Source organism: Musca domestica, unplaced genomic scaffold, assembly GCF_030504385.1.
Source record: "Musca domestica strain aabys unplaced genomic scaffold, Musca_domestica.polishedcontigs.V.1.1 5, whole genome shotgun sequence".
NCBI lineage: Eukaryota > Metazoa > Arthropoda > Insecta > Diptera > Muscidae > Musca > Musca domestica.
The window spans coordinates 14,170,940-14,243,028 of NW_026712346.1; the positions used below are offsets into that span (position 1 = coordinate 14,170,940).

Below are 72,089 nucleotides of genomic sequence, written 5' to 3' on the forward strand. Positions count from 1 at the left end.
AAAATTTACATTTTATATGCACATATCTTTTGATCGATTACAGATTCAGTCTCCAAATTTGGAATGCGTAACGGAATTTAGAACAAAAATACATTTGCCAAATAATATTGAAATCGGTTCACATTTGGATATAGCTCCCATATATATTTTCGACCGATGTCGTTCATTTGATGCCTCAAACACGATATGAATATTCGATTCCAATGAAATTTAAAATAAGTAACGGAATTGGGAGCAAAATTCAAATTGTATTGAAATCGGTTCAGATTTGGATATAGCTCCCATATATATTTTAGACCGATTTCATGTATTTGATGCACCAAACACGCTATGTATCTCTAATTTCAATGAAATGTGGAATGCGTAACGGAAATTAAAACGAATATACATTTGTCAAATTATATCGAAATTGGTTCAAACTTGGATATAGCTTCCATATATATTTTCAACCGATTTCGTTTATTTGATGCCTCAAACACGATATGAAGGTTCGATTCCAACGAAATTTGGAATGTGTGACGGGATTTGATCCGAAAATAAATTTGTCAAATTATATTAAAATCGGCTCAGATTTGAATATAGCTCCCATATATATTTTCCGCCTATTTCAAGCATTTGATGCACCAAAACCGCTATGTATCCCCAATTTCAATGAAATTTAAACGTGTGATAGATTTTATCTAAAAAATTGATTTCCCAAATTATATTGAAATCGGTTCAGATTTGGATATAGCTCCCATATACATTTTCGGCCGATTTCATGTATTTGGTGGACCAAACACGATATGTATTTCCAATTTTAATGAAATTTAAAATAAGTAACGGAATTGGGAGCCAAAATGAATTTGTCAAATTAAATTTAAATCGGTTCAGATTTGGATATAGCTCTCATATATATTTTCGAACGATTTCATGTATTTTATGCACCATACACGATATGAATGTTCGATTCCAAAGAAATTTGGAATATGTAACGGGATTTTAATTAGAAAATAAATTAGTCAAATTATATTAAAATCGGTTCAGATTTGGATATAGCTCCCATATATATTTTCCGTCGATTTCATATATTTTATGCACAAAACACGATACGTATTTCCGATTCCAATGAAATTCGGCATGAGTGACTAAATTTGGTACAAAAAAAATTGACAAATTGTATTAAAATTCGCTCAGATTTGATGATTATGGCTCCCATATATATTCCCAGCCCATTTCACATATTTGATGCACCCAAAGCGAGAGAGACGAAATCTGGCACCAGAAAAAAATTGCCAAATTATATTGAAATCAGTTGAGGTTTGGGTGTATCTAACACATATATATTTCATACATGTTATACACAAAACACGATATATATGACCGATTCCAATGAAATTCAGAATGTGTGGCGGAATTTGGTTACAATAATAAATGTGACAAATTAATTGGAAATATATATATATATATATATATATATATATATATATATATATATATATATATATATATATATATATATATATATATATATATATATATATATCTCGGCCGATTTCACATATTTGATGCACCAATTTCGATGAAATATGAAAAGTTTGCGGAATTTGGTGTAAAAGTAAATTTTTTAAAATTATGTTTAAATCGGATCAGATTGGGACATGATTTTAATAAGAACCATTGACCTACAACGCCTTAGGCTAACAGTGAAAAACTACACAACAATTAATTTGAATTACGCTTATTACGGGGAAGTATGTTGCTACCTCGAATTCACTAATTGCAATAGAAATGCCACTCAATTTCAAAAGATTGCAGTTTACTGCACGCTTGGTATTTACTATGAAATAAATAAATCAGAAAGACAAACCCTTCGTGTATGCACGTCATGTTACTGCTTTTCTAATGGTTTTGTTTATTTACGCATTAAAGTAGTGCAATATATTTTTTTTAATTTTAAAATTTGTTTCTTTTTTAACCATATAAAGTCAAAAGGGGTAGCGAAGCGCGCCGGTTTCAGCTAGTAGAATATATAATGCCTCAGATAGTTTGGGGGTTTTAATAAAAGTTAAATATATTATCGATTTCATACGATTTAAAACAATGTTCAGGATACAGAAATGGGGTTTAAACGTCACTTTAAATTCTACAAAATCATCTGTTTGCGTATGATCTCTGCGTGCGTGTTTCTCATTAACAAAACTCCAGACTTCATTGAAATTTTACAACAACATTTTCCTAAGTAGATGGAGATATAAGTATACACCCGATCAGAGAAAATTGCATGATATTTGTTTTCTTAATTCTCAAGGTTCTGACTATATATCTAAATCGATTGCCTAATGCCGGCTTAGGCAAGAGTTGGGTAAGCCTGGCAAACACCGACATTATTTGAATGGGGTGGGAGAAAAAGAAAGTCCAAAACATTTTTAAACGGATGGGTCGAAAAGTTATTCAGCAAAAAAAGTAAAGAAAGGTCAAAAGTTGCGTCTGAGCTGATATTTTTCAAAATCCATCCTATTAGAGCTGATGTTGCATGTGTCAGATATGTCAGATATATCCCAATTTGAACCGATCTCTGTAAAATTTAGCCGAGGTAGTTCTATGCTGAATCTGATTGCAGGCACCAAATATCGTTGTTGTGGGGAGCATTTTACAGATGTTTGCGACTTAAATAAAAAATAAGATAAAACATATATATGCGACCTATACCTACCTATATCTTAACCGATTTTCACCAAATTTAATACACTTTCTTTCAGTCCAAATTCGTCCATGTGTATTAAAATTCATTAAATTCGGGTTTATATTAACAATTGAATATGAAATCGGATAAAGATATATATGGGAGCTATATCCGAATCTGACCCGACTTCAATAAAATTTGGCAAAGCATTTCTGAACTGTATTTCATATGTTTCCCCGAATATCGTTGCACGAAATCCATATTACGGCTGTGGAGGTCACAATTAACAAATCGGATGAACAGTACATAGGGGTGCTATAGCTATAGCTATATCTAAACCGATTTCGATTAAATTTGACATATTTTTGAGTGCCAAATTTCATCCTACTTGGACTAATAATATATTTTGTGCACAACAAAATACAAATCGGACTAAGATATATACGGAAGTTATATATAAATTTTGAAAGATTATCTCGGGTTTGTCTTTGGACCAAACAAACGATTTGTGGGAAAATTTCATATTTATCGGGCAATACATGCAACATGTACTTTGCTTACAAACATACGTGGACAGGCGGACAGACAGACATGCATAAATCGACTCAGAATGTGATTCTATGCAGATCATCAAAAGGAGCTGTGGATCTATCTCGCTTCCTTCTCTATGCTACAAATAAATGCACCACCAATGACTTTGCAAATTCTAATACTTAGATCAAGTGTGAAAATGGACACTATCTGGTCATTCCTTTTGGTACCTCCCCCCACCAAAGGGTCAACATTTTGATTAACCACAATGATAATAAAATGAGAGATGAGTATCCGATTATTTTTAAACTCAGCTCATCCAAATACATCCACGAAGATCTGGTTGGAAGATAGGATATAGAGAACCACTCCCTCAGGTGCCTTTTCCACAAGGGGTCAAGATTTTCAATGATTGCATGTGTCATAAAATACAAAATAATTATTCGATGCTCCTTTAAACTTCGAACAACGCAATACTTTTAATACGATACTTAATATATTATGTGAATTCTATCGGCATATTCATTTTCATGCATCCCTAACGAAGATCCAAAATTTTGAAATATTATCTAACATGGGATATGTCGCTTCCCTCCTTCTGGTACCTCCCCCAAAAAATATATAAAAGATATTTATTAAAATTTAAAAGCATACAAATTAGGACATCCCAATATTTTCATCAGTATAATATAAGGTATGAAAATGGAATAAATCGGTCCACGCTTTCCGATACATCCTCCACAAAAGTTACACTTTTTCCAAGAAATATATACACATATCTCATATAAAGTCAAAGAAGTGTTTTATATACTCCACATCTGTCACGTCGCAATATTTATAACAGTCTTATAAAGTTTTACTCTTTCGGAGGTCTGAGGTAAGCGTCTATAATTCGAATTTTTAGGAAACTAAGAATAAGATTTGTTAGGTAAAGTTGATTATGCACTACACCATAAGATGGGGGGTATATTATATTTTTTTTTATTCCGAATATATATATGAGAACATATATACGAGAACTACTCTTCTAACTGGTTTTGTAGTCTCCGATGAAGTAAATATTATGGACTGTGTTTCTATCAGTTGGTTTTAGCGACCATTACCGAAATTGTGAACAATTACCCAGTCAGCAATTTTTGAAATTTTTAATTATATTCAAGTCTTTTCCCAGTCAGCATTTTTTGAAATTTTTAATCATATTCGAGTCTTTTTTGATCATGTTGCGCGATTAAAAAGCTGGACTATGAGCGCATTTTCTGATCATAAAAGACTCAGTTGTCGGGAGAAAAACGTGACTTCCCGCGACTCTTCTAAATAAATCACATATGAGTCTTCCTCTAGATTAGTTAAGAGTCTTTTTCGACCATTTTCGAGTCGTTTTCTAATCATTTATTGCGCTAAAACGCTTAATTTGTGAATCTTTTTCGAGTCCTTTTTTGATAATTTATGAGTCTTAAGTGAGTAATTTATTAGTTTTTTAAGTGTCATATATCACTCATATGTATATTCATTTAGGAGTCTTTATGTTTACGATTCTACGAATCACGTACGTAATTTCTAAATATTCGGATGTACCGTAAAAAAAGAATTTAATTATATATGTTCATATAAAAATTTATTTAAAATACAAATAATTCAGCTTTTATGATTATAATTTGAACTGTAATATCAATAAATGCAATTGTAAAAAATATAGTAAAAGATTAAATAAGAAAATGAAAAAAAATTTAAAAAAATGAAAAATCAAAAATTAGGAACTGCCGTTTTCCTATTTGTAACGCGGTCTTTAGCGTGAACAAAATGTTTTTGTAGGATCGTGTTCATATCCTTGTCATTGCTTGAGTATTTGAGATGACACATATCTGAAATAAAATATGTACAAGTCTTTCCATTTTACTAATTCTTTATATACGTGTAAAATGACTAACTTACTTTTGATTACTGTAAATAAATAACACTTTTCTGCACTCAGATTTACCCTGTGCCCTGCCAGCTGTATTGGGAGGCTAATTTATCGGTTTTTGCAATAAACTCTTTCTGGAAATAGATTATCAAAAAAAATATATAAGTATTAATAGTTTATAAAGTGGTGAATTAATCAATCAAATGCCCAATTTTCTATACTTACAAATCAAGTTCTGTCTCATTTTGCTTCACCAATTCACGTTTCTGGACATTTTCTTCATTTTTCTCATATTCAGTTTACTTCTTTTTATAAATGAACAGTAATTCAACTTTTTGATAGTCAGTCAAGAAACAAAATGACCCTTGTATAACAAAACAAGCAGCATTTATGCACTTATCTGTGCAAAATATGATAAAAAAATACACAATTTTGATCACTTTTCAAACACCTGCCAGATCTTTTTAAGACTAATCATTTTTCAATCTCTAGATGATCGCAATACGATAATAAATAACGGAAAAATGATCACATTTTGCACATTTCAATGAATGATTTGCGATTGCCCTACATTTTGTTGTTGTATATTAAACTGATCTCTTTTCACTCATTAGAGAGAGTCATTTTCGAGTTCGATCATAAAAGTCAGTTAATCATTTTTTGGTCACCAAAAGGACTCAAAGAAGACTCACCAAAGTGATTTTTTCAAAAACAATCTTCCAAATGCTATCTGGGTATAATTGGTCTTTTCCAGAACTACAAGAATGTAAAAGTTTTTACTGCGATAACCGGTTTTCCCTTTGCGATATCGGAGAAAATTGCAAAACTAGTAGATTCTTGCAGAGCAAATATTGCTGTTATGCAAAAAGCTGAAATCATGAAAGAAAATTGTAAAATCAATGATATAATAAATCTTTGGGAGAAAAACAATAATTTTTTCTATCCACATTAGTGAGAATTTCATGTATTTTCGTATAAATTCCCATTAAAATCAATAAACAAAATTTTTGAATTACGAATCGTGCCGTATGAACGGGTTAATTCGTATACCTAATTCTGAGAACATAGCATAAGTTTGGATTTGTTCGAATTTGTCACGTTTGGCACGAATGAAACCATCATACGCTGCCCGAATGTTGCTCTGCGGTATTTTGGCAAATTCCCGGCGAAGCGCTTGCTTGAGGTGATCGACACTTTGGTATTTTTTAGAGCCAACCTTGCTTTCCAAAATACCCCAGACACAATAGTCCAACGGATTGGTATCCGTAGATTTTGGTGGCCATTGTGCGGCACCGAGGGTGGCGCGTGCTGAGTGCGATGGTGCTGAGTCCTGTTGGAATGTCCAAGGTCTGCGGACAAAATGTTTGCGTGCCTAAGGTTTTAATACACCCTCCAGAATATTTCCGCGATAATATTCGGCTTTTATTCTGATCTAATAATACGAGCGGAAAGCGGCCACTATCACCATGGCCGCCGCTTGAGTTCTGGTGGCCAACCGAAGGTGCACGAGCGATGGTACGAGGCACAAAAGATTTATTCACATTTAAATGCTGAAGTGCTCTAACGATAGCCACTTGTGGTTTTCCAGCCAAATATAAAGAAATCACACTATCACGCTTGAATTCCGTCACGAATAACTTTTTTTCTGGAAAATTCTCACAAAAATGCTTTTGAACGCTTGTAAACAATATAATGAGCGGTCACTGGACTAATTTTAACAGTTGTCGGACGAGTGGCTTAGAAATGACCGCAGTCTGAAGTATAGCGCATATCATGGTACAATAAAAAGGTAAGGTAGAGCTACCAGCTGATTATAATTTTTTTGTTCAAAGCGTGCCCGACTTCTGCCAATTTTGTGTATGTATTTATTGTTTTGAAAAATGAATACAAATTATTCTCATAATCAATGATTGAAAGAAACGCACATTGCAGGACTTGCATTACAAATATTAACCAGTTATGTCCTAAAATTCAAAAATTGAACAGTTTGGATGATTGTTTTTGAAAGAAAATAGACACATTTCATTAATGTTTAGCTATTTTTAACTCATTTTCATGGTACAATGAAATAAAGGTATCCTTATTTCAAATTAGCATTCTGCATTTTCTGTAACTTACCTTGTCAAATTTGAATGCATAAAAAACAGTTCCCATTCCTGATTTTGTGTGTATACTATGGATTTATGAATATAGATTTTGACAACGAAATGTTGTCAAATGTTTAGATTTGAAAAAAAAAAATAAACATATGATTACATGACTTTATCTTCTTAGTTCTACCATGATCATTTTAAAAATGAGGAAAAATATCAAATGAATGAAAACAACTTCTTGCATATAATTTTGAATGAGTCTGACAGGAAGCGGGTGTAGCCTCAGGGCTGTATTGCTGTAGTTTTACGAAGCTGTTCCAACTCCTTATTGTATTATGGCGCATATTACGTTTTTGAGTGGTGTATATATCAAATCAAAATTAAACTTTTATATGGAGCTATAATTATATTTGAACAGATATGTACTAAGTTTATCAAAGGTACTTTTGTTATTGCTTTGTTTGTCTTCGTTTTGTGCACAATAAATGTGAAATCTAACCGATTAATCTGAACCGATTATTGTATTACAATTTCAAAAAGGCTTGTAATTGGGCTAAAAAATACACTTTGAAAAATTGTATCTTAGTCGAACCATAAAAAAGAGATATACGACAATTTTCTTACAATTATATGTGTAAAGACAGTAGGACAAAGAATACGACTCATGATTCTAGAATTCGGTCCTCGATTTCATTTCATATTTCTTTCTTACCTTTATAAAAGTTTTTACTTCACATTTTCATAGAGCAGATGGAGTGTCAAAAATTGTTTACATTGTGTTTATTGTTTGTTTATCTTTCGTACTGTGGTTTCAATTATAGTAAGTGTTTCGACAATTCGTCGCTTTGATGGCACCATGCTTATATGTTACAAAGAAATGTACAAAGATCTAATATCCTGAATAATGTATGGTGTGGGTTACAAAATCATTGCTATTTTAGAGCGGCAAACAGATCCTAAACTAAAATCTATTTCACGATATTCGATCATTAAATTTAAAGTTGTTGCAGTGAGCCCTTCATAATGTATTGTATAACATGCGATTATGTACGAGTAGGGTATAGAAATGACGTTTGGCAAAAACAACCAAACGTAGGAGTGCCGGTGTGAGAGTGTGTGTGAAATTGAGTTGAAGTTAATCTGTGTTGGCCATACTCTGGATGACTCGTGTTTCTGTTTCTGTTTACAGGTGAGTGGCGAAGCGTTTTTGAATACCCACTACCAAATACTTATAAGAAGACGTTCTATTACCTGTTTTGTTTAAACGTCCATTTGTTGGCAATCAGAGAAGACGTACCTTCGGACGATCAATTCAATCCATTCAACGCTCTACTGCCGGTAAAAATTAAATTAAATAAACAAACAAAAAAAAAAAAACTGGAATCGGCGTTGTTTTTTTTTATATTTCGAGAAAGCAAACAAAAACAAATGCCATAAAATGGTGGTGTAAAGAGTGACTTTGATAGACAAAAAAACCCAAAAAAAAAAAAAAAAAAGACAACAATAATACTTTTGTGTATTATGATGTGATTCTAAGCCAGAATTTATTTTTTTTGCTCAAATACAAAATGGCAAAAATGACGCATTTTATTCGTGATTGTGAATTTGATTATCAAGTCAATTATTTATTAACTCTGTGTCTGTGTGAACAATAAAGTGGTCTTTTGTGTTTATGATTTTGCCTTTGTAAATTTGCTGCTTTGGAACGAACAATTAATTACTGTGCGATTTGTAAATTGAAGCTTTTTCTGAGACTCCTTGAAATCGCGTTAATGATCTTGAAGCTTATCACATTTTCAACATTCACAAAGCCATTGGAAGAAAATAGATGGGAATTTCAAATTGAAATTTGGTGTTTTGATTATTCAGTTCAGTAAGATTGCGCAAAGTATCTGCTCCGCTTTCCAACAAAATTAGAAAGTCAATAATATTTGGTGAGAGAAATTTTGAGTTTGAAACCAGTCCGTCAGTCAGTGCTTAATTGTTGTTTGGGGACAAAACAAAAAAAAAACGTATATACAAACATACAAATATACGTATATATTTTAGATTTTTATAATTTTATAGTTTCCTGTTTTGATTTGCACTCTAATACTATTGTTTGATTTCTTTTGTGATATAAGAAATACAGAAGCGAAAAAAAATATATATATATCCCCTGCAATCACGTCGTTGATAAATGATATTGTCAAATTTATTCCAAAATGTTAATTTCATAACAAAGTGAACTAATCTCCAGTGATTGACAATTTGAGACAAATGTGTTTATTCATAAGGCGAATCCTAAATTTAAAAAAAAAATAAATCGTCAAATACTAGTGGAATTTTTTTAGATATAAAAATAAGCAATGTTTTCCAAACTTTAAAAGAATTCAAAATAACTGTATTTACAATATCACATCCTTCTTGTGAAAAAATATTGAATGAGAAGCCATACCCATATTTAGAAAAACTTAAAGTTAATTCCTACAGATTTGTACCCTACTGTATTGTGTGAGCACACTTGCTTATATGTCGATGATGTCGGCACGATTGTATTTGTATGATTTATAAAGAAACAATACTTATACATACATATATTTCATACAATATTCAAACAAGATAATTTTGTTAATGGCCAAAATGCAAATAACGACATAAAATTTCCGAACTTTTACGAACGATTCCGCAAATTCTTGACTAAGATTATTTTGGATAATGTGTTCAGGGTTTTTATATCACATCTAGGATTTTCTTGTAAAGTAGACTATCTACTATCCCAAGCTTAATATGAATTTGACAATTTGAATAAACCACTAACACCCATGTTTTAAAATGTATCGTTTTAGAAAGTAATGGAATATAATGTTTAACATTTTTAGTTAAATTTTTATTCATAATTTTTGTTTTTTTTTTATTCAATATTAAGATGATGGGTTATAAATTTTTTGATCTCTAATGAATATCTACAATTGACGCAGATACGATGGAGAATAATTTGAAATATGTAGAGTACACCTAAGATATTTAGGAGTTCTGTAGAAACTCTATGGAGACAATATTTCAAGTTTGATTTGTCAAAAAGTTTGTAAGACCTCAAAATATTGGTCGTACGCAGGAACAACTCCGGACGCCACTTCTTACTTGGTATTGAGGAAAATTAGATCTTTTGCTTTGACATTTTGAAAGGAATATCCCTTATTTTCGTCCCATTGGTAACGCAGACTGTAACTTGTTTACATTACCTTGTAATAACTTCCAAAAATTTGCTGGGTTCCCTAATATACTAATCCATTCAATCGATGATTTTGAATTGTGTGTTCGTCTATCAGAGTTGAAGCATAAAATGTAGAGATTTCCCTATAACATTTTGGGGATAAAATGGAGCAGAATCTTGATTTTTCGCAGGTCACAATTATGACCGCTTTTGCAAATGTTTAGAGTTTAGGTCAGAGACCATACCCTTAACTGTGGATATGACCAAATAATTACTACTGGTTAATCTTTGTTAGAGAAATACCAATATTTACATTCAAGCAAGAATATGTTTGAAAAACATATTTATACATACATATTATTTACATATTATTGAAAATAATACTTCTCATTTTTTTCAAGTGATGCCTAATAAATTGTCGTAAATACGACAGTATACATACTCAGTGATATGGATACAGAGGGTAAACATTTTTTTTAATAGGACTAAAACGTGCCTTATAGAAATAAAGTATTTAGACCCTAGGTCTTTTTGAACCAAATCCATTTTAGGACATTTGGAGACGATTAGTCCGTCCGTTTGTCTGGCTGCCTGGATTAACCGATTTGATCCTAACTTTGTATATCGTAATATCATTGTCAAACTTAGATCTAGTTCGGAGGTCCTTCTGGGATCTCCCCTCTCAAAAGGTCAAAATTTTTAAGGGAAATAATTTACCTTCTATGCAAATCTCGAAACTTGCATCAGTGATGTCAGATGTGAAAATGGACATTATGTACCTTCTCTCCAAAGGTAAAAATTTCAAATTTCATATATCCCAGTATTTCTACCAACACAAGATCAGGTGTGAAGAATGGGTATATCGATTCACTCGCTCTGGTACCTTCCCTACAAAGGGGTCAAAATTTTGAATAATAACCATGAATCTCATAAAATTCGATACGAACACCTGATTATTTTCAAACTCATCATATCCGGAATATGTCTGACCACTCTCTCTGTTACCTTTCCCACAAAGGGTCAACATTTTGAATGATTATATCTATCATCTTCAAATATAACATATCCCAATATTTTTCCTAACGCATGTTATGGTGTGAAAATGATACGTGTCTTCCTACCCCTTCTGGTACTTCTCCCACAACTTATATCACTCACAACTTGAGAAACAAACGGCAGATTCTTTTTAAACAAAATGTTTAAAGATGTCTGATTATTTCAAAATTTTGCACACGTAGTCGATATAGTCCACATCTGCCACGTTGTAATATTTATATCAAAGTTAGTTCAGATAAGAAGAGGATACTATTAGTCCACTCCTTCGGTATCGCCTACATACACTGACATAGGCTGAGTATATACATCTGTGGGCAAAACGGACTAATACATTCTAACATGTTATTATTGACAATAGTAGGCGTAACTACATCACGAGATTTTCCTTGACCAAGTGGCAGGAATGAATAAAAATACTTTCATTAAAAGTTATGCATTTTAATTTTTCAGCGTGTGTAGGTTTCTGTGCAGGTCTATGAAATTTATACGAAGAGGATTTAAAATCAATTTAGAGAATAAACCTTGCTATTTAGGCTTTTTACACATATATTTTTCGGGGTAGAAGCCCTTTATGTATAGATTTAGCAATCGATCAATAAATTTATAGTATCATACCAAAAAGCGTGATCAAAAACAAATAATCTACTACCATGAGCTTAATATTATAATGTGTCGTTTTAAAATCGTTCCTTAACTGATACCGTATTATTTTTATATGAGTTATCATTTTATTAATTAGACCGCTAACAAATAAATTTTCACCTTGAGCATTCTATGTAATAAATACCTTATAACAATTGCACCACGATACACAACCATACGGAGTTGTCTAACAAAAGAGAAGACCCTATGCTTGGCCGGGTCCAACTTATCACGATGAACAAAATTCCTTGAGCAAAACTGCAAATATCAGTGACATCGGTATGAAGGTTTGGTCAAAGACTTTTTAAATACCGAGTAGTGGACTGTACCGATAGAGCAATATAAAACAATAAAACAATTTTATTTTTATAAATTAATGATTTCTTTTTTATTCTCTCAATACCTATCTTCTATTTTTGCACGTTAAATACATACAATCCATTTTTGTCTCTCTTTTCTCTTTTACAGACCCTATTCAAAATGTGGAAATTAATTGTCGTAACTGCTTGCATTATTTTGGGGTCTTTGGAATCTGAAGGTAAATTTCCCGCAATCCTCTATTGTCCTCGACTAATTTAATATTTATTGTTTAACAGCTGCAAAACGCAAATCCAAACGTCAAATACCTGACTATGACTTTGGATTCGGATCGTATGCTCCTGATTTTGGTTTCATCGATCCATTTGCTTTCCATCAGCAGTTGACTCAGCAAATTTTGGCACAACAAGCCGCCCAACAGCAGTAAGATTGTCACCTTATATTTGATTGTCTTTTTTTTGCATAATTCTTAATTTGTTTGGCTTTCTTTTGTTTCGGAACTTTTCTTGGTGATGGTACCGCAAAATTTGCTTATTTCTAATGCTTTTGTAAATGCCTAAATTCATAGAGCTATAGCCTCAACATTTGTAAATGGCGATGCAATGGTTTCTGCTGGGGCATCTAATATGCCCGACTATATGGATGATGAAGAGTAAATATTTCATGCTTAGTAGCGGTTTTCATGCCCATTAGAAGCGAACTAATAATTGAAAAAAAATAATTGGTTTCCTTGCGTGTACTGTGTTTCAGAGCCATCTACCGTCAGCAACAGGCTCTCTTTGATTATGCCAGACGTCAGAGTCACTACAATGGCAAAGGCAATCGTTATGCTCCCAACTACTCGGCCGCCGCTGCCTCAATTGGACCCGGAGGTGCTTACCAAACGGCTTATATTAGTCCTGGCAATCCCGTAAGTTGCATAGTCCTTCAACCCGAAATCATTCACTTACATTCCTCTTTATTAATTCCTTAGGCTATTCCAAACATCAGTAATCGCTTTTCCTCGACCAGCCCTGGTGGCTTCAAGGGTGTGTCCGTCAGTTCCTACAGCAGCAGTTCCGATGTCAATGGCAAGCGCACCAGCAACCGTGGTGCCCAAACGACAATCAACGATAACGGACGCATTACCACATACAAAGTTAATTCCTAGATTCGACGCGTTAAGGCTATCCCTTGATTATTTATTCCCACCTTCACTGTTTAATTTATTTTCGAAATTTATTAATTTATGATTTACTCAAGAACTGCGAAAATTCTAAAGATTCATATTAAATATTCTTATTTAATATTATTTATACATATTTAGAAAGAAACCTTTTATATAATAATCTTCGAAATTATAACACACACACACAGACATAAAGAGAATGAAGTGAGAACAAATAATGCAATTTTCCCAATTCGCATTTTTCCTTGAACTCAGCTGTGCCCCTTAAAGGCGAAGTTCAATTTCAGTTTCATTGTCACCGGAAACTAATCGTTGAATAATATGAATGATCTATTGTTTATTGAATGATAACGCTGAGACGAAAAAAAAAACAAGTATTTTCTTAAAATAAACTATAAATAACCAAGCGATGTGATAAGGAATTAAAAAAAAATAGCATTAAGCCTACTTCAGTAGATATGATCATAATTTATATCAGAGCGAATGTTAAATAAAAATGTTACAAAAAATCTAAGTAATCGTTTTTTTTTTTTAAATTATGCCCTCCACCTTAGAATGAAGGGTATATTAACTTTGTCATTCCGTTTGTAAAATCCCTAAATATTCGTCGTAGACCCCATACTGTATATATATTCATAATCAGCATAAGACGATTTAACGATTTCCGTCTGTCTGTTCGTGTGTCTGTCTGTCTGTTGAAATCACGACACAGCCCACATTATTTGACGTAGAGCGTCAAAATTTAGCAGAATAATGGTTGGTATTGAAAATGAGATATATCGGTCTACGTTTTGGTATAGTCCCCATATAACGGTACCATCCCACGCTTTGGTATAGCCCCCATATAACGGTACCTCCCGATATTCGGTATTTTGATGATTTTTGAAACATTTTTTCATGGATTTGTCTAAAAATTGGTATTTGTTGGTCATAATGGGTTCTAGCTCCGGTGACGAAACTTTGCATGTATAGGTCCACGTTTTGGTATAGCCCCCATATAACGGTACCTCCCGATATTCGGTATTTTGAAGATTTTTACCACATTTTCACGGATTTGTCTGAAAATTGGTATTTGTAGGTCATAATGGGTTCTAGTGTTTCCATTACCCTAAGGTGGAGGGTACTAAAAGTTCGGCCCGGTCGAACTTAATGTTTTTTTAATTGTTGATTCTCATTTTTTACGAATGACTGAGATATGAGATCAACAGATGTGGAAATCAAAAGATAATACATGTGAGAGCTATATCTATATCTTTACCGAAACCCGTTTTTGTCAAATCTGGATAAGTATATCATCTAGCGAATGTGGGAAAGGAATTCGCCTACTGGTTTATTCTTTTAAATTGTTAATTAATTCAGTTCCCTTCCAATTCTGAGTGTATTAAAACAAACTGCTGAGTATTCCGAAAGGAGATATAAAGACCAATACCGTCAGTAAAAGATTGTGCCACGCTCGTGATACTTTTGATTTTTTAATTATGCGGTACTTCAGTGTAAAAAATCTCTTTGTTACTTTGTTTAAAAACGACGGCTTGAAACTGATATAAATGTAACAGTTGTCAATTTGTCCATCAATTTAACTCATAGATACAACATTTAAAATAAATGAATGAAATGGACAGTTGTCGTACTCCTAAGACTATTGGTATTGAAATTTCCCTATGTGGTTGTCCACCGGTCGGCTTTAGTTACTGTAACGTTCCTAAGACAAATACCCTGACCGAAACAGCTGTAATGTAGTATTTAAGATCAAAGAGTATCATTATACACTACACCACACCGTGGTGAGGGTATTATGTTTTTGTGCACTTGCTTGTAACATAGAGAAGGAAGCGACCCATAGTTTAATTTGATGATGTTCATACTCGTGAAATCACATTCTGAGTCGATTTATGTATTTCCCATATATTTGTGTAAACAAAGTACAGGTCACATTTGTTTGGTCCAAGGATGAACCCTATTAAAATTGAAGATAATCGGTCAAAATTTAGATATAACTTACATATATATCTTCGCCCGATTTGCCTTTTATTTTGTACTAAATGTGTAATATTAGCCTAAATGGAACCGAATTTTGCACATATAACGAAATTGAGCCTAGAAACAAGTGTGTCAAATTTGGGAATCGGTTCAGATATAGCTATAGCTCCCATATATATTCCTTATCCGATTCGTTAAATTTCTCCCCCACAGTCGGAGAAATACAGCTTAGAGATACCATTGCCAAATTTCAAAGAGCTTAGTTCAGATTTAGAAATCCCTCTCATATATCATCATCCGATTGTGCCTAAAAAGTGTAATATCAGCTCAAATAAGATGGATTTTGATGAAAATCGGTTCAGGCACAAATGCTTCTGTCGAATTAAGTAGAATACAATAGAAGCCTGTCATATATTAGTTCTTTTCGGGCTTTAATTATAACTGCCTTAAATATCTATGTTGGTATATTTTAATTCTCAAAAATTCCCCATAAAAATTTATGTGTTATATCTAGCTCTACTATATATGCAAAGTGGTATCATTAAATCGACCCAGCCCGACTTTGATCTTTCTATAAAGGTTTTTCAAGTGACATCACGATATTTTTACTAAAACAATTATAATGGTTCAAGTTTTAACGTATCGACTAATTCTATTCATTTTTAAACAAAGATCTGTAGTTAGATATTTTGAGATCTCAAAGGCATTTAAAAGGTCCTTAGATAATACGAACCTTTATTGGTAGTATATACATATTTCTTGTCTTTTGGTGGTTCGGATTCCTAATTGACTGTAATTTTAAAATAAAAATGTCAACCAGATTCATGAAATGGTTGGAAGGTACTTATCACATTTTCCGGTCCCGTGGCTCTAATTAAATATTTTAGAATTCTAATAGACAAATCACCTCAATCAAAAATCGCATGTCCACATTTTATCATGTAACGGCACCACTCAATTAAACTCAATTTAAAGGTCGGAGCTTTTTAATTAATTTTAAATTCCTAATATGTAACTCTTAGAAGACCATCATCCGAGGTATTTAGCTTTGACCTCATGGTTAAGGGTAGCTCAAACTTAACACTTTTCCATACGATAATTTCCGTACCCAAATCAGACCAAAATACCATGTCGATTAAGCTGTATTGAAATTCATCCTGCGATTTTTTTATTATCGAATTTTGACGTGATCTTAATATAGCGGTATCGACCAACACCAGGTATATAAAAAAATATTCCATTTTCCATTTTTTTCTAAATACAAAATTTAGTATTATTTGAAACTTTTTGTTTCTTTTTTGTACGTATTCTCAAAAGAGCTTACAAATCTTAACTCTTCACATTAATTGAAACTCCAATACTAATTTTCAGATTTCAAGCACCCAATACCAAATTAAGAATTTTTTCACAGAAAATAATTTACTGTACAAAACAAAAAAAATCATTCAAATTTGTGAAAACTTAGCAAATCCTAAATTTTTTATCAGTGCACGGCATAGTGCGAAAATGGACAGATACCTCCCCACACCGGATCTAAATTTGGAAATATCTAACTCTTATAAAATGTGAAATAAATGTTCGCACATCTCGACAAGATCTGATATGAAGAAGGAATATATTGGTTCACTCCTTTTGATACCTCCCCCAGAAGGGGTCCAACTTTTTAATAATAATGACAGCCATAAAACGAGAACTGAGCATCAGATTCCCCTAAATACTTCTATCTACACAAGATCTGCTGTGAATATATCGGTTCAATCCTTGTGGTACCACTCCCACAACGGGTAAAAAATTTGAACAACCATGATACCCGAAATAAGCATTCAATTCTCTTCAAATTTCACACATTTCAATATTTCTACTAATGCATGATTTAGTATGAAGATGATATATATATCAGCCAACCCTGTCTGCTAAATCCCCGACAAATGGTCACAATTTTCACTACTTATGTCTCTCATCAATTCCATTTATTTGAATTGGAATTTTAATAGTTCGTGGATAATAAAGTAAAATTTCTTTACTTTTTGATTTGAATATTAATAAAGAACCATCTATTTATTTGAGTAAGAAACTAAAACGATCTCGCAATTTCGGCGCATTAATTCTTGGTATATCTATATATTTCTCTCAACCAAAAATATTAAACTTTCGATTATCAATTATTCGCATAAAATTGAAAATAAATTTTCCATTTTCTTTCATTTTGCATATTCCAATCAGTATAAGATAAAGTGGAAATCTTCGTTCCACTATATCTGGTACTTCACGCACATTTCAACATTTCCCACAGTCCAAATCGATTTTATATTGTCTAAATCTGGCGCGTTGTAATATTTATGTTGGTTTTAGGTCAGATACGAAAAGGTCAATATTAGCACATTCTTTCGGGTCAACATTTCGAATAACCATAGCGCAAGTAAACGAAGATGCGCTGATACATCTGTCGGCATAACCGACTGATACTTTTTAACGTGTTAAAATACGTGTATCGTAATGAATACAGTGGCTTTAACACGTGAATCAGCGATAACATTTAAAACTTGCGGTTTTCCGAAACAGTTACACACATAATTCCATATCAAAATACAAGTTTCGATTTTTTCAATTTACCAACTATTCTGGTGATTGTTCTTGAAATTTTGTTTCGTAAGAGCCTTCCATCTCCAATTACAAAGAACTGAAGGAAATTTGAGTCAAACCGGTCAATCCGTTATCAACTGATTACTTACTATACATTTTCGCACCAATTTTATAAACTTAGAAAATTTAAGTAGTGCCTCCCCCTCAAAATAAAAAAGCTTGAAATGATAAACAAAACGAAAGAAAGGTTGCATTTGCCGTGAAAATTCCGAACGAAATAAAGTAGATTGATAAAATTTAACTCAAATGTGTACTATGTCTGCAGGTCTTTTGGTATTGAAAATGAATCGTGTAAGTCCACGTTTTGGTATAGCCCCCATTTAAGGGACAATATTCATCGGAAATGTTTCAAATTTCGTATTTAAAGTTCGTAATGGGTAGTACAGCCTACGACAGAAAATTGTCTGTGCAGGTCCACGTCTTCGAATAGCCTCCATATAACGGTACCTCCCTATATTCGGTATTTTGATGATTTTAGGTACATTATTCACCATTTTTTTTTTCAAGTTTCGCATTTGAATATCGTAATGACTTATGACAAAATTTGCCCATGCAGGTTACGTCATCATTTAGACCCAAATATAACGGTTACATACGTTATTTTTAAGATTGTAACAGAATTTGTAATATATTTTTTTATTATTATTATTATTTTTTTGAAGATTGCCAAATTCGTTGCAAATGGTGGATAGTATTCAAAGTTCGGCCCTTATTGCTTTTTAACGTTAACACTTACTTCTTTTTAATGTGATTTTGAAAGTTTATCTCTGAAAACTGAGAAAATAAAATCAACCAAATAAATTGTTATTTATACAGAAAACTCTGGCACTCCTCCAAAAAAAAAAAAAAAAAAAAAAAAAAAAAAACATTATTTATATTCATCTACAAAAAAGATGTTTACTGCACTTTTCAGAAAGGCCTTCAAAACAATTAGACCATGAAGACGGAAATTTATGTTTCTTTTTCCAATGAAAAAATCTACATACATGCATATGCACATAGTTATTAAGAACTTGGCGATACCAAATCAATGGGAGATCAATGCCTACAATTAATTTTAATTCCGATTGCTTTTTGTTTGACTTTCGTTGCTTGTATTCCTCCGGTATTGAAGAACCTTATCAAAATTCACGATTTTGTAGGTCATGACAGTATCAAAAGGTTCAAGTCTTAGCTCGGCGCTTATCAGTGTACGTTCGTTTTCTGGGAAGGATGACAGAAGATGCTTTTTTCGACGAAAGCCAATGCATAAATATTATGTTTAGTTCCGAAAGTCGAGTCATTAAGGAAAAGTTGGTGGTGGAAGCAAGACATTCATATACGAAGACTAAAAAAGAAAAATAAAATACGAAAATGAAATACTTTATGGTATTGGCCGCATTGTGCCTCAGTGCTGTTGTGGCAGGTAATATTTTAAATACTATTCTAATGTGTGACGCTTGTGTAAAAATGAACAAAATTAAAGTGAGAAACTAAGTGAAAAGACTGTTAACTGAAACATATAAAAATGGAATTGATTGGAATCAATATTGTTTTTATAATACTAAACTGAAAAAAATAAAAATAAATAAATCATACAAAAATCTAAAACAATAATGTAAAATGTTGAGTTTGGAAGCGACGTATTAAAAAATACATTTCTAAAAGTTTTGTTTTATGTTGTCATTGGGTCTTTATTTATTGTTGATTATAGAAATTCAACGTGGCGTACAAAGCGACCACTTCCTCACTATGGTAATGCTTTGTAGGGCCGTATAATCATAACACGCCAGGCCCACATCTTTAAACTTACTAAATACTACCATTGTTAAAAATTTGTACTATTTCGCAATTCCAAATATTCACGTTTGTTAAAGTTAAAATTGTTCAACTTGCAAAATGTGTACGTTCGACGTAACATACACTTAAATACATGTGTTTAACTTTTGTGGTGAAAAACGTGGAAATCAAACGTCAAAATTAAGAGATATTTATAGCGAGTTTTGGACTTGGCTTTATGGCCGGAGAATTGTTTGTATTTTTTTTAAGTTTTCTAAAATTTATAGAATTTACTGTCGACTATTATGAAATTTTCTTTTACATATTTATTTTTGAATCGGACCCATTCACAATATTCTGTATTTTTATGAATTTAGCCAAGCAAAATAGGTTTATAGAGTTTGAAACAGAGTCCATCATATCTGCTAGAAATGTATCTATACTAATCCATTGTTTCGTATAACTCCCACATATTCGGTATTTTTAGTTCGCAATACATATTTAAATATAATTGTTTAAAATTGTCATTTAAAGTTCGTAATGGCATCCCTTATGGTAGATCGCTTCGTATATAGGATCAGGTTTTTGTATAGCCCTCATGTAAGAGAAACTTCTGATTGTCTGTATATTTATAATTTTAGCTCAATTTCCCAACTGATTTTAAAACCCTCAGCAAAATGGCTATTTTGTGTGTGGACAACTTAGGCCCAATCTTTTAACCTCAAAGGCTTAAAGTTTTGAATAATCAAAAATAATAGTTAAATTGTCTTCAAACTTCGTATATCTATGTGAATATTGTGCATATCGGGTCACATTTTCGGTACCCATAAATAAATGGCCAAATACTGAGTGTCAATATCTCCCGGCAAACCGATTTCTACTTTTTATAGCATTACTAAAATTCAACGTACTCGGTCGACGTTTTTCATCACACAAGTTAAATACATATGAATGTTACCCAAAATTCGTTTAGCGTACGAAAATTCATAATTGAAGACAAAAGAATTGTTGTTACAGAATCACGATAAATTGTATGTGTGTGATGGGGAATTTACATATGAACTATTTTAGTACATCAACTTTTGATTGGCGCATCTCATAAGGTTTTCTTGACATTTTACAATTTTTTGATCCATTTTGAATTTATTAGACCGGGCCGAACGTTAATACCCTCCACCATTGGGTAAAGAAAACATTTTTATATAAGAGTATCTGAATTCCAGCATATTCCACTTAAGCTACATATACCAGTAAGACTGTTTGGACAATGTAGTTAAACTTATGAAATGACCATAAAGTGAGTGGGCCGTTATATGTGGGCCATACCAAAACGGGGTTCCTACTTTATATTACAACTATTGTTAACTATTGCGAGTCTAAAATGCCAAATTTAAAAAAATACGTGGGTAAATATGACTAGGATTATCCAAATACCGAATATCGGTGGGTACCGTTATATGTGCACTATAGGAAAACATGGACCTATATATTAAATGTTCCGCCACAGGAGATAGAACCCATTATGACCTATAAATGTCAATTTTTAGACAATGTGGAAAATGTGGCACAAATTATCAAAATACCGAATATCGGTAGGTACCGCTATATTGGGGCACTACTAAAACATAGATTGGTATATTTAATTTTTAGTACCAACCATCCTAGACACAATACAAATTGCTGTGCCACATTTTGAAGCCCTAAGTCAAATAATGGGGGCCGTATCGTGATTTCAACAGACAGATGGAAATCGTTAAATCGACTTGGAACTTTATGCTGTTAATGAATATATATGCTTTATGGGGTCTACGAGGAATATTTAGAGATGTTACAAACGGAATTACAAAGTTAATATACCCTTCTTATCAAGGCGGAGGGTATAAAAATAACAAAATAATGGTTATGGAAACACTGACATATCGAAGACTTTTAGAAATAAATTCGGACAATTTGAGTGAAAGTAACAATGTTTATACAAAAATTGGAAATATAACAAAATTGGAAATTTTCAATGTTTACAACGTTGATATTTGGAAGATTGTAAGAAATTTACCTATCGTATTTGGGTAATACGGAGGTACCAAATAATTTACCATAGTGGGGAAGTTGAATAATTGTGTACGCTCCGTCGAATTTTAGGTAAAGCTGTTAACTTGTTTTTTATTTATTTATTTTTTTTTTTGAAATCTTGTATAATAAGTTTCTAATAATAAAATATGTCAATCGAACACTTGGCCTCGTGATTTACTTTCCAAATGTTGAATGCAATTAAAACTTCGGTCTGGTCGAACTTAACTGCCTTCTTAAATGTTTAAATTAGAGATTAAATTATAAGGAGTACCAAACAAGACAATAAAAACGAAAATTTTGTGAAGTATTGTTTTCTACAAAAAATGTGAAATTTTAGACAATTTTCGTTTTGGAAAGGAAAAAAATAATGTTTTTCAATACAGATATTTTATTTGGTAAAGAAGTTTTTTTTTGCGCTTGACACTTAATCCTACAAAAAACATATCCTTTTTCTTTCGTCCACAATCAAATTCGATCTAATAAATAATATCAGTTTTTACGAATATGTCCTAAGTTCCTCTGCTAACTGCACAGGTCTAGTTTTAAATACATATTTCAAGTTTATTTCGAAATCCGTATATGACATAATAAATCCAACTGACCTTATATTTTTGTGGTAAGGCTAATAAACATTTTCATACATCATAACTACAATTAGCCAATGTGAATTAAATAAAGCGCATTAAAAAATCAACAAATTAATAATTATTTTTATTAGGAACGAATTTGAAAGATATATATATATATATAATGAAAATAATGGTTATAGTTATAATGAAAATATTGGAGAATTCACAATTTTTATTTGATACAAGATGAAAATAATATATATTTGATATTTGGAAGATTTTAAAATTTTGTTTTCCTTTTTGATACACCGGATACAAAAATGAATACATACATACTACACAATTATACACTAAATACATTTCTATGGTCAATTACGATTTAGTCTGTACAATTACAAAATCTACATTTAATATTGAACCCCCAATGACCCACATTTCCGAGTAATTAGTATTTTTTTAATGACTCTTCTGAAAAACAAAAATCGCTCTCAAACAACAGTACGTTGCCATGGCAAAGGCATTTAATTTTATCACCAAAATGTTTCGATTCTTTTTATAATGCCCGAGTATTCCAGAATAATGTCCGCATAATGTCTGGCTAATCATTGAGACCGATAACTTTTGACACTAAATTTTGAATGTCTTTATGTGGATTTCAAATATTCAGTTTTAGTCTTATAATAATGCTGAAATTTTATTTGGAAATATGTTTAGACATAATTTATTAATGACCACATCCTGTTTTAGAAATTAATTAATTTTCTTTTTTATTTTCAGAGGACTTGCACGAAAGGTATGCTTTGAAATAATGAGTTTGAAATTAAATTTAATTTATTTTACATTCAATTGTTGATTCATGCTTTTATTTGCTTATTTTGTTTTGTTTAATTAAAGGCGTGATTTTCACAGTCTGTAAGTACCGCATCCATTAAAAAATTCAATTGGTTGTTTGCATTTGAATTTTACATTAATTGGTTGAATTGGTACAAAAATATTAACAAAGTTGTAACGTTTTTTTAAATTTTAACAAAGCTAAACAAATATATTTAATAATAAAATGTGAGGATATGGTTTATCAATGGGTATGTCGTTCTGTTAAGAATTAACAAAATATAAGTTTTGTTCATTACTTTAAATAGTTATATTAATATTTAAACAACAAACTATATCCTCACAAATAATTAAACAGTAATTAATTACACACACACAAACTTCTTATTGGCATTTCTATTTCAAAAGACATTTCAGTCAACACCAACAAACTCTTGAAGAGGCTAAGAGAAAAATTTCAGATGTTTTGGATGGGTAAGTTTGGAAGATTGCAGCATCTTCAGTAACGGCACTCATTGACTTCCATGCATTTTCAGACAAGCATCATATGAAGAGGTTGGCAGTTATGGCGGTGTAGGTGGTGTAGGCACCGTTGGCCTTTCTTCTGGCTCCTCCGGCTATGGCTCAGCAGGTTATGGCTCTGCTGGTTATGGATCAGCTGCCAATTCCGCATTTTCTTCATCTGCCAATTCTGGCTTCAGTTCCTCAGCTAATTCTGCTTTCAGTACCTCTGCCAATTCCGAATTTGGTTCCAAATTTGATGCTGCCAGTGGCGCTGCCTTCGACACTAACGCTAAATTTACATCTGGATCGAACTTCGGCGCTGCCCACTCTGCCAACATGGCTGCAGCTACCACATCCGGTTTCGGTTCCGAGTCCAGCTACACAAGCGGTTCCCAAATTGGACAATCTGTTGTTATCCCCATTGTCAGCGGTAGTACCGGTGGCCACGAAAGCTATGTAAAACACGAAGAAAAAATCAATCAGGTCGCTACCCCTGTTGTCTATACAGCTCCAGCTGGTGGTGCTGAGAAGTACTATCACCACGAAGAACGTCGTGTTACAAACGCTGCAACCCCTGTTGTGTACACTGTGCCCTCTGCTGGTTCCGAAAAATACGTCCATCACTCTGAAAAGCGTGTCCAAACTCAAACTTCAGCCCCCGTTATCCAATTTGCCCCATCTGCCGGCGGTGAAGATTATGTTCACCACGAAGAGCATGTGGTAGAAACTAAGCCCCAGGTTATGCAATACATTGCCCCCTCAGGTGGTTCCGAGAAGTACTATCATCATGAAGAACGTCGTGTCCAAAGCCAGCCCCAAGTTATTCAGTACGTTGCTCCTTCTGGTGGTGCCGAGAAATACGTTCACCATGAAGAACGTCGTGTCCAACAGACTCCAGTCCAAGTTGTCGTTGCTCCCTCTGGCGGCCAAGAATCCTACATGAAATACCGTAAAGTTACAACCTCCCAGGCTCAACCCCAAGTTGTGGTAACTGCTCCCGTCTCTTCGTCGTACGTCCACGAAACTTCGTCCGCTTCGAACAGTGGCTCTCAGTTGGGTGCTTTGTTGACTGGTGGACTTATCAGCAGCTCAACCTCTAATGTTAACTCCGGCTTTGGTGGTGTGTCCGGTGCCTATGTTGTGCCAACTATGAGTGAGTTTATGGAACATTTTGAATAGAAAGGAGATCTTTACATTTACAACCTTATTATTCATTTTAGCTACTGGTGCCTTGACCACTGGTGCAACCAACTCTCATTTCAAAACTGGTTATGGTGCATCCCACCATGCTAACTCTGGTTTCGGTGCTGGTATGAGTAGCGCCATGACTGACTCTGCTTCTTTCGGAGCCGCACATAAATTCGGTTCTTCATTCGGCGCTGAATCTAACTTTAATTCCAAATTCGGCACTCAATTTGGCAGCAGTTTTGGTGCAGGTGCTACTTCCGGTACGACAGCTTCCACCACTTCTGGCTTAAACAGCTACATGCAAGAAGCTGAACGTTTGGCTAAAATGCAAGTACAAGGTATGAATGTTGGAGGTACCCGCACTGGTGGCAGCCAATTTAATGCCAACTATGACAGCGCCAACTTTGGTCTTGGTGGTTTCGGCGGTACCTCCGCTTTGACCGCTGGCGCCGGTGGCCTTGGAGGTGCTGGTGGCTACAAAACCAAATCCTGGGAAAAGGCTTCTAAATGGTCCAGCCAATCTGAGGTAAGTTAAACCCGTCAAACTCGATATCCGCAAATTGTATCTAATAGCTCTGCCTATTTCAGTTTGGTCCCGATGGTCAAGTAAAGAACTACAAGGAAATGTCCACTGGTGAAAGTGAAAACTACGACATCAATGGACGTCGCGTTGGCTACAAAGCCGCCACCACCACCCTCGACGATAACGGCAAGTTGAGCAGCTACAGTCTCCACACATAAGTGGGGGGGATTCGAAAAACTGTCAGTGTAATGAATAAATAAACAACGTATAGATTCAATATTTGATAATAGATTTTCAATAAAACCTTAAACAAATTGTAAAACGTAAAACGTTGTTTTGAATATTTTTTGCTTTTGCCTGGACTACAGGGATTATTGTAAACAATAAGCTAATTTAAAATCTCGTAATAGGTTATACTTACATTATTTAACATCATATTATCATTAGCTGATAACAAATGTTTATATTTAAAAACCAAGTTCTTATGTCTGATGTTTTCGACATTTGCTGGGAAGTATGAATCATTGGGCGAGTTTAAAAGACCATTACCGAATAATCAATGTGTGGAATATTTACCTAAATTTTGGACCATAGTGGTATCCATATAATAGTATGAAAAAATGTTCCCGTTAAGGGTCGATTTTAAAATTCCTTCATTTTTACATTTCCCATAATAAAATGTTTACAAAGGCAGTATGTATTGGAATAGAAATAACAGCAGGATAGACGGGGTTCGTAGCAATTCGAGCTATATGTTACATAATATAATCATGCGGGACAAACTGGGTCAGGTAACGTCGCTCATAAAGCTATAAAGATTGGACAAAATGCTTATGGTCATTTAATATTATCAGGTATTCATTAAAAAAGTTACAGAAATGTTCTATTCCTAAATTGTCAAAAAAAAAAATTCAGAAAGTCGCAAAGGAACAATATCATTAATGATATATTCCAGAGAATTCCCTTGTACTTTGAATTAATTACAAGTAAAAGTTCGATTCGGCCGAATTTTTAATACCCTACACCATTGGCTACAATTATCAAAATACAGAATTTTGGATTTGGTAGAGTTTTATGGGAAAGCCTGGGCTTGTATTATTATTAACTGCCAATTATCTGTGTTTTGCGAGATCCAATTACCAATTTTGAGATAATTCCGTTAGAAAATGTGGCAAAAACCGGAAAAATACGGAATATCGAAAAGTAGCACTATAATGATGTAGACCATCATAAATATTTTTTGCATAGGAAGTGGTGCCCATTTAGAATTACGTCAAAAATGTTGATACAAACCATTAAAATACCGAATATCGTTAGGTACAGTTATATGTAGGCTATACGAAAATTTAGTTCATTTTATATCAGAAAATATAACAGGTATTGTTTACACTTTACCAGCTCTAGATGGTCTGGCTATATATACAGACGGTTCCAAGATGGATGATGACGCCGGTGCTGGCGTATTTTACTCAATCATTATACTTAATGACAATTGCAGCGTTTTTTCAGGCGGAGAAGAAAGCCGAAATTACAATAGGAAAACAGGGCCAGTGACTATATATCGGTAGTCAAGCGGCACTCAGAGCTATCAAGTCAAGTGTCATTAAATTGAGAGTCACTCTTGACTGCAATAAAGCCCTCCTTTAAACGCGTGGGCGTAGGGAACGAAATTACTCGAGCAGATCCCAGTCTATTGATACACAGATTGATGAGACTGTTAACCCACCAATAAGCTTTTACGTTAGCTGCTTCAAAAAATCTCTCTTCGAAGAAGCCGAAAGAAGATGGCACTTGGAAACCGGTTGCAGGATATGTAAGGCCGATAATCTCGAGGAGAATAACAAGCTGCATTCTATCACTTAGTAGGTCTGATCTAAGAATCGTGGTGGGTCTGTATCAGATCTCTGGCCTCAACAACAACAACAACAGAGGTAGAGACGAGCAAACATCTACTTTGCACATGTCCCATGTTATCCAAGAAGAAACATAGGCTATTTGAAAGTCATTCCCTGGCTAGACATGCCACACTACTATCTACAATTACCTCTATAAATCTTTTCTGCTCCTTCTCGTATCATCCAAGTGAAGCAGTTGTCAAATTCGTGTAGCTACGAAATGGGGCTAAATCGTGAAATTACCGAATACCAGAAGGTACATTTATGAACCTGATGTTCAGGTACGTGAATCGTACGTGCAATTTCAGTCATAGAAGCGAACACCAATTACGATCTCCAAGTACCAAATTTGTAACAATTCAGGTGAAAAAAGTGGCGTAAATGGCGAAAATACGGAAAATTATATGAGGACTGTACCAAAGTTTAGACCTACATAGACAGTTCTTTGCATAGATGTATCCTACATATGGACACAAACGGTCAATTTACAGCAAATTCCGTTCAAAAATGTGGCAAAAACACCCAAAACACCTTAAATCTGCTGGTACAGTTATATGTGGGCTGTATAAAATGTTGACCTAAGTACCCAATTTTCAATATCAAAAATATTACGGACCTAAAATGCATCTCAATAAAATCTTATCAATTTTCTTCACTCCCTTCGGATGCTACATTGTTTTGCAAAAAGGGACAGACAGATAGTCGATAAGGGATAAGAGAAATTAATATTCTTTTTAAACCTTCAGCATAGTATGGAGGGTATATAAAGTTTGTCATTCCGTTTGTAACACCTCGAAATATACATTTTAAACCCCACAAAGTATATATATTCTTGATCAGCATAAAATTATATTTCGATTTATCAATGTCCGCCCGTCTGTCCGTCTGTGGAAATCACTCTAGCTTCCGAACAAACTGAAGTGTGTTGATAAAATTTTACTCAAATGTGTATTATGTCTACAGGACTTTTGGTATTGAAAATGGGCCATGAAGGTCCACGTCTTCGTATAACCCCCATATGACGGAACCACCGATATTCGGTATTTTGATGATTTCAGAGACATTATGTACCGGGACTATTTCAAATTTTGTATTTGCTTTTCGTAATGAATACTACAGCCTATGACAGAAAATTGTCTGTGTCACGTCTTCGTATAGCCCCCATATGACTGGACCACCGATATTCGGTATTTTGATGATTTTAACGGCATTATTTACCGGAATCATTTTAAATTTGTGTTTGAAGTTCGTAATAGATACTACAGCATAGAACAGAAAATGGGCCATGTAGATCCACATCTTCGTATAGCCCCCATATGACGGAACCCCGATATTCGGTATTTTATTGATTTTACCGGCATTATTTACCGGAATTATTTTAAATTTTGTATTTGAAGTTTGTATTTGATGGATACTACAGCCTATTCCAGAAAATTGTCTGTGCAGGCCCACGTTTTATAACCCCCATGGTGCCTTCGTATATTCGGTATTTTGATGATTTTAACAGAATTTTTAACGGATTTTATTTTTTTTGAAAATTGCCAAATTTATACCAAATGATGGAGGGTATTCAAAGTTCGGCCCGGCCAAACTTATAGCTTTTTTACTTGTTTTTCTTTATATTCTACGATTTACTTTAACTGTTTTTAAATATGATGTTGGTGCAAAAGGATTAATGAAACTAATAATTAAAAATAAAGAAAAAAAAATGTTTTATGACTGATTTGATCATTATTTTTATAAGCAAAGAGGAATTGACTGGTGAACGGGCTGTTTTTTTGAGCAGCACTGAATATAATATTATGTGGGTTCTAAAATGCATATTTAGAGGAGTTACAAATGAAATGAGAAAGTTAATATATCCTCCATAGTATGGCGATGGTTGTAAAAATCAGCGAAATTCTATAAAAACCTCAGGTCTGTTAGATTAGAATATAATGCTATATCAAGATATGTGGTGAAAAACATTTTTTTCTACATCCAACACCATCTACCGAAATATAACAGCAATTCAATGTTCCATCTTTATGTGTTATACGTTTTGATACTACTCAAATGACCCATAATTACCGATAGATGGCAGACAATGTCAACGGTTACTATGTCTAAAACATCTAGCTGTCAATAGATGGCCCTGCAAAATAAAAATAAAGTGCTGAATGTCACGGGAGACAAACAAACGCACATTGTACATTGCACACCCAACCGAGTTCGGCCTAGAAGCAAGTATATCAAATTTGGAGAAAATCGGTTCAGATATAGCTATAGCTCCCATATATATCTTTCATCCGATTTGATCTTTAAGTCCCTAACATTCCTACTATGCACTCCACAACTGTGATATTTGGTACCAGGTATTAGATGGAGCACAGAAATAGCTGTTTTAAATTTTATCGAAATCGGTTCAGATTTGGATATAGCTCCCATATATATCTTCATCCGATTTCGGGTTAATTGTGCACCAAATGGCCGATATAAGTCCAAATGGACTGAATTTTAGTACATCGGATCAAATTCAGCCTAGAAGCAAGTATATCAAATTTAGTGAAAATCGGTTCAGATATAGATATAGCAACCATATATATGTTTCATCCGATTTAGTGTTTTAGTCCCATACATTCGTAATATTCACTCCACAACCGTGATATTTGGTACCAGGTATTAGATGGAGCACAGGAACAGCTGTTTTAAATTTTATCGAAATCGGTTCAGATTTGGATATAGCTCCCATATATATCTTCATCCGATTTCGGGTTAAATGTGCACTAAATGGTCAATATCAGCCCAAATCACCTGAATTTTCGTACATAAGACCGAATTCAGTCTAGAAGCTAATACGTAAAATTTGGAGAAACCCGGTTCAGAGATAGCTATAGAATTAGATAGATTTTGATTTTGTACCAAATATCTCATAGAGCTCTGAAATGCCCTGTATAAACCTTTTTACGAGAGCTCTACTAAATATGCATAGTGGTGTAGGGTATCATATAGTCGGCCCCGCCCGACTTTTGAGCTTTCCTTACTGGTTTTCAATTGACTTGGCCTTCATTTGGCATTTTGGTCTACATTGGCGTACAAAAGGCAGCTTTATGTTGGTTTTACTCCAATCTGACTACAAGAGAGGGACGAACGTGGGTATATTACCTTAGAATTTTACTACTATGCTATATATACCTGCTTTCTTGGGCCTATAGGTTTACAAATTTCTTCGCTAACACAATTTCAAGGTATTTTCTTGGTATTGAACAACATATTAAATCTGTTATTCTAGCTTCTTTTCTTCTTCTAATAAATCCTCGATTCTTAAAAAATGATATCTAATGACGTCTGTTCACTGGTATAGAACTTTAGAGCTCCGTAAACATTGTATGACTGGTTTGCATAATTTTTTGTTCAAACATTCATAATACCCCGAGTTAGGCTTTTAAAGAAAAATTTACTTAAAATCCCTATGTTTGCCAATTCAATGAAGATATCTCTATGAATGTTAGTATACGTGGTACTGTTGACTCTCCCTCCAACCCTAAGTATATATTTAGAGTCAGAGGAACTGACCACGACTACTTCTTTGAATCCATATGTATAAAAATAGTGTAAACAAATATAGTTACTCATCAATTGAGAACGGCTGGGCCGATTTGACTCAAACTTTCTTTCAGTTATTTGTAATTACAGGGGAAAGGTTTTACGAAATGAATTTTTGGGAAAAGCCTCCTGAAAAGTCACAAAACTGAAAAAATCGAAAGTTGTTTTTTGATATGGAATGTTGTTTAGAATTGTTTCAGAATGCCATTGAAATTGAAAATGTTTATTGAAAATCCGAAGAAATAGTGAAGTTTTGCATATTTTAATATATTACTAGCTGAACCCGGTGCGCTTCGCCACCCCTTTTGATTTTATATGTATTCAAAATTTTATTTACGAATATATGAATATAATATTATGTGGGTTCTAAAATGCATATTTAGAGGAGTTACAAATGAAATGAGAAAGTTAATATATCCTCCATAGTATGGCGATGGTTGTAAAAATCAGCGAAATTCTATAAAAACCTCAGGTCTGTTAGATTAGAATATAATGCTATATCAAGATATGTGGTGAAAAACATTTTTTTTCTACATCCAACACCATCTACCGAAATATAACAGCAATTCAATGTTCCATCTTTATGTGTTATACGTTTTGATACTACTCAAATGACCCATAATTACCGATAGATGGCAGACAATGTCAACGGTTACTATGTCTAAAACATCTAGCTGTCAATAGATGGCCCTGCAAAATAAAAATAAAGTGCTGAATGTCACGGGAGACAAACAAACGCACATTGTACATTGCACACCCAACCGAGTTCGGCCTAGAAGCAAGTATATCAAATTTGGAGAAAATCGGTTCAGATATAGCTATAGCTCCCATATATATCTTTCATCCGATTTGATCTTTAAGTCCCTAACATTCCTACTATGCACTCCACAACTGTGATACTTGGTACCAGGTATTAGATGGAGCACAGAAATAGCTGTTTTAAATTTTATCGAAATCGGTTCAGATTTGGATATAGCTCCCATATATATCTTCATCCGATTTCGGGTTAATTGACCACCAAATGGCCAATATCAGCCCAAATGGCCCGAATTTTGGCACATGTGACCGAGATTAGCATTAAAGCAAATACAACAAATTTGGAGAAAATCGGTTCAGAAACAGCTATAGCTCCCATATATATGTTTTATACGATTTGGTGTTTAAGCCTCTCACATTCGTAATATGCACTCCACAAGAATGATATTTGGTACCAGATATAAGATACAGCCCAGAAATAGCTGTTTGTAATTTTATCGAAATCGGTTCAGATTTGGATATAGCTCCCATATATATCTTCATCCGATTTCGGGTTAATTGTGCACCAAATGGCCAATATAAGTCCAAATGGACTGAATTTTAGTACATCGGATCAAATTCAGCCTAGAAGCAAGTATATCAAATTTAGTGAAAATCGGTTCAGATATAGATATAGCAACCATATATATGTTTCATCCGATTTAATGTTTTAGTCCCAAACATTCGTAATATTCACTCCACAACCGTGATATTTGGTACCAGGTATTAGATGGAGCACAGGAACAGCTGTTTTAAATTTTATCGAAATCGGTTCAGATTTGGATATAGCTCCCATATATATCTTCATCCGATTTCGGGTTAAATGTGCACTAAATGGTCAATATCAGCCCAAATCACCTGAATTTTCGTACATAAGACCGAATTCAGTCTAGAAGCTAATACGTAAAATTTGGAGAAACCCGGTTCAGAGATAGCTATAGAATTAGATAGATTTTGATTTTGTACCAAATATCTCATAGAGCTCTGAAATGCCCTGTATAAACCTTTTTACGAGAGCTCTACTAAATATGCATAGTGGTGTAGGGTATCATATAGTCGGCCCCGCCCGACTTTTGAGCTTTCCTTACTGGTTTTCAATTGACTTGGCCTTCATTTGGCATTTTGGTCTACATTGGCGTACAAAAGGCAGCTTTATGTTGGTTTTACTCCAATCTGACTACAAGAGAGGGACGAACGTGGGTATATTACCTTAGAATTTTACTACTATGCTATATATACCTGCTTTCTTGGGCCTATAGGTTTACAAATTTCTTCGCTAACACAATTTCAAGGTATTTTCTTGGTATTGAACAACATATTAAATCTGTTATTCTAGCTTCTTTTCTTCTTCTAATAAATCCTCGATTCTTAAAAAATGATGTCTAATGACGTCTGTTCACTGGTATAGAACTTTAGAGCTCCGTAAACATTGTATGACTGGTTTGCATAATTTTTTGTTCAAACATTCATAATACCCCGAGTTAGGCTTTTAAAGAAAAATTTACTTAAAATCCCTATGTTTGCCAATTCAATGAAGATATCTCTATGAATGTTAGTATACGTGGTACTGTTGACTCTCCCTCCAACCCTAAGTATATATTTAGAGTCAGAGGAACTGACCACGACTACTTCTTTGAATCCATATGTATAAAAATAGTGTAAACAAATATAGTTACTCATCAATTGAGAACGGCTGGGCCGATTTGACTCAAACTTTCTTTCAGTTATTTGTAATTACAGGGGAAAGGTTTTACGAAATGAATTTTTGGGAAAAGCCTCCTGAAAAGTCACGAAACTGAAAAAATCGAAAGTTGTTTTTTGATATGGAATGTTGTTTAGAATTGTTTCAGAATGCCATTGAAATTGAAAATGTTTATTGAAAATCCGAAGAAATAGTGAAGTTTTGCATATTTTTATATATTACTAGCTGAACCCGGTGCCCCTTCGCCACCCCTTTTGATTTTATATGTATTCAAAATTTTATTTACGAATATATGTTGGATAAAGAAAAACAAATTTAAAAATTAAAAAAAAATATTGCACTAATTTAATGCGTTAATAAACAGAATCATTACAAAAGCAGTAACATGACATGCATACACGAAGGGTTTGTCCTTTGGATTTATTTATTTCATAGCAAATACCAAGCGTGCAGGAAACTGTAATTTTTTAAGTAGAGTGGCATTTCTATTGCAATTAGTGAATTCGAGATAGCAACATACTTCGCCGTTATAATAAGCGTATTTCAAATAAATTGTTGTGTTGTTTTTTAGTGTTAGCCTAAGGCGTTGTGGGTCAATGGTTCTTATTAAAATCATATCCCAATCTGATCCGATTTAAATATAATTATAAAAAAAAATTACTTTTACACCAAACTCCGCCACACCTTTCATATTTCATTGAAATTGGTGCGTCAAATAAGTGAAATCGGCCGAGAATATATATATGGGAGCTATATCCAAATCTTAACTAATTTCCAATTAATTTATCACATTTATTATTATAACCAAATTCCGCCACACATTCTGAATTTCATTGGAATCGGTCATATATATCGTGTTTGGTGCATAATATGTATGAAATCGGCCGAAATATATATGTTAGCTATATGCAAACCTCAACTGATTTCAATATAATTTGGCAATTTTTGCTGGTGCCAGATTTTGTCTCTCTCGCTTTGGGTGCATCAAATATGTGAAATCGGCTGAGTATATATATATGGGAGCTATAATCACATCTGAGCGTATTTGAATATAATTTGTCAAATTTATTTTTGTACCAAGTTAAGCCACTCATGCCGAATTTCGTTGGAATCGGAAATACGTATCGTGTTTTGTGCATCAAATATGTGAAATCGGCGGAAAATATATATGGGAGCTATATCCAAATCTGAACCGATTTTAATATAATTTGACTAATTTATTTTCTAATCAAAATCCCGTTACATATTCCAAATTTCTTTTGAATCGAACATACATATCGTGTTTGGTGCATAAAATACATGAAATCGCTACACATTCCAAATTTAATTGAAATTAGAGATGCATAGTGTGTTTGGTGCATCAAATACATGAAATCGGCCGAAAATGTATATGGGAGCTATATCCAAATCTGAACCGATTTCAATTTAATTTGACAAATTCATTTTGGCTCCCAATTCCGTTACTTATTTTAAATTTCATTACAATTGGAAATACATGTCGTGTTTGGTCCACCAAATACATGAAATCGGCCGAAAATGTATATGGGAGCTATATCCAAATCTGAACCGATTTCAATATAATTTGGGAAATCAATTTTTTAGATAAAATCTATCACACGTTTCAAATTTCATTGAAATTGGGGATACATAGCGTGTTTGGTGCATCAAATGCTTGAAATCGGCCGAAAATATATATGGGAGCTATATCCAAATCTGAACCGATTTCAATATAATTTTACAAATTTATTTTCGGATTGAATCCCGTCACACATTCCAAATTTCATTGGAATCGAACATTCATATTGTGTTTGAGGCATCAAATGACCGAAATCGGTCGAAAATATATATGGGAGCTATATCCAAATCTGAACCGATTACAATATAATTTAGCAAATTATTATATTTGTTCCAAATTCCGTTACGTATTCCAAATTTGGAGACTGTATCTTCAACCAATCAATAGATATGTGCATATAAAATCTAAATTTTTTGGGAGGTACCTCCGATTCTGATGCTATATCTCCAGTTCTAAGTGGAAAATCAAAAATGTATATAGCCTATGTTATTTTCAGGCGATGTTGCAGTATATATGGAAATTTTGAGGAAAATCTATTCAGCGGTTTTCGAGTCCATAAATTACAAACAAACAAACATACAAACATTTTTCTCTTTTATAGATATAGATATGGGTGCCATGCCAAAAAATTCAATTTTGATTAGAAAATACTTCCCAGAGCATCAAACCAATCAAAATCTTAACGCACTTTTAAATAGCGGCAATGCCAAATAGGGAAATTTCTTAGGAATCTATATCTATAAAAGAGGAAAATGTTTGTATGTTTGTAATTTATTGATTCGATAACCGCCGAACAGATTTTCCAGAAAATTTCTGCAACATCGCCTGAAAGTAACATAGGCTATATAAATTTTTGAAATTCCACTTTGATCTGGAGATATAGTATCAGAATCGGAGGAGGAGGAGATTTATACGCACATATCTATTGATAGGTTACAGATACAGTCTCCAAATTTGGAATGTGTAATATAAATTTATGTCCGATTTCATGTATTTATGATATGTATCTCCAATTTTAATGAAATTTGAAATAAGTAACGGAATTGGGAACAAAATTATATTGAAATCGATTTGATGCCTCATACACGCTGCGTATATCAAATATCAATGAAATTCAGAATGTGTGATTGAATTTGGTCTAACGATTTATTTATCAAATTATATTTAAATCGGTTCAGATTTGGATATAGCTCTCATATATATTTTCGGCCGATTTCACATATTTGATGCACCAAACACGATACGTGTCCCTGATTCCAACGAAATACGGCACGAGTGATTAAATTTGGTACAAAAAAAAAAAAAAAAAAAGCCAAATTATATTGAAACCGGTAAAGATTTGGATATAGCTCCCATATATATTTTTCGACCGATTTCGTTTATTTGATGCCTCAAACACGATGTTTATGCTCGATTCCAATGAAATTTGGAATGTGTGGCGGGATTTGATCCGAAAATAAAAGTTTCAAATTATATTGAAATCGGTTCAGATTTGGATGTAGCTCCCATATATATTTCGGCCGATTTCACATATTTGATGCACCAACACCATACATATATCCGATTCCAATGAAATTCGGACAGAGAGACGAAATCCGTACCATATTTCGGCCGATGTGTGGCGGAATTTGTTTACAATAATAAATTACAGAAATTAATTAGAAATCGGTTAAGATTTGGATATAGTTGCCATATATATACTCTCGGCCGATTTCACACATTTGATATTCCAAACACGGTATATACCTCCAATTTCATAGTGACAAAATTTGGTGTAAAAGTAATTTTTTTCAAATTGTATTGAAATCGGTTCAGATAGGGATATGATTTTATTATTACAATAATTACGTTTTTTTTAAATTGTTGAATTGGTTTAATTTTTTTAAGCCAACAAATGTTCAATGCATAAAAAATGAAAAGGGGTAGCGAAGCGCACCGGGTTCAACTAGTATTGTATAAAAGTTCAAATATTAGCCTAAATATTTTGCCTTTATTGCGATTTTAACGAACATATACAGACGGGTATAGATTACATATCCGCATACACAGACGGGTATAGATTAATTGACATAGGATTTTTCACTGGTAAAAAGTAAATACCTTACAACATGGTCTTCTAAAAGTTACGGATTCAAAAATTACTTTTGATTTGGAAATTATTGCTAAGACCTTAATACCTGACCTTAATAATTGAGGTATGAAACTTTAATTAAATACGATGACATAACAAATATAAAGAGATGCTGGGAAGTAGAAAATAAATCATAAAATGGACTTTTGTTGCAATAAAAATTTATATCCTCGAAAATACTTTCGAGTCCTTCAAAATACCTCAAATCGGCCAAATTAGAGCATATTTGGTCGACGAATATCAGGAGATGAGAACAATTATATACCTTTTGTAACATCAATCATCCTAAGTATAGTATAAAAGCCTTGCAAAGTTTGAAAGACGCGTATTAAATTTGCAAATGGTGAACGGAGAGGCTCAGTGACATAATTTAATCGACCCTAACTTTTATAAATCGATGAAACTTTATTTATGATAGTAAAATTAAAATCATATTGCCAGGATTTTTATTAAGAAGTTACTATCGATTGTAAGGTCCAAAACTCCAAAAAAAAAAAAGTACTATATATGGAAATAATCCATCCAAAGGCAGCTCAAAATGCAACATTCCTTGGAATTCAGTGAAATACCGAATATGAAGAGAAAAAGTAAACTTAATCACAGGCTATCGTCAGTAATTACACTGCGCGGCAGACAATCATGGGGTTGGGAAACTTTTCGGTTGGTAGATAAAAATCCCAAAAGAAGGGGTTCCCGGGTCAAACTTTTAGGGTCCATTTTTATAGCTTAACCATATACAAAGGGCCTCAAATATTTCGCAAAAAGTTACGATAGAGTTTTAGGGGTTACATGAAGAATCATTTGTAGAAAATTTCCGTCTACATTGTGATATTGCCCCCCGCCCCCTTCGTATAGCCCCCATATAACGGTACCTCCCGATATTCGGTATTTTGATCATTTTAGCGACGTTCTTAACCGGAATTGTTTCAAATTTGATATTTAAAAGTGCGTAATGGATACTATAGCCTATGACAGAAAATTATCTGTGCAGGTCCACGTCTTCGTATAGCCCCCATATAACGGTACCCCCGATATTCGTTTTTTCGATGATTTTAGCTACATTATTCACCGATTTTTTTTCAAGTTTCGCATTTGAATATTGTAATGGCTCATGACAAAAGTTACATATGCAAGTCCATCTCGTCGTATAGACCTTAATATAACAGCTACATTCGGTATTTTTATACCCTCCACCATTCTATGGAGGGTATATTAACTTTGTCATTGCGTTTGTAACTCCTCGAAATATTCATAATAGACCCTACAAAGTATATATATTCTGGATCAGCGTAAAATTCTAAGACGATCTAGCGATGTTCGTCTGTCTGTTGTAATCACGCTATCTTTTGAGATAAAAGACGAAAATGTTTCATACGTGCATAGTTTACCAGTAGGCTGGTTAAGTTTGTAAATGGGCCATGTCGGTCCACGTTTTCGTATAGCCTCCATATTCGTTATTTTGATTATTTCTGCAGCATTATTCACCAGAATCGTTTCAAATTTCGTACAGGAAGATCCTAATGGATCCTACAGCCTATGACAACAATTTTTGTATGCAGGTCCAAGTCTTCGTATAGCCCCCATATAACGATACCTTCCGATATTCGGTATTTCGATGATTTCAGCAACATTATATACCGGATTTTTTTTCAAATTACCTACTGGAAGAAAATTGTCTGTGCAGGTCCACGTCTTCGGTAACTCCCGATTCTCCGTATTTTCATGATTTTTGCGACATTATTCACCGTAATTGTATTTGAAGTTCGTAATGGGCACTACAGCCTATGCCAAAAAATTTCGTATACATGTCTTCGTATAGTGGTATTAAGCGGTAATTTTCTGATTTTTTTTAATTTTTTCAATTTCCTTCGATATGGTGGAGGGTATTAAAAGTTCGGCCGGGCCGAACTTACCTTCTTTTTTACTTGTTAAGATTTTAACAGAATTGTTAACGGATTTTATTGTTTTTGATAATTGCAAAATTCGTTCCAAATGGTGGAGGGTATTCAAAGTTCGTCCCGGACAGTTTTTTTACATGTTTTTGCATAAATTCATTTATTGCAAGCTAGTGCATCGATAATCGTTTTAAATCTTTAAATTCGAATCATACCGACTCCATTAATTTAATTTCAAATTCAAAAAAAAAAAAAAAATGAATATTTTCTCAAAATTCTCCTTTTACAATCCAAATGCAATAAAAAAATATTTTCATGTGGCTGCCTTGGCTGATCATGGTGTAACCTACACGATCGGTCCATTTTTTAAGCACATTATCGGTTGTATGCAGTTTTATTTCACCAATGGCTTCACGAATATTGTTCTTTAAAGTTTCAATTGCCTCCAATTTGTCGGCGTAACACATATCTTTGGAACCCACCAAATAAATGTCCAACGGTGTCATATTGCAGCTCCGAGGGAGCGAATCTTCAAAAAGGGGCTCAAATATCGAGTGTAACTTCGGCAGTGTGGAACGTAGCGCCGTCCTGTTGAGACCAAATATTCTAATGTTAAACTTTTTATACCCTACACCACATAGTGGTAAGGGTATTATGTCTTTGTGCATTTGTTTGTAACATGGAGAAGGAAACGAGATAGACCCATAGTTACTTTTGAGAACCTTCATAGAATCACTTTCTGAGTCGAGTCTGAGTCCGTCCGTCCGTCCGTCCGTCTGTCCATGTATTCTTGTGAACAAAATGCAGGTCGCATTTATTATCCGATTGAGATGAAATTTTCCAAACAATATTTTTTTGGCCCAAGGACGAACCCTATAGAAATTGGTGAGAATCGGATCAAATTTAGATATAGCTCCCATATATATCTTCATTCGATTTCGGGTTAAATGTGCACCAAATGTCCACTATCAGTCCAAATTACCCGAATTTTGGCACACCCAACCGAGTTCGGCCTAGAAGCAAGTATATCAAATTTGGAGAAAATCGGTTCAGATATAGCTATAGCTCCCATATATATCTTTCATCCGATTTTATCTTTAAGTCCCTCACATTCCTACTATGCACTCCACAACCGTGATATATTTATCGAAATCGGTTCAGATTTGGATATAGCAACCATATATATCTCCATCCGATTTCGGGTGATTGACCACTAAATGGCCGTAATAGCATCAATTTTGGCAAATCCGACCGAAACCAGCTTAGAAGCAAGTACACCAATTTTAGTAAAAATCGGTTCAGATATAGCTATAGCTCCCATATATATCTTTCATCCGATTTGGTCTTTAAGTCCCTCACATTCGTAATATGCACTCCACAGGAATGATATTTGGTACCAGATATCAGATAAAGCCCAAAAATAGTTGATTTTGATTTTATTAAAATCTGTTCCGATTTGGATATGCCTCTCATATATATCTTCATCCGATTTCGTGTTAATTGTGCATCAAATGGCCAATATCAGCCCAAATGGCATGAACTTTGGCAAATTCAACCGAAACCAGCCTATAAGCAAGTACACCAATTTTAGTAAAAATCGGTTCAGAGATTTGATTTTGTACCAAATATCTCATAGAGCTCTGAAATGCCCTGTATAAACCTTTTTATGAGAGCTCTACTAAATATGCATAGTGGTGTAGGGTATCATATAGTCGGTCCCGCCCGACTTTTGAGCTTTCCTTACTGGTTTGAATTCCAATTCTTTCAACATGGTCTGACTACGGCCACTCCTCTTTATCACAATTCGCACCAAATATCAAACCATTTTGGGTCCATTGGTTGTTTAATGTATGTGCTTTTCTTCTTCCAAAATATATATATATAACAACTAGCTGAACCCGGTGCGCTTCGCTACCCCTTTTGATTTTATATGCATTCAAAATTTTATTTACGAATATATGTTGGATAAAGAAAAACAAATTTAAAAATTAAAAAAAGATATTGCATTAATTTAATGCGTTAATAAACAGAATCATTACAAAAGCAGTAACATGACATGCATACACGAAGGGTTTGTCCTTTGGATTTATTTATTTCATAGCAAATACCAAGCGTGCAGGAAACTGCAATTTTTTAAGTAGAGTGGCATTTCTATTGCAATTAGTGAATTCGAGATAGCAACATACTTCGCCGTTATAATAAGCGTATTTCAAATAAATTGTTGTGTTGTTTTTTAGTGTTAGCCTAAGGCGTTGTGGGTCAATGGTTCTTATTAAAATCATATCCCAATCTGATCCGATTTAAATATAATTATAAAAAAAATTACTTTTACACCAAACTCCGCCACACCTTTCATATTTCATTGAAATTGGTGCGTCAAATAAGTGAAATCGGCCGAGAATATATATATGGGAGCTATATCCAAATCTTAACTAATTTCCAATTAATTTATCACATTTATTATTTTAACCAAATTCCACCACACATTCTGAATTTCATTGGAATCGGTCATATATATCGTGTTTGGTGCATAATATGTATGAAATCGGCCGAAATATATATGTTAGCTATATGCAAACCTCAACTGATTTCAATATAATTTGGCAATTTTTGCTGGTGCCAGATTTTGTCTCTCTCGCTTTGGGTGCATCAAATATGTGAAATCGGCTGAGTATATATATATGGGAGCTATAATCACATCTGAGCGTATTTGAATATAATTTGTCAAATTTATTTTTGTACCAAGTTTAGCCACTCATGCCGAATTTTGTTGGAATCGGAAATACGTATCGTGTTTTGTGCATCAAATATGTGAAATCGGCGGAAAATATATATGGGAGCTATATCCAAATCTGAACCGATTTTAATATAATTTGACTAATTTATTTTCTAATCAAAATCCCGTTACATATTCCAAATTTCTTTTGAATCGAACATACATATCGTGTTTGGTGCATAAAATACATGAAATCGGTCGAAAATATATATGAGAGCTATATCCAAATCTGAACCGATTTTAATGTAATTTGACAAATGTATATTTGTTTTAATTTCCGCTACACATTCCAAATTTAATTGAAATTAGAGATGCATAGTGTGTTTGGTGCATCAAATACATGAAATCGGCCGAAAATGTATATGGGAGCTATATCCAAATCTGAACCGATTTCAATTTAATTTGACAAATTCATTTTGGCTCCCAATTCCGTTACTTATTTTAAATTTCATTACAATTGGAAATACATGTCGTGTTTGGTCCACCAAATACATGAAATCGGCCGAAAATGTATATGGGAGCTACATCCAAATCTGAACCGATTTCAATATAATTTGGGAAATCAATTTTTTAGATAAAATCTATCACACGTTTCAAATTTCATTGAAATTGGGGATACATAGCGTGTTTGGTGCATCGAATGCTTGAAATCGGCCGAAAATATATATGGGAGCTATATCCAAATCTGAACCGATTTCAATATAATTTGACAAATTTATTTTCGGATTAAATCCCGTCACACATTCCAAATTTCATTGGAATCGAACATTCATATTGTGTTTGAGGCATCAAATGACCGAAATCGGTCGAAAATATATATGGGAGCTATATCCAAATCTGAACCGATTACAATATAATTTAGCAAACTTATTTTTGTTCCGAATTCCGTTACGTATTCCAAATTTGGAGACTGTATCTTCAACCAATCAATAGATATGTGCATATAAAATCTAAATTTTTGGGAGGTACCTCCGATTCTGATGCTATATCTCCAGTTCTAAGTGGAAAATCAAAAATGTATATAGCCTATGTTATTTTCAGGCGATGTTGCAGTATATATGGAAATTTTCAGGAAAATATATTCAGCAGTTTTCGAGTCCATAAATTACAAAAAAACAAACATACAAACATTTTCCTCTTTTATAGATATAGATATACATTACATTTTTTCATGGATTTGTCCAAAAATGGGTTTTTGTAGTTCAAAATGGGTTCTAGCTCCGGTGGTAGATCATTGAATATTTAGGTCCACGTTTTCCTATAGCGCACATATAACTATACCCACCGATATTCGGTATTTTGATAATCCTAGTCACATTTACCCAGGAAATTGTTACAAATTTGGTGTTTAAGAAGTTTATTATAGTTTATTTTTGTTCGCAGCCATACCATATTTGTTAAACGGAAAACTATGTTTTAAATCTAACATGAGCTAAATGTTACCATTCACGAAATAAGCACTATTTTAAAAAAGGAAACGTTATATGGCAGACCCTGTACTTTGTGCGGTATAAAATGCTAATTTCGAGGATCAAGCAGAATGACAAACTAAATATATCCTCCACAATATGGTAGAGGGTATAAAATAGAAGACACGTAATCTTGATTCAAAATTGAATCCTTACAATAACAATACAGAACCATTTTGATCACAAATTTTATCCTCAAGCGAATAACAAAATATGATTCAAACTCCCTTTAAATGGGATTTTCTACAAATGAATATGTCATAAAAGTCCGCTACAGGTTCCAGAACACATTAGACGTCTAAATCTTAATTAAACGCCAGGAATTCATAAATACATATTAAAAACACATTTTAGGGTTAAAGTCGTACTTTATACGAGTTTATGCTGAATTCTCCTACAAAGCAACATTTTAGGAGGATGGCGTAAAAAAAAGTCTTCATCAAATTTCACTCAAATTTTCCAATAAAAAGAAATTTATATTTCAATTACGTCAATTGAATAGTTCTTCTTCCTTCACTTTTGTTTGTTTTCGTCAATATTTTTTTAACACATTTTTAAAAGATATATTTGCAATCCTTTATATATATTAAGGATATTGTGTTGTAACCCATTATCGCCTAAAAATATAACTCTTATGATATGTTGTTAAACAGTATCAAGGTCAATTTAATGAGGTCGCTCAAGAGCTGAATTCATGCTTTAGCTCTCTTACCGACAAAAAGTGAAGTCCATGAAAAGGGGAAGGGAACACAGCAAAATGTTTTACGAATCTCATATTTTAACGATGTACACGTATATTTTGTTCAAAAAAGTGGTATTTATCATGTATGTCCTGATAGCAAAAGAAGAAGACATGTGGCCCTTCCTTGCCACCCTCTAAAGACGTAAATAATTTTAAGGTTCAAGAATAAACATTATTTTAATTTAAATTAAATATGTATGTGATTAAGTGGGTAAATGTTACGAATTTGGAAAAAATACCATATTCTTAGAAATAAGTTTTCAATAAGAGTACCCAAGACAATCATGGTCAATACAAAAAAAAAAAAACATTGAGAAATGATGACTAAAATCTACCTTAGGCATGGAAAAAGATACCAAAAACAAAAATTCAAACAATTGTACATTTTTTTATAATCTTAAATTATTTTTTCGAAAATGTCTTTTCCAATTTTCCATCTACAATTTCGATCAAAGAGCTGGTTGGTTTTACAACAACTTCATCGCGTACTTCATGGTGGTGGCGATGAGGTTGGCTGCTGTCTCTACGTCGACGGTAATCATTACCGTTCATTACACAATAGCAAGGCTTCCAACTGGGTGTTACCCGATAACCGGACACATCATTTGGTCTATAGTTTTCGTAATTTGATCTTTCGGTTGTCCAGTAAGCAGAACGAGGTATATAACTATTCCAGCCGTCTGAGGAACGATAAATGGAGCTTCCCCCTCCACGACCGTCGGAGGAACCCACATAAACCGGAACGTTGCCGGGATAGTATTCCTGATAATCTGGATAACGACCTCGTCCTGAGTTGTCATATGAACGACGTTCAGCAGAAAAGTTGGGATTCCACTGAGATTTCGGATCGGTCGGTTTTCGATTCTTGTGAGAATTGGAGCCTCCCCTTCCTTTGAAAATGGGTACACTCGCATCCTCTAAACATACAAAAATTAGTATTTGAAGAATATAAAAAAAAACACCGAAATTGATTTACCCTTTTCATCAACATCGTGTTCCCGGCTTGTTTTATTGTCATGTGGATCTCCACCGGCTGTGATTTCGAATGTTATGTCTGTATGGATGCCAACTCGTTTCTTGTTCTTACCCAAGTCGGTTATCTCAACACTCTCCTTGGATTCTGAAGAATAATTAAAAAGTGTTTGGTTACTATTATAAATGATAATTAAATAGAATACAAAATTTAACCTTTGGATGTTTGGCCATCTCCAGTATCAACTGTCACACGCACACCATGGATTTTAGGTCCCGTTTTGACACCGTCTTTCTCGTTGTCATCCATTGCTTTGTTTTTTTCATTGTTGCGGTCTTCTGCTCGTCCTTTTATGACCGGTACGGTTGAATTGTTACTATCCTCGGTCTCACTTAAATCAAGTTTTGGCGATACTTGATTTTGTTGTGCTGCAAGATATTTGAGAGTTGCAGGATATTGTTGCAAGGTCAATTAAGATATGAGGTCTAATTAGGCAGAATTACTTTCAATTAAATCTAGCGATTTGTATATTTACATAATTCACTTAAAAATAGTTGTTATCTCTTATATTCTTCCAAATAATACAGTCAGATTCAAAAAGTAATATGGTGAATATCGGTCTAGACGAAGATGCCGAAAATTTCAAGCGAGGAGGAGAAAGGAGAGCCGCTAGGCAACGTCGGAACTGCAGCGGCTGGTGAGCAAAGCAAAACTAAAAGTTAACGAAGTATTAATAGGGAGCGATGCTAACTCTCTCCACATTGCGTGGATTAGTAATAACACTAACAAAAAGGACAGGGCCCTATTAGATTATATAAATACTAACGACCTTACACTAACGACTAATACAATTAGGGAGGAAGTTTTAGACATTACTTTTTGTTCGGAAAATCTTATAAACGAAATTCAGAATTGGAGGGTTTCGGATGAGAAATCTTTTTCAGATCATCGGTATATAAGGTTTGAACTTACACAGCCGCCGAACCCAATATGTTGGGAGACTAGTAAAAGAAAGTCTAGGGCAAGAAAACATTGAATACTAAGCATAGATGACATAGACATAGATGTCAATAGCTTAACGGAGACCTTAGTCAAGTCATTCGAAGAATGCTGAGAGAGGAAATATGCCTACGAAAAACCCTGGATGACAGGGGAAATTCATAAAAAAAGAAAAGAGGTCCAAAGGCTTTACAATACAGCTCGACGTAAAAAACTAGCAGCAATAAACTTAAAGAATACAATAAAATATTAACAAGTAAAAAAGCAATACATTCCACCATTTGGAACGAATTAGAAATTTTTCAAAAAATAAAATCCATTAAAAATTCTGTTAAAATCTTTAAAATATCAAATATCGGAAGGTGTCGATATATGGGAACCTATATAGACAATTACCTTTCAGGGGTTAAAGTGCTCACAAAGAACTCCTTGTGTGGATTTTCAGACAATACCACAGGAAAATATGGCTAAAATCATCAAAATACCGAATATCAGGGGTACCGTTATATGGGGGATATGCGATATCGTTAACCTATATAGAGAATTCTCTGTCAGGGGGTAAACTGCTCACAAAGAACCTCTTGTGTACAATGTCAGACAATTCCGTTGAAAAATGTAACTAAAAATGTAACCGTTTTATGGGGGGCTAACGATATCGTGGACCTCTATAGATAATTCTATTCCAAAGGATAAAGTACTCACAATGAACTCCTCGTGTGGAATTTCAGACAATTCCATTGAAAAATGTGGCTGAAATCTTCAATATACCGAATATCGGGGGGTACGTTATATGGGGGCTATACGATAACGGTGACCTTTATAGATAATTCTCTTCCGAGGTATAACGTACCCACAAGGTACTCCTTCCGTTAAAAAATGTGGGTAAATTCATCAAAATACCGAATATCGGGGGGTACCTTTATATGGGGGCTATACGATCTCGTGGACCTATATAGACAATTCTCTTTCTAGGGATAAAGTACCCACAAGGAACTCCTTGTGTGGATTATCAGACAATTCCGTTGAAAAATGTGGCTAAAATCATCAAAATACCGAATATCGGAGCGTACTGTTATATGGGGGCTATACGATATCGTAGACCTATATAGATAGTTCTCTTTCAAGGGATAAAGTACTCATAAGGAACTTCTTTTGTGGATTTTCAGACCATTCCATTAGAAAATGTGGGTAAAATCATCAAAATACCGAATATCGGAGGGTACCGTTATATGGGGGCTATACGATATCGTGGACCGATATAGCCCATCTTCGAACCTGCCTGCAGACAAAAGAGGGATCTGTGCAAAATTTTAGCTTCCTATCTTAATTAGTTTAGACTGTAGCGTGATTACAAAAGACGGACAGACGGACGGACAGGGCTGAATCGTCTTAGAATTTTACGCTGATCAAGAATATATATACTTTGTTGGGTCTAAAATGATTATTTCGATGAGTTACAAACGGAATGACGAACTTAATATACCCTCCATACTATGTATGGTGGAGGGTATAAAAACAGCAAAATGCAACTCCTGGAAGCTTTTCTATGGAAAGGTTCGTGACATATTAAACATTAAAAGGTTTTTTTCTAAAACCCATACACAAGCCGAGACTATGATGGATGATATGGGTAATAAGATGGAGACAATAGAAGAGAACCTAGGGCTTTTGATGGATACACAATTCCCACCAAGCATCACTACACACGTAGACCAATCCCACGGCGGCCGGTTCTATGCAACGGATTGACTCGGAGGAACAATCCTTCGACCAGGGGCCGCCAACCCAGCAAACATTACCCAAAATGTTTGCTCCGTATTCTCTTCGTCCTAGCCGGGATCGAGACCAATCCCCGGACCATGGTTCTGCTCCGTTTGTCGTAATTGGATCCACCACAGGTTGGTCTCGGTGAGATGCAACGGATGCATGGAGTGGGAGTATTTCCGGAATGGTTCCGGCTTAAACCGGATACAGTAGTACAGCGATAGGGACTATATTGCTTCCTGCTGCGCCAATGTAGACCCCAGTGAGTCTTCATATTCGTCGCAGTATGAGACTCCCCCGCTAAACTTCATGAGTCGGAAGAACATCAAGGTCGCAGCGATCCAGGAAACGAAGCTGAGTACCACCTGCAGGCTTCAAAGTTGTGATGGATACAACGTTCTGGTGGAGGATTAGCGTTCCTATTGCACCACTCTGTCCAGTACAGACCTATCTCGCCTGAGATTGACTCTAGTGACTCGTACATGTAATGTATGGGGGTGCGAACTGAGAGGCATGGCGCTGACTGAGCAAATTGATAGCTCCACGTTTTGCACAGTGAATGAGGACGCGGCCACCAGAATAAGGGGAGACTGCCACAGTTTACCGGACATATCCATCGTGTCCCCAGGTCTGACGAATGACGTAGCTTGGCAATCAGTCATTTCTCTAGGCTCAGAGCACCTCCCCATTATTGTCGCCATGAACAGACATAGAACATAGACTCTGAACACCGCACTTTCCTTAAACATATATACTTTGTTGGGAAAGCCAATTGGCAAGAATTCAGAGAATATACCAATCGCCGCTTTAGAGAACTGCCCAACCCATCTGATGTTCAGGTAGCAGATAGGTGTTTCCGGAACAAGATAGTGTTTCCCAGTAGCTGATCATGAACACAAATTCCGAAAATTGCATAGCACAACTACAGCTTTACACGCCATTTCCACACATGTCAGCACAGGTCTCAACCAGAACAGGCCGTGCGATAGAACAGTTATGGTGGCACTTGATTTATCAAAAGCCTTTGATACAGCCAATCATACCACACTGTTCGAGGACATTGAGCGCACCGCCCTCCAGCCAAGTTTGAAACATTGAACATTAAACTACATGTGTGGACGCCAGTCGTACGTGGAATTCAGAAACAAGAAGTGGAGCATTCGTAGAGTTAACAAGTTCGGCCTTTGAATACCCTCCACCATTTGGAACGAATTTGGAAATTTTGAAAAAATAAAATCCTTAAAACATTCTGTAAAAATTTTAAAAATGCCAAATATAGCCGTTATATTGGGGTTTATGCGACGTGGACCTACATAGGCAATGTTTGTCATAAGCCATTAACATATTCAAATTCGAAACTTGAAATAAACGGTGAATAATGCAGCTAAAATCATCAAAATATCGTATATAGGGAGTTACCGTTATATCGGAGCTGTGCTAAGACCTGGACCAGCATAGACAATTTTCTGTCACAGGCTATAGCATCCATTACTAACGCCAAATACGATATCTCAAACAATTTCGGTGGGTATTGTAACTAAAATCATCAAAATACCGAATTTTTGGAGGTACCGTTATATGGGGGCTATAGAAGACCAGGACCTGCACAGACATTTTTCTGTCACAGACTGAAGTTCCCATTACGAACTCTAAATACGTAATTTGAAACAATTCCGGTGAATAATGTCGCAAAAATCATGAAAATACCGAATATAGGGAGGTACCGTTATATGGGTGCTATATGAAAACGTGGACCTACATGGCCCATTAACTGAACTTAACCTGCCTACTGGAAAAATAAACACGTGTGCAAAATTTTAGCCTTCTATCTCAATTCGTTCGAAAGATATCGTGATTACAACAGACAGACAGGCAGGCAGACGGACATGGCTAAATCGACTTAGAATTTTACGCTGATCAAGAATATATATACTTTGTTGGGTCTGACATGAGTATTTCGAGGAGTCTCAAACGGGATGACAAAGTTAATATACCCTCCATAGTATGGTGGAGGGTATAAAAAGGGAGTTCCTTAATGTGGAGTGATATCTCCGGAACTGTTTAACCTCTACCTTTCTGACATTCCACGCTCTCCTGGCGACATAGAGATAATAACGTACGTAAATGATTGTACGCTCGTGGCGTCCGGACCCATTATTGATGTCATGATGAGCGATGTGCAGAACATCTGCCCAGCTTGTGACACAGGCCCACATGACACGCTGCACCTATTTCGCTGTCTAGCCAAGCCTACTCATCTAATTCCAGTCTCGTTATGGACACAACCCATACAGGTTGTATCCTTTTTGAGATTGGACTTAGAGGCAGAACCAGATTTAATGGAGTCAGAAAATGGAAACAGAACGAACACAGATGTATGAGCTGCTACAACAACAACACACGTAGATGTATCGGAAGTTGGAGGGAATGGTACTAATTGTGCACCAAAAAATTGATGAAATTACCAGATATGATCTTCCCGGCTCTGCTCCAAAAGGAAGTGGACTATATTTCGTCCAACTTAGCCGAAATTTTCAACGCGTGCTCAAAATTGTCCAAAGTCTGGCAGGAGGAGGGGGTAATTTTTATACTCAATCCTGGTACGGCAAGCGTACCTAAGTCATATCGAGCGATAAGTCTAACGTCGTCGATACCACGAGATCGCAAACTATACGCTTAAATTTAAACAACTTGCATACGTTAAAGGACGTTAAAGGACGTGGAAACCGCATTACATGAGGTGGTGTACGAGAGCACTTTCGATAAAAAGATGTACACACTGGCGGTATGCATTGATATCGAATGCGCTTTCAATAACGCCAGCACAGATACACTAATCCAAACCTTAGACAATGTCCAGGTCACCTGGTCCTCAGGGACTAGATAAACAATATGCTTAGATGGATAAGTTGTGGGCTATATGACCCTCACATAAGGGACAATGTTGGTCATGGAACTCTACAGGGAGGGGTTTTATCACCTCTCATGTGTGTTACTACCATTAACAGTCTTCTAAGGACTTTAACCAGCAAAGGATTTTAACCAGTCTGCTATGCGGACGACGTTATAAATTTTACAGGCGACAACGTGAGAATCAGGGGAAAACTTTGTATCGGACCGGATACCTGAAACGATAGATTCTTGGATCGGATTTATATCGCAAATGCCAACTGGAAATTGTTGTTAAACAGGCGGCTCAGCGGTAGGAGGGAGAGCGGGACTGCGAGTTTTTATTGAAGAACCAAACAATCTTTTTCCGCTTGTCCGAACATAATACGATCATTCAAGCGGAGGCCGGGCGATTGATGAGTGTCTGAACTGTCTAAATACTAACACGAGACCGGCTACCCTAAAGGTCCTAATGGACAGTTAGATCGCTATAAAAGCTATAACATCTAACAGGCAGGGAATTAGCAACAGTAAACTTAGACAATCCAGTGCCGCTAAACGCGTCACGTGTAGAGTTAAAGGAATGGACAAAAAACGCCCACATATCCCTATGGAACAATGAAAGCCAAGGAAAACCCACAAAAATCCTGTGGCCGAACCCAATGAGATAAAATCGAGCGATCTTTTATTTTTTTGTTCGGTCTAACGCCTCTCACACCCGCCCCTGCCGACCGAGGGGGGCAACCTCCCTATAACGTAGAGAGCGCGTATACACCAAAGTCCAGCAATGGTTTCACACCGGCTACAGAAACTACATCAGCCAGTGAATAAAATACAAAAGTCATTTTTAAAGTTACACACAAATTAGTAAACATAAATTTAAAGAACACAATCTACAAGCACTGTTCATTGGCCACGTCTACTTTTTCGCATTAGGAAATGTAGATCAAATGCCAGATGATAAAGAAGCTTGATGAAGTAAAACAAACCTTAAATGTAACTTGTACAACTGCTGCTCAAAGGCGACGTTCTACTGGTTTCGCGGAGGGATTTGTAGATAATATGCCGTAAAAATGAGCTTATAGAGTTAAGAAAAACGTAGATATAAGTAATATATATAAATTACGTATGTAGAATACAATTTTATTTGCGTTTTTCATTGTGTTATAAATTACACAAAGTGATTTCATTGGGCTGTAAAGTTCATAATTTCTTTTTGCAATGGACAATTTTAACGGTTCAAAATTACGAGTTCTACGAAAAGGAACATTATAGTATATTTCACCAGTGATAAAATGGGAATCAATCAATCCACGTATTAATTTAATCATAAATAATGTTCTTAATATAAAACGTCTTGTTTCAAGAGATGGCATCGATCAACATTAAACGGCGGAAGAAATTCAGGGGGGTTCCAATTTAAACCACGAAAATTATCCGTAAGAAAAGAAGACACTTTAGCAATTTAATTGGCATGGTTTATATAAATTTCAAGGCCAGAATTAGGAGCAATGTAAGAACAAGTTATGAATACTGTGTTACCTGTGATATTTAGTTTAGTGCAGACAAATTCACTGTTGGGATCAGCTGAGACATCAATCATTTCAGAAGGAATCGAATTATGAACTGCTATCAAAACGCCGCCTCCTTTTCCATTACTCGACCCTTTCTGTAAACTTGATATTTATCAGAGAAAACCTCAGTGTCAAGAAAATCAGATTTTAACTTTGTTTCAATTATTGCAATTATTTTAAATTCCCAAAAAAAGCTTTTATGGGATACATTTCTCAGTTTAGTATTTAATCCTCTAACATTTTGGTAGAGGATCCCGCAAACATCAATTAGTTTTTTGACACTGGCAAGGTATTCACAGGTTTATTGGAATTAGAGCGTTCTCTGAAAAGAAATTCTTTTACCAAGGTATCTTCGGGACAAAATGAACAAGGAGGAACAATTATTTTGAATGACGAAATATCACGCTGCTGAGAGGAACGAAATTTGAAGATGTTTAAATCTTGATCAGTTACACCATTTAGATTAGATTTTATATAGCTGCGAATGTTGGCAGTAGAAGTATCAGGGTGAATTCTAGATACAAATACTGTTTTACGCCGATCTACAACGATAATGCCAGGAACACAATTGGAGCGAACGACGAATTTTTCGCGGCATATGTTCGTCGTCAAAAATAAAAAACATATGTGTATATGGAAATGCACACAATCGCGGCGCCGGCGAAAATTTCGTCGGACGCCGCGAACTCAATTAGCTTTATTTCTATTTCATACGCCGGCGAACGGCGAGCAAAACAGTACAAGGTGGCCATACTGGTACAAATTTTATGTGTTTTAGTAAATAAAGTTACTTTTTTACTTTAAAATTTTTTATGGTCACTCTACTATCTGTTACTCGTACAAAAAGAAAAACATAATAAATTTGTTTATTTATTTGTGTACTTGCGCCTGAGTGAAGATGGATATCAGTGAATTTATAATAGAGAAGATGGACATAAGTGAAATTATAATAGAGAACGTAAAGAATTATGAGTTCTTGTATAATTTGGCCTCAAACGACTACCATCTTCTCCGTAAACGTTTTCGCACAAGCAGATAAGCTTTTACTATATTTTAATTATTTTAACAATTTTAATAAACTTTACAATTCTCTGATTCATTGTAGTCAACAAATGAGCAAAAAGTAAACAACTTCATCAGCTGTTTTATAATTTCGTCCGTATTGTGTTCCATACGACGAATTCACGCGGCTCATTTTGTCGCCGCGTAGGGCGAAATTCGTCGTTCGCTCCAATTGTGTTCCTAGCATAAGAGTGTTGGAAGTAGAGGGATCAACGTCATTTGTAAATTTCTTCATTCAAAACAAGACCAACACAGGCCTTTAGCCTTGTCTGTAATAAAGTCAAACTCTCTACCGTTGAAACCAGCACATTTAAGATGCCAAAATTGATCGCAAATAAAGCAAGATATTAACCATTCATTGATTTCTCTAACAGCACAATCTTTATTTGAGCAAGCCATTATGAGGGTATTAAATATCGAAAAATAGTAAAGAAGATTTATTATTAGTATTTTTTTATTTAAAATAACTAAGGAAATAGTGTAATTTTGGAAATGGTGTGTTAAGTAATTTACTGTAACTGCCTAAAAGTATGCTAAGAAAAGCTAGGTAAGAAAGAGATTAGTGGGGTAAAAGGCAGGCCCAGACGCCAAGCTCATTTGTACAAAAAAGGTTGTGCAGATATCAGCATATCCTGGGCTTTTGAGGAAAATGACGAAACATTAGAGCATTTTCTCTGCCAATGCCCAGCATTTTCAAATAGGGAACGACTCCATACCAAACCTTAATTCAATCGTGGTAAATAGTAAATAAGTAAGTTGTAGAGCCTGTTTTCGTTATCTGCACAACCACTTTTTTTCAAAAAGGAACATTTCATATTTTAATACTTGTTTACCCATATCTGTATCTATAAAGCAGGAAAATGTTTGTATGCTTGTTGTTTGTAATTTATGGACTCGAAAACCGCTGAACAGATTTTCCTGAAAATTTCCAAGTATGCTACAACATCGCTTAAAAGTAACATAGGCTACATACATTTTTGGAATTCCACTTGGAACTGGAAATATAGCATTAGAAACGGAGGTACTTCTCAAAAATGTAGGTTTTATATGCACATATCTATTGATCGATTACAGACACAGTCTCCAAATTTGGAATGCGCAACGGAATTTTAAACAAAAATAAATTTGCCAAATTATATTGAAATCGGTACAGATATGAATTTAGCTCTAACATATATTTTCCGCCAATTTCATTTACATATATATTTTTTTTCGTTGTTGCAGAATGGTCAGGCTTTATCCCTTTATTGTTGTTTTTATAAAACAACGTTTGTTTATTAGTGGAGAACGATGGTAATGTTTACCAGGGGGTAAGGTAGGGAATACCTAGGTTTCGGAAAGAGCCACCAATCCTCATCAGTTCCCTTGTTTTTTGTCTGGGATATTCTCCCCAGAAGTTATTTTAAAAATAACTTCTATGACAAAAAACATTTTTTTTACCCAAGTGACGAGATCGTAAGCTCAATAGAAGAGGAACCAAAGAATTAAATAAAACTAAAATTCTTTTGGAAAGTCTTTTTGGAAAGTGTTTTTTGTCATATAAGTTATTTTTAAAATAACTTCTGTGGAGAATATCCCAGACAAAAAACAAGCGGAGAGAGAAGCCTAAAATTGTAGCACATATCGGTATATTGTTAATAGGAAAGTCAAGTTCGTATAAGGCCCATGCCAGTAAATATTTTCGTATTATCCGCACATTACGGTACAGATGAAGCCACATTTACAACAGATTTATTAAAAATTCCGTATTTATAGTTTGTAATTGGAATTGGCCCCGGTGCCCAGTGGTTCGGAATCGTTTTGCCATGGTTAAAATTCAGTAACCTTTAAACGAATGCAGATACATGCATATTTTTCTTCGACATGTAATACAATCTGCTTTTCACTAATTAAAAACGGATCAAATTAGTTGCTAAGAAATTCAAGGTCAAAATTCAACTTTTGAGTGTTTTTAGTAGTTGACATGAGCTTTGTATCTATACGTCCACGATTTCATATAGCGTCAAGGTAGTCCGTACTTTTATGATTTTATCCTCATAATAGAGACCACCCATATACCGGAATTTTATCTAAACGAGTTTGCTGTCATTTGCGGAATGAAATGAAATTCGTGTGAATATTGTATCATAATTTCATGAAGTGAACATCTTAAAAAGGTAAATTACAGAATATGTAGAGATAGTAATTATTATTTAAACTGAGGTTACCTCTAATTGCACCATGGAATTTATTAATGTACATTTTGAAAATGAAATAAAGTAAAAAAAGATGTAAATTCGGCCGGTCCGAACTTTGAATACCCTCCACCACTGAAACAAATTTGGCAATTTAAAAAAAAAAAAAATAAATAAATAAATAAAATCCGTTAAAAATATTGTTAAATTCTTAAAAATACCGAATGTAGCCGTTATATTGGGGTCTATACGACGGCGTGGACCTGCATAGACCACTTTTTTCATAAACCATTATAATATTCAAATGCGAAACTTGAAAAAAATTCGATGAATAATGTGAATAAAATCATCAAAATTCCGAATATAGGGAGGTACCATTATGTGGTGGCTATACCAAAACGTGGACTTGCACATACAATTTTCTTTCATAGGCTGTAGTATCCGTTGCGAAATTCAAATACCAAATTTGAATCAATTGCGGTGAATAATGTCGCTAAAATCATCAAAATACCGAATATCGGGAGGTGCCGTTATATGGGGCTATACGAAACCGTGGACCTGCACGAACAATTTTCTGTCATAGGCTGTAGTATCTATTACGAACTTCAAATACCAAATTTGAAACATTTCCGGTGAATAATGTCGCATAAAACCAAATACCGAGTATAGAGAGGTACCGTTATATGGGGGATATACCCAAAACGTGGATCTACGTGGCCCATTTTCAATACCAAAAGTCCTGCAGACATAATATACATTTGAGTAAAATTTTATCAACCTACTTCATTTCGTTCGGAAGCTAGAGTGATTTCTACAGATGGACAGAGGGACGGACATCGCTAAATCGACACAGAATTTTATGCTGATCAAGAATATATATATATATATTGTGGGCTCTAAAAGGTATATTTCGAGGTGTTACAAACGGAATGACAAACTTAATGTAACTTCCATACTATGGCGGAGGGTATAAAAAACGTAATTATATGATTGCACAAAGTCATCTTCTGAATTCTACCATCTACCTTTTCTACTCTTCGTTGATGCTCTTCTGGGCATTTTGAAATTTAATTTTTTTTTTTTGGTGCATTATATTATCAATTAGAGTATGTTAGCCTATTTCCTTGACAGGGAGGGAAAGTTTACCGAAAGGAAAAGTGGATTTTATAGCAAAGAATGACGTTAAATAAGGTAAATATCACGTTTTCCTCAGCCCCTTCTCCCACAGTCATTTAATAAGGTCACACTGAAGGCGAATTCTCCAGCTGTCATATATTTGTTTGTGATAAATCCACCAAAAAGGGTATAAATAAATTAACTTGATCATGGGATATGTAAATTTTGGATTTGTTTATATTTTTTGAACTAAAACCGTGTCAACTATCCCTCTTCCAAAACGCAGTTTTCTTTCCTGGCCAATTTCATCTAAATTAAGAAAGAGGTCACAATATGTATGTACAGCTGCAAATTTACCACACAATACTTAGAACTTAGGGTTCAATTTCTATCAGCAACAAGTAAAAAAACATTAAGTTCGGCCGGGCTGAACTTTAATAGGGTAAAGGAAACATGTTTATATAAAAGTATCTGATTTCAAACGTGTTTCACTTTAAACGTTATAGTCTGGTTCTCAGAGGAAATATGTCCATTTGATTTGGTTCCACTATTTGGCATATCCCCACATTTCCAAACGATTGGGCTGTTGTTTGGCAGCATCTGATGGTAATTCGCCTTTAGATTTTTGTAATAGGGGCCAGCGTTTTGTCATAACGCCATCGTTTCGTTATTTTTCCAGTTTGACTGGTTGTAATTTTATACTTGAAATCTCATCTGGTTGTGAACATTCCCGCAAAATATTTGTTTATGGGGATTCAGGTTCTGGAACGAGTTTTAAAGGTCCTAACCACATTTTCCAACTAAAGTTTAATAGGTTCTCACCTTTCGCATAAATCAAAAATTAAAAGAATTTTATAGACAATCGAATAGTCGGATTTCATACTATTTTTATTCAACTATAGTCCTTTGTCAAGGTCTTTAATTTATATTGCTAAGACTCCGCGTGCCTGCTTCGTTCTGCACTGAAAATGTTTTACATAGTCCCATTGTTTGGGAGTTCCAAGGGGAATTGTATGTATATAGCCTATGCTACTTTCAGGCGTTGTTTTAGCATACTTGGAAATCTCATGAAAATGTGTGCAGCGGTTTTCGAGTCCATAAATTACAAACACACATACAATGTTCCTCTTTTATAGATATAGATTTTTAATTATTTTATTTTTTGTAAATTCCTTCAGTACTTGTAACACACGGACGTATATCTGAATTTTGTGTTTACATATGAATGTTGATGCGGATTTTAAACTTGGACATATTTTCTTGTCTTATGGTTGTCATTCCGGTTATTCGTTTATTTTATTTATTAATTTAATTTTATTCATTGTTTTCTTTGTTGGATATTATTAGTTATTCTTATATTTCAATGTGGCAGGACTAGAGAAAAATCTAATTTATAAGTAGTATTTTCTTAATAATGTTTAAGCTATAACTCTTAGTATGTATTTTATTGTTCTCAATCGATATTTTCTTTCACACATCTTGACAAATTATATAATATGTAACCTTTAGCGACACGACACAATACCGCAACAACAATCAATAGTTTAAGGACTTGTAAAATGCTACTTTTCATTTTTTTTTTTTTGTTTTTTCTTCTGAATTTTTTGTTAAAGTTTATTAGATACGATAGCTTCAGATCAAGCGTTTAAACTTCTTTGGAAATTGTTAACACTTTGAATGTTAGTAAACAACTGAAAAAAAGCTCAGAGTCATAGAATAGATCTGTGATTGAGACGCTAAATTCGGACTCTGAGGAGAGTTAGAAGCAACGATTCTGACAAAGCTGTTGATTTACGCGTCTTTTTTTTTGTTGCGAATGCTGGAGGTGTTCGTCATTGTTATTGTTGTTGTTGAATCACCTGCAGTTAATTTCAAATTAAATTGTTAACGTCGTTTTGGTCTATCTTGATAGCATCTTCATGGTGGTAACTTACCAGAAGCACCACACAGCGAACTACCTGTGTACATTTAAAGTTCTTAAACAAATATATGTGTATAACATGTAGCGAAACACAGTAGCTATTGTTCCGAACTAAGTTTGAATTAAGAATAAAAATTTGCAGAAATTATTTCGAATTCAGAAATTAAATTATGAAGTAGGAACACATTAAAATATACAAGCAAATACAGTGATATAATTATCTTTTCAAAATATAATTGAAATATATTTAATTCTATAATTGCCTAAGGGTGTTTTTTAAATGGGTCATGCAATGTAGTTCCATAATTATACCCTACCAAATAATGATTAATTGTAGATGCTTCGCCGTACCAGAGCCGGCCAGACAGACGGACACAGCTTGATCGACTGCATGTGTTCTGAAAATGAATTCTTCCAAAGAGACTTTCCGAGTCTGAACCCGTTATTTCGATGAGGCATATTTTGGCCGTGTGGTATGAGACGGGGGTTTAAAAATCGGCCACGAGACTTCAAAGGAATTAAAGGAAAAACGAGGTCTCCCTCATCAAGATTTTTATGAAAACAAGTAGTAAAGGAGAGAAGTTCGACAGGTCTGAATTTATAAACCGTCCACCATGAAGAAATTAAATAGTGGAAAATATGTCCGTATGCATCAGTGTAAATTTTTTACAAGACATTTTTCGATTGCTAAAAATCCTGAGTGTTAATGCGGTCATAATATATCTTTAACCGATCGCAGCGAAATTAAGCGATACCACAAATATGTTAGCGTTTTATTTGGATAGCGTAGTTATAGTCAGGCTTAATCCCATTATTTCTGTTTCCATCAAAAAACAACCTTTGTTTACAAGGGGCTAAGGTAGTTCCCAGTCAGCATTTTTTGAAATTTTTAATCACATTCGAGTCTGTTTTGATCCGCTTGCGCGATTAAAAAGCTGGAATATGAGCTCATGTTCTGGTCATAAAAGACTCAGTTTTCGGGAGAAAAACGTGACCTCCCGCGACTCTTCTAAATAAATCACATATGAGTCTTCTTCTAGATTAGTTAAGAGTCTGATCGTTCCATTTTCTGATCGTTCTACGAGTCTTTTTCGAGTCGTTTTCTAATCATTTATTGCGCTAAAACGCTTAATTTGTGAATCTTTTTCGAGTCTTTTTTGAGTCATTTTTTGATCATTTATGAGTCTTAAGTGAGTAATTTATTAGTCTTTTAAGTGTCATATATCACTCATATGTATATTCATTTAGGAGTCTTTTTTGAGTCCCCTTTGTCTTAAATTCGAGTCATTTATGACTCTTATATGAGTGTTTACGAATCACGTACGTGATTTCTAAATATTCGGATGTACCGTAAAAAAAGAATTTGTTTATATATGTTCATATAAAAATTTATTTAAAGTAAAAATAATTCAGATTTTATGATTATAATTTGTACTGTAATATCAATAAATGCAATTGTAAAAAACTTAAAATTTAAATAAGAAAATGAAAAAAAAAAAAATGATAAACATTAAAAAAAAACAGTTAAAACCAGTAAAGAAAGTCTTAAAGTCGGGCGGGGCCGACTTTATGATACCCTACACCACTTTGCTAATTAAGTAGAGCTCCACATAACAATTAAAAGTTTTTATGGGAGAATTCAATCATACACGCTATGATTATAATTATAATTTAAAGTTCAAAGGACTAAATATGCCAAAGCATTTGTATCTATTAAATTCGGAATTGTATTGCCCATTTGGTGCACAATTAATTTGAAATCGGATAAAGATATATATGGGAGCTATATCCAAATCTGAACCGATCTCGATAAAATTTGGCACAGATATTTCTGAGCTGTTTTTGATATATTTCCCTGAATATCGTTGTTACGGAGTGCATATTATGGTTGTGGCAAATATAACAAATCGGATGAATAATATATATGGAAGCTATAGCTATATCTGAACCGATCTTCACCAAATTTGACATACTAGCTTCTAGACTCAATTCGGTCGTAAGTGCCAAATTCCATCCCATTTGGACAAATATTAGACGTTTGGTGTACAATAAAACGTAAATCGGACGAAGTTATATATGGGAGCTATATCCAAATCTGAACCGATCTCGATAAAATTTAGCAAATGTATTTCTGAGCTGTATTTGATATATTTCCCCAAATATTGTTGTTGCATAGTGCATATTACGGCGGCGGTGGACAAAAATAACAAATCGGATGAACAATATATATGGGAGCTATAGCTATATCTGAACCGATTTCGATCAAATTTGGCATACATATTTTCAGGCCTAGTTTGGGTGTATATGCTAAATTTCATACAATTCGGGCTGATATTACACGTCTGGTGCCCAATAAAAAGCGAATCGGACGAAGATATATATGGGAGCTATATCTAAATTTTGACCGATTATCTCCAATTTCAATAGGGTTCGTCCTTGGGCCAAACAAAAGATCTTTGCAAAATTTCATCTGGATCGGACAATAAATGCGACCTGTACTTTGTTTACAAAAATACATGGACAGACGGACGGACGGACGGACAGACGGACGGACGGACATGCATAAATCGACTCAGAATGTGATTCTATGCAGATCATCAAAAGGAACTATGGGTCTATCTCGTTTCCTTCTGCCTGTTACAAACAAATGCACAAAGACATAATACCCTGACCACCTTGTGGTGTAGGGTATAAAAATAAAATAAAAAATCAGAAAAACAAAAAATCAGGAACTGGAATCGGGCCGTTTTCTTTTTGTAACGCGGTCTCTTGCATGAACAAAATGTTTTTGTAGGATTGTGTTCATATCCTTGTCGTTGCTTGAGAATTTAAGATGACAAATATCTGAAATAAAATATGTACAAGTTTATCCATTTTACTAATTCTTTATATACGTGTTACAAAGACAAAATTACTTCTTTTTTGCTATCGTATTTTAGCCTTTTCTATTTTTGTAATTTAACTTGCTGACATTTTCTTTATAAAAATTAATAAATAAACAAAGAGATAAACGTGCACTTTTTCATTTTTTTCACTCTTCAATATTATACACTTTTGCCACGTACTTTTTATAAATGAACAATAATTCAACTTTTCGATAGTCAGTCCAGAAACAAAATGACCTTTGTATAACAAAACAAGCAGCATTTATGCACTCATCTGTGCAAAATATGATTAAAAAATACATAACTTTGATCACTTTTCAAACAGCTGCAAGATCTTTTTAAGACTAATCATTTTTTAATCTCTAGATGATCGCAATATGATAATAAATAAAAGAAAAATAGTCACATTTTGCACATTTCAATGATTGATTTGCGATTCCCCTACATTTTGTTGTTGTATATTAAATGGATCTATATTCACTCATTAGAGAGAATCATTTTCGAGTCGCTTATCAATCATACAAGTCAGTTAATCATTTTTTGGTCACCAAAAGGACTCGAAGAAGACTCACCAAAGTGGTTTTTTCAAAAACAATCTTCCAAATGCTAGCTGGGTTAATACCATGGTTTCCGAAAGAGACGCCAATTCTAATCGTTGCTTATTTCTCCTCTAATAAATGAAAGTTATTTTATAAAAACAACAGTAATGGGATTTAGCCTGACTATTTGCATCAGCAAAATTAAGCAATACCTTTTAAATACGTAAAATGGGAGATTTTCAAAGAGAGATGTGATGGGTGGATTGACTAGAAAAACATATGATTTACTTTTGTGTCGATATTTTCTCCTCGGAAATTGGAAATTTATGTTGTAGTCACGAAAATTTCTCAAAATTCCACAGCTGGTCTCCAAAGTGAAGAGTCTCCAGTCGATAGAATTATGTAGGTAGGGGAAGTCGGAAAATTAGATCCGCAACTCCGGGATAAGGATTGGCTCTGTAAATTAAGATAGTCTGGCATAATTGAAAAACAATAACATGCAGAGGTCTCCAGATTTTGTTCCTCGTTACTATGTGATCAATTGTGTAACATTATTGTTATTTTTGGGTTGCGTCGCAAGGTGTTTACTTTTAAAATTATAACAAAAACAAAAATCAGACCTGGCATGGAAATGGAACTCTTTGGAGGACTACAACTTTCTAAGAGAGTTGTGGGCAATTCTAAAGGTCACTGGTCGATGCATCGTATTCGTGGTTGAGGCTGTCAAGGCGAGAATCATATACAACCCATGACTTCATGTTACTATAACGAGTGTTGTTTGGAATCCAACTGGTAGTAGCGATGCTACGTAGCCTGACAGAAGGATAAAATCTCACATCGTTGGTCCCAGGTGCCCCTGGGTCTTGGGATCTAGCCTGTCAGTTGGGGCAGGTCCCCTACTACACTTTGATACCCCAAGGTAGGTGCTCACATTAAACGCACACAGGTTACTATAACTACAGATTTAGATAGAACAGGAGGGGCGGGTCCTCTAAAACGATCGGACTTAGTTAGCTTTTTAAGTAGTTTTGATCGAGAAATTTTCTGTAGAAATACCTGATTTAGTGGTGGAGCTTCCCACAAATAGTCTACGGCGGACCATGGACTGTTTGGTTAGATGGTCCTTTGAAGTTATACTGTTGTCCCACTTGGGGATGTTGTGTAGGCTATCCGTGAGGGTAATTGTTTATACCCTACGCCACTCTGTGGTACACGATAGAAAATAAAACAAATTCAAAAATTCTACCAACGCGTGAACATGACATGAACAGCTGGCCATGAGAAAAGCGGGAACATGCCATGTTTGTCCTTCGGATTTATTAATTTCATTGTGTTGAAGTTGAGTGGCATTTCTGTTGCAAATAGTGAATTAGAGGTAGCAGCAAAATTTTCCTTAATACTCGTTTCCTCAATTAAATTGTTGTGTAGTTTTTTACTGTTAGCCTAATACATTGCAAAGGCGTTATGGGTCAATGCTTCGTAATAAAAACATATCCCAATCTGAAGCGATTTCAATATAAGTTGACAAAATTTACTTTTACACCAAATTCCGTCACACCTATATATTTCATTGAAATTTGTGCGTCAAATATATGTAATCGGACGAGAATATTTATATGGAAGCTTTATCCAAATCTTAACCGATTTAAAATAAATTTGTTTATTATTTGTAATCAAATTCCGCCACACATTCTGCATTTCCTTGAAATCGGTCATATATACATCGTGTTGGAGCATAAAATACATGAAATCGGCCGAAAAAAAAAAAATATATATATATAAATATATATATATATATATATATATATATATATATATATATATATATATATATATATATATGTATGTATATATATGGTCCTTTCGGTTGAAGTTTGAAGGTATATATATATATATATATAGATATATATATATATATATATAAATCAATTGTTGTTTGTTGGTAACGGAATCAGTTGAAAACGGCTGGACCGATTTGCATAATTTTTTTTACAAACGTTCGTCATACCTGAGTTAGGTTTTTAAAGAAAAAAATATTGACCACGCATACTTACGCCCACTCTCTTGATTTATCTAAAATCTTTATATTTGCCAGATAATGAAGATATCGGTTTGAAAATTATTACACGAGATACGGTTGACTTTCCCTCGCCTAGGGATCTATTTGGGGTCCGAAGAACTGACAACGCATACTTCTAATCTATCTAAATATATAAAATAAGATTGTGTTAGTTGCTACGCTTATAACTCAAGAACCGCTGATCTGAGTTTAACGATTCACACAAATTCGAAATTGTCTCTTGGCAGAAAAGGATAAAATAAAAAAAAATCGCGTAAAATTGTGAATTTTGAAATTTTTCATTTTGACTTTTGAAGTGCACATTAGTAATGTTTTATTTTGCATGATTTTTTCCATTTTGACTTACTATTTTGAAATGTACATTTGTAGTGTTTTTTTTTTTTTTTGAACTTTAATATGATGTGTAGTCTTTTTGGGTAGTATAAAGCGACGACAATTATGGAGTGGCGGACCTGAATAGATGCTGTCAAAATAATTAAACGTGGTCAAACCAAAGTTAAAAGATAATTAATTTTTCTAAGCTGCTAAAAAATCAAAAAAAAAGCCTACTGCATTTCAAAATTTCTAAAATCGGAGAAAAATAGAGAACATTTTTTCAGTGGAATCAAATTTCAAAATAATAGTAAAGACCAAACTTCGTAAGGACCTTTAAACATTCGCTGTAAAAAACCAGTTTTGAATTCTGAATAAATAATATCAAAAATAAATAAATATAGAAATATATATAGAAATAAAATAATAATAGAAAAGAAATAGTACGCAATACGATGTTAAATGGCAATACAAATTGTTCTGCTAAATTTTGATGCTATACGTCAAATAATGTGGAATGTATCGTAATTTAAACAAACAGACATACAGACGTACAAATGGACTTAGAATTTTATGCTGATTATGAATATATATATGTATGGGGTCTATGACGAACATTTAGGGATGTTACAAACGTAATGAAGAAGTTAATAGCATTAAAGACCGGGCCAGCTAGTATATATATATATATATATATATATATATATATATATATATATATATATATATATATATATATGTGATTCACACATTTTCGTCTCTCTGTCCATTGGAATATCGCGTTGGGTGCATCAAATATCCGAAAAAATATATGGGAGCTATATCCAAATTTGAACCTGTAATATAGTTAAAAAAGGTATGTTCGTTTTGAATTCCGTTACACAAATTTGGAGACTGCATCTGTAATCGGGCAATAGAATTTTTGGTGGGTATCTCCGATTCTGATGCAATATCTCCAGTTCCAAGTGGAAGTTGACAAATGTTTATAGCCCATGTTACTTCCAGGCAATGTTGCAGTATACTTTTTCAGGAAAATCAGTTCAAACAAACAAACATACAAACATTTACCTCTTTTATAGATATAGATTAACCCAAATATACACTCCATAGTAAGGTGACTACTATAATACCACTTTGATACCCCAAGGTAGGTGCTCACATTAAACGCACACAGGTTACTATAACTACAGATTTAGATAGAACGGGAGGGGCGGGTCCTCTAAAACGATCGGACTTAGTTAGCTTTTTAAGTAGTTTTGATCGAGAAATTTTCTGTAGAAATACCTGATTTAGTGGTGGAGCTTCCCACAAATAGTCTACGGCGGACCATGGACTGTTTGGTTAGATGGTCCTTTGAAGTTATACTGTTGTCCCACTTGGGGATGTTGTGTAGGCTATCCGTGAGGGTAATTGTTTATACCCTACGCCACTCTGTGGTACACGGTAGAAAATAAAACAAATTCAAAAATTATACCAACGCGTGAACATGACATGAACAGCTGGCCATGAGAAAAGCGGGAACATGCCATGTTTGTCCTTCGGATTTATTAATTTCATTGTGTTGAAGTTGAGTGGCATTTTTGTTGCAATTATTGAATTAGAGGTAGCAACATACTTTTCCGTAATACTCGTTTCCTCAATTAAATTGTTGTGTAGTTTTTTACTGTTAGCCTAATACATTGCAAAGGCGTTATGGGTCAATGCTTCTTAATAAAATCATATCCCAATCTGAACCGATTTCCATATAAGTTGACAAAATTTACTTTTACACCAAATTCCGTCACACCTTCAATATTTCATTGAAATTGGTGCGTCAAATATGTGTAATCGGTCGAGAATATTTATATGGGAACTATATCCAAATCTTAACCGATTTAAAATAAATTTATCAAGTTTATTATTGTAACCAAATTCCGCCACACATTCTGATATATACCCAAATATATCCAAACTTCAACCGATTTCAATATGATTCACACATTTTCGTCTCTCTGTCCGAATTTCATTGGAATCGGACACTCACACCGCTTTGGGTGCATCAAATATGCGAAATCGGAAAATTTGAACCTATAATTTAATTAAAAAAGGTATGTTTGATCTGAATTCCGTTACACAAATTTGGAGACTGTTTCTGTAATCGATCAATAGATATGTGCATATAAAATCTAAATTTTTGGCAGGTACCTTTGATTCCGATGCAATGTCTCCAGTTCCAAGTGGAAGTTGAAAAATGTTTATAGCCCATGTTACTTCCAGGCAATGTTGTAGTATACTTTTTCAGAAAAATCTGTTCAAACAAACAAACATACAAATATTTTACTCTCTTATAGATATAGATTAACTCCATAGTAAGGATTTCCGGTTCAAGATAATGGGTATATCCTAAAAATACATTTTTCAAGTTTTGTCGAGATCTGTTCGAATTTGGATGTATATCCCATGTATATTTCCGTCTAATTTGATGTATGTAATTCATCAAGGACGCTACATTCGACCAAGTATAGAGATTTCAACCGATGTTATATTTAAGTATTCTGAAAGTCATAACCTGCACTCAATAGGAACTGAATTTGGTTCAATAGGTCAAACACATCATAACCTAAGTGGAAATCGATTAATATGTAGGTTTCATATGTTAGTTCGAATCGATTCACAATTCAAACCGTTGGGTTTCATGAGTCGGCACCGCCCGACTTTTGTCTTTCCTTACTTGTCATTATTCGAGTTTTGTTGCAGTTTGTTGCGGCCCCAGTGAACCCATTCGCACTTAAAGTCCAATAGCGTTGTTATGAAGCTTCACCGGATTCTATATCTTTGATTTATTCTGCATTATGAAGCTCAACCACATTGTTCGAATGATTTTATTTTTTTTTGTATAGGTCTGACGTTGTCAATGACAATACCAAATTATAGATAATTCCGTTGAAAAAGGTGGTTAAAATCTTCTATATGCCTAAATTAGGCGGTTCCATTATATCGGGGCTACTAACATTTCGGACCGATTTCGAAATCCCCTCTGCCAGCAAATCATCTGAATAGGTCCATGATTTTACATAACAGCCCATCCCGGCATTCGTTATTTCGATGAGTTTGGTCACAATTTTTAACAAATATGTATTTATTTGTTTAAATTTGTTGCCGGAAATTCCAAATAAGAGAAATGACATGTACCGGTTAAAAATGTCCTAAGATTTATTTATGTTTACTGTAGTATCCTATAAACATTTTGGGTATCGGTGGTAGCAGCACTTAAGTCCTACTGATGTCCATAAAATATATGATTTTCTAAAGTAAATAAAAGTCAGATATGGCCAACTGTAGGGCCATACTACCTTAATGGCCAGAAGAGAACAATATCACACTTCCTAATCGTTATCAAAACAATTGTTCTAAGATGAGGTTTTGGTTTTGGGGGAGCTTGTGATCACCTTCCATGATATTGTACATTTGCATGTACGACCGTAGTGGGGGACTGAACAATGTAATTGTTCCTAATCGGACGTAATGATCAGCGTTTTTTTTTTGTTTTTGTTTTGGGTTTTCATTCCGAGTCTTCTATTTCTATAAAAAGCCCAAAGTGTTTCGCGAAAAAAAGTATAAATAAATTAAGTGCTTCTGAATGGATATTCGTGTTTCAAGATGCGATAATAAGAAGATAAATAAAATGACGTTGTCGACGTCGCTATTAACTAGTCGTCGGAACAATGGTTGCTATTGCTGCCGCTGTTGTGACTGGGGTTTTTAGTCGGAGTCACTTGAGCTTCTGAGTTATTGTTTTCAGCTGTGTCGGCGGTCTTTGGTTTTGTGTGTCGCTGTAGGACTTTGATGGGCGCTGTTTTGATTCTCTCATCATTAATCATCGATGTTGTTGTCGGTGTCACTCATTATAATTGACTAACAATATTCCAAACATTTGAATTTCCAACATTTTGGACAGTGATCTGTGGTTTAATTACACTTTACAATCGCAATTCATTAAGTTTAACCCGTTGCGGTAGATCTGAGAGTAGATATTATAAAATATTAGTTAGGGTTAAAAATAGTTGAGTGCCAGTTTAGCAGATTGTGGTGGAAAACAAGTAAACATTTGGTCGAATGCCATTTTAAGTGAAAATTCTCCTGAAAGTAACGTAGGCCACATACATTTTTGAAATTCCACTTGGAACTGGAGATTTGGCATCAGAATCGGGGATACCTCCCAAAATTTTAGACTTTATATGCACATATCTATTGATCGATTACATATACAGATACAGAAGCCTTTGCAATGGTATAAAGCTAACAGTAAAAAAACTACACAACAATTTAATTGAGTATACGATTATTACGGGGAAGTATGTTGCTACCTCGAATTCTTTAATTGCAACAGAAATGCCACTCAACCTCAAAAGATTACAGTTTCCTGCACGAGAATATATATGAGAGATAGATCCAAACCTGAACCGATTAATACAAATTTCATTAGGGCTCGCCCTTGTGCCAACCCTACATTATCTTTAATGGGTTATTCGACTCATTCAGCTCCCAAGTATTGGTTTCGTAATTAGCATTCTTATACCCTCCACCATAGTATTGTCATTCCGTTTGTAACACCTCGAAATACACATTTTAGGCCCCACAAAGTATATATATTCTTGATCAGCATAAAACGATGTTTGTCCGTCTGTCTCTCTTTCCGTCTGTGGAAACCACTCTAGCTTCCGAACGAATTGAAGTAGGTAGATAAAATTTTGCTCAAATGTAAGTTATGTCTGCAGGAAAATGGGCCATGTAAGTCCACGTTTTGGTATAGGCCCCATATAACGGTACCTCCCTATATTCGGTTTTTTATGATTTTAGCGACATTATTCACCGGAATAGTTGGTATTTGAATTACGTAATGGATGCTACAGCCTAAGACAGAAAATTGTCTGTGCAGGTCCACGTCTTCGTATAGCCCCCATATAACGGTACCTCTCGATATTCGGTATTTTAATGATTTTAGGTACATTTCTCACCAGACTTGTTTCAAATTTGGTATTTGAAGTTCATAATGGATACTACAGCCTATGACAGAAAATTGTCTGTGCAGGTCCACGTCTTCGTATAGCCCCCATAGATATCTTTATATGGGGGCTATACGAAGACGTGGACCTCGATATTCGGTATTTTGATGATTTTAGAAAATTTATTCACCGAAATTGCTTCAAATTTGGTATTTAAAGTTCGTAATTAATTTTTCAGTCTAAGACAGAAAATTGTCTGTGCAGGTCCACCTCTTCGTAAAGCCCCCATATAACGGTACCTCCCGATATTCGGCATTTTAATGATTTTAGCGAATTGTTTCAAATTTGATATTTTAAGTTCGTAGTGGATACTTCAGTCTACGACAGAAAATTGTCTGTGCAGGTATAGGCCCCACATAACGGTACCTCCCGATATTCGGTATTTTGATTTTATCGACATTATAAGCGATTTTTTTAAGTTTCGCATTTGAATATTGTAATGGCTTATGACAAATGTTACCTACGCGGGTTCATGTCGTCGTATAGACCCTACTATAATAGCTACATTCGATATTTTTAAGATTTTAACAGAATTTTTAACGGATTTTATTGTTTTTGAGAATTGCCAAATTCGTTCCAAATGGTGGAGGGTATTCAAAGTTGTTGTTAAGTTTAAAATGGTTGTTATTTTAAATAGTAGTCTATTTTTCAACTTATCTTTGATGTTTGGTGTTATCCCGAATGTAAACTGTCTCAAAAATACGACAGCAAACGAAGAACGGAACGGAACGCAAATTTGAACAAAATTAAATATTACAGTTGCTCGGGATGACGCCTCGAGTGTACCAGTTAGGAAGGAGGTCCACGGTTACACCTTAAAATTGGTCAAATATATTGATAAATTTACAGAATCAGAATTTTAATTATAAAATAATAATTTATATTTTCGCATAATTCTAAAATCATAATTTTTAAAATCATATAAAACGCAAATTATTGGCTTTGTACTGACTACAAAACTCTGAGGAATAACTCCTTAAAGTTCTACGCAGATGTAGCGACGCCCATTCGGGTTTCTTAGTTTCGAACGGATTGGAGCACGAATATAATTTTCTGGCCAAATAGATCCAAATTGTGCTACAGCTCCAATATAGTTATTTTGGCTGTATTTTCCAATGGAATTAAGAGAGACGGCTCATTCACCTTAAGATAAAGCCCCATTTAATGTTTTCATCCGATTTCGATTTCTCCATAGATAAAAGGTATTTTTGCAATTAAATTCAGAATAGTTGCACCATTTGGCAAAGACCCCATATAATTATCGTTACGGATTCGAATGTATCTTTCAACCAAATTATATTTAATTTACCGTTTTAAGCTCTTGGAGGATACAAACAATTCCCACAAAAAATTCAAGAAGGCGATTTTCTGTATTTGGATTTTATCTGGCACAATTTCCAAATGGTTCTAAACTTCATTCAGGCCACACTTAACGGCATTTTACTGGTTTTTTTTTATTCACTCACTAACTCACGCATAAAAATTAGCGACTTCTTCTCTTTTCTATTTGAATCAATTTTATTTAAAAGACCCCCAACGAACCGAAAATGCCTAAATTATAATTGTCAACGAAAATTAATAAATTTTTAATTATGCTTTCATGTTGCTCTCATTTACAAGCAGCTCTCATGGTATGCGATAAAGATACGCATTATTTTTAGCTTATCAATGTAATTGCATTCTCAAAAACTTCTTCGATTTTTTTTTTTGATTGTAGAGATATGGTCATTCTAAGTTGGCTATTTGACCAAATGTTCAATTTTCTTAACCACAATTACGAATAAACAACAGAGTTGTATTGCATTATGTCGGTTATTACCATAAATTACTGGATACAATGAGTGATAGAGAGTACGCACAAACCACTATCAACTAATGTACACACATAGATATGCAAGTCTTGTAATGTACACACACACTTGTGCAAAACTCTTACGGTACGTCGGATATTTGCTGAAGGATGTATGCCAGTCAGTACGCCCGCCCGCCCGCCATCCTATTTTCCATATTAATCACTGTGACATTTATGTTACTTAATTGCTAAAATAACAATAAATATTAGTATGACTGTCTGTCCATCTATGTTTGTTTGTCGTTGTATCGTAGTATGATGGCATATTATTGTCATTAAGCAGGAGGAGGAATACTGCCTATCGCCCGGCAAACGTATTCTCTGCTGCCAGTGGGATATTAATGCGAGAGAATCCTTTGAAATAAGATTGTGAATTACAATAAATTGTGCAAAAATATGAAGAAAAGTCCTTTCTGAGCAATTAATTAATGATTGCACTTGGCTTCCATGTTGGTCGTTAGTGGTGGAGGGTGGTCGCACTATAGGCGTGTCATCAGAAGCCCATAATTAAGACAGCTTCAAGGCAGCACATTGGCTGCATGGATATTAAGAAGGAAAATTCTGCAACGGAAACTGTGGGATTAGGACACACAATTAATGTCGACTCATAAATCTCATTAGGTTTTCTTGGTATGTTGGTTGGCAAGGTCTGTTCGGAAGCTTTCATTATGTCATACGGAATTCTAGATTTTTGTGGGGG

General features: G+C 34.4%; 3 protein-coding genes across 6 annotated transcripts; 2 read left to right on the forward strand and 1 right to left on the reverse strand.

Moving 5' to 3' along the window:
• Positions 1-8,359: 8,359 nt before the first annotated feature.
• LOC101901569 (uncharacterized) lies at positions 8,360-14,086 on the forward strand. Its single transcript, XM_005179107.3, has 6 exons — positions 8,360-8,530; positions 12,555-12,624; positions 12,683-12,827; positions 12,973-13,056; positions 13,155-13,314; positions 13,378-14,086. Exons 2-6 carry the CDS (start codon positions 12,567-12,569, stop codon positions 13,552-13,554), a joined length of 624 nt encoding a protein of 207 aa, XP_005179164.1. The 5' UTR covers positions 8,360-8,530; positions 12,555-12,566; the 3' UTR covers positions 13,555-14,086.
• Positions 14,087-19,456: 5,370 nt separating this feature from the next.
• Positions 19,457-25,967, forward strand: LOC101901737 (fibroin heavy chain). Of its 2 annotated transcripts, XM_011292439.2 has the most exons (7): positions 19,461-19,600; positions 23,370-23,385; positions 23,487-23,504; positions 23,832-23,897; positions 23,960-25,080; positions 25,148-25,641; positions 25,704-25,967. In XM_011292439.2, the coding sequence occupies exons 1-7, from the start codon at positions 19,549-19,551 to the stop codon at positions 25,854-25,856; spliced, it is 1,920 nt and encodes a 639-aa protein (XP_011290741.1). In that variant the 5' UTR covers positions 19,461-19,548; the 3' UTR covers positions 25,857-25,967. The 2 variants fall into 2 exon arrangements, with proteins under 2 accessions (XP_005179165.1, XP_011290741.1); XM_005179108.3 differs by lacking the exon at positions 23,487-23,504 and having other exon boundaries at positions 19,457-19,600.
• An 18,617-nt stretch (positions 25,968-44,584) lies between these two features.
• Positions 44,585-58,738, reverse strand: LOC101897765 (uncharacterized). Of its 3 annotated transcripts, none has more exons than XM_020038151.2 (4): positions 58,690-58,738; positions 45,393-45,605; positions 45,181-45,324; positions 44,585-45,121 (listed from the first exon to the last, which is right to left on the reverse strand). In XM_020038151.2, the coding sequence occupies exons 1-4, from the start codon at positions 58,721-58,723 to the stop codon at positions 44,607-44,609; spliced, it is 906 nt and encodes a 301-aa protein (XP_019893710.1). In that variant the 5' UTR covers positions 58,724-58,738; the 3' UTR covers positions 44,585-44,606. The 3 variants fall into 3 exon arrangements, with proteins under 3 accessions (XP_019893710.1, XP_005187413.1, XP_058984184.1); XM_005187356.4 differs by lacking the exon at positions 58,690-58,738 and adding an exon at positions 58,259-58,455; XM_059128201.1 differs by lacking the exon at positions 58,690-58,738 and adding an exon at positions 52,372-52,507.
• Positions 58,739-72,089: the final 13,351 nt, after the last annotated feature.

What these genes read in the sequence shown, in the direction of transcription:
- LOC101897765 (XM_005187356.4), bottom strand. Translation starts at nt 58,328, where the DNA reads ATGAAAAGTAGCATTTTACAAGTCCTTAAACTATTGATTGTTGTTGCG. An exon ending in ATTGTGTCGTGTCGCTAAAG is followed by an intron (nt 45,606 to 58,258) that starts GTTACATATTAT and finishes AATATCTTGCAG; the next exon opens with CACAACAAAATCAAGTATCG. An exon ending in AGATGGCCAAACATCCAAAG is followed by an intron (nt 45,325 to 45,392) that starts GTTAAATTTTGT and finishes ATTATTCTTCAG; the next exon opens with AATCCAAGGAGAGTGTTGAG.
- LOC101901569 (XM_005179107.3), top strand. Translation starts at nt 12,567, where the DNA reads ATGTGGAAATTAATTGTCGTAACTGCTTGCATTATTTTGGGGTCTTTG. An exon ending in GGGGTCTTTGGAATCTGAAG is followed by an intron (nt 12,625 to 12,682) that starts GTAAATTTCCCG and finishes ATTGTTTAACAG; the next exon opens with CTGCAAAACGCAAATCCAAA. An exon ending in ATATTAGTCCTGGCAATCCC is followed by an intron (nt 13,315 to 13,377) that starts GTAAGTTGCATA and finishes TTAATTCCTTAG; the next exon opens with GCTATTCCAAACATCAGTAA.
- LOC101901737 (XM_011292439.2), top strand. Translation starts at nt 19,549, where the DNA reads ATGAAATACTTTATGGTATTGGCCGCATTGTGCCTCAGTGCTGTTGTG. An exon ending in CTATGTTGTGCCAACTATGA is followed by an intron (nt 25,081 to 25,147) that starts GTGAGTTTATGG and finishes TATTCATTTTAG; the next exon opens with CTACTGGTGCCTTGACCACT. An exon ending in AATGGTCCAGCCAATCTGAG is followed by an intron (nt 25,642 to 25,703) that starts GTAAGTTAAACC and finishes TGCCTATTTCAG; the next exon opens with TTTGGTCCCGATGGTCAAGT.